The sequence below is a fragment of the Nelumbo lutea genome, chromosome 1 (genome assembly GCF_056320005.1).
Source record: "Nelumbo lutea isolate HS-2025 chromosome 1, American lotus-T2T, whole genome shotgun sequence".
Taxonomy (NCBI): Eukaryota; Viridiplantae; Streptophyta; class Magnoliopsida; order Proteales; family Nelumbonaceae; genus Nelumbo; species Nelumbo lutea.
The window spans coordinates 160,713,573-160,776,338 of NC_142684.1; the positions used below are offsets into that span (position 1 = coordinate 160,713,573).

Sequence of the window (62,766 nt, forward strand, 5' to 3'; positions counted from 1 at the left end):
ACTGAACTGATATGACCACTTTTTTGCTAACTGGTAACAAAAACCGAACCGAAGCTGATCGATTAACTGGTTGACCGGTTTGGTTAGTCGCTGGTTTGGTTCATCAATTTTTTTTTATAATTACATAATAAAAACTAGAAATATATATAATATTATATTTTAAATAATATTATAATATATTATACATTATATATATTTATATAATGCATATTTATTAATTTATAATATATAAAAAATACAATATATATAATATTATATATAAATATACATAAAATATATAGAAATACATGTATATCGGTCAGTTCGGTTAACTGGATTTTTGGTTCAGTTCCGGTTGGTTTTTTGGTTTTTCTTGCTCATCCCTAGTTTCAACAATTGGACTTTGATCTTGAGTCCAAGCCCATCCCTTATGTAAAGCTCAAAGTCTAGGCCTGAAATTAGGCAAAAATATATACAAGTCTACCACTAAACCCATGGGCGAAATTGGGCCAAAAATTAAAGAAAATGGATTAGAACTTTTAGAGGCCATAAATTCTACTCCATACAACAAAAAGACACATTTAGGGGGTGATTGGCAACATGGTTGGTTTTGTTATTGAAAACAAAAAAGGAAAACAAAATCCAAAAAAGCATGAATATATAGTATTGTTAAGCTAGGCATGAATACGCTTTTGTATCGGGGCATATCGAAGTGTATCAGACTATATCCACCGATACAACATGATTTGGCCCAATATGGAGGTATGCCAATACACATGACGCATAGGATACGTACCTAGTCGTGGCATATTCCGTATCCATGGTCATGATTACGGATACGGTACACCTCGTATTGGGAGTATTGTATCAATACTTTAAACCTTGGTGGGACCACAATACAAAAATGAGTAGTACATCTGAAACCATGATTTATAGTTTTAACCCCATTCTAAAACCATGTCATAGCAAAATTGAACTCCAAAGGGAAGGAATCCTAAAATCTCTTAATCTTCTACTCCTGATTAATCTTTTAAACTTATCTTTTTCCTTCCTTTACTAGTGGGGACTTGTGTGATGCATATATTGTTGTTAAGCGGAAGTGAAAGAGTAAAAACACATAAGAGTAAATAAATTGTTTATATTGTCACTTATTTTAGAAAGTTAAATAACAATGGTTTAATCTCCAATAATTATTGAAAATACAATAAATATTAATTTTAATATATATATATATATATATATATATATATATATATATATATATATATATTAGATATAAATGAAGATGTTAAAAATATTACTTTTCTAAAAATTATTTTCGAGAATTACTAATTATAAGTAAAATCATGTTTTTATTATTCATACATTAATAATTGTAATTATTATTTATTTTTAAGTATCTATTAAAGTATTTTCTAAAAGTTGTTATTTGAAAGCTTTAATACCTATAAATTATTTAATCTATATTTCACTATCTCAATAATATATAAATTTTTATTTTTTATATTTTATATTCCTATTTTCAGATATTATAAATATGTTATAATATATTTTGTGTTTTTGATAAAAGTTTTTAAACACATTACTTAATTATGTTATTTAATCTGTTTTTTGTTATTTAAATAATATTTAAAATTTAGTTATTGAACTAATTTCGTTATTTTAATTTAAGAATATTAATTATTTATTAAATTGAATAATTTGTCCTATTATTATATAAATTTGCTATTAATTTTGTAAAATATAAAATTATTATTAATTTGATAATTTTGAAATCTATTATAATTATTTTTCTATTTGTGAGATTTTTTAAAATTTATTACATAATTTTGTTATCTTGAATATTTAAATTTAGTTATGTTAAATATGTAAATATTATTTAAATATTTACATTATATTTAATATTTTTATTTATGTTTTTATTTATTTTTAAGTTATTACATAATATTAAATTTTCTTTATATCATTATTTATCTATTTTTAGTATTTTTATTTAAAATATTTTTTCTTGAAGTGTTTAAATAATTTTGTTGTTTTTAAAATTTTTATGTTTTAAAGAACTTTTATATATTTTTATTTAAATTTTTAAAATTTTATTTATTTTTTAAATTGAAAATTATAATTTATAGTTATTGCATAATTTTGTTGTAAGTTTCATAAAAATATAAAATTATTAATAATTTGTATATTATTAAATTATTACAATTATTTTTATGTTTTTAATAAATATTTGAAAGTTATTACATAATTTTGTTATAATATTTAAATATTTTTAAAGTTTTTTAATTAAATCTTTCCTTAAACAAATATAGATGAGAAAGTGGGGGAAAGGATAAATAAGAATTAGAGAAAATTAGGATAAAATAAAACCAAAAATAAAAGAAAAAGAGAAATATGATGGACTTTTGTGCTTTACTATATAGATAGATATGCCTCCAAAAGACTAAACCCTTTTTTGGGTTTGTATATCTGTCAGCGGCTCTGAGTTGGAAATATTGGATTTGGAAAGTTTCCATTTCAATAGACGTTTGAAGACGTAAAAAATGAACTCACTCACTTTTAGGTATGGGAGTAAATGGATCAAATTTGAATCGGATTAGGCAATATCTGAATTCGAATCCGATTAAATATTCAAATATATTCAAAATCAATTAATTAAGTACTTCAGTTAATTAATAAATATAAAATATTTTATTCATATGAAGTATATAAATATATAAATTATTTTTATAATTAACTACTATATATAAATTATATAAAATATTTTATGTATTATATATAAGAATTAAATAATCGGTCAAATTCATATATTCATCGAATCGAATCAAGTCATATCCAAATTCATATCCGATTAACTATTCAGTAAGAATAGGACATCCGAATTCGACCAATTAGATATTTTTTATATATAAATTATTTATATAACTTAATTATTATATATAAATTATATAAAATATTTTATATATTATATATATAAGAATTAAATAATCGGTCAACTTCGGATATTTATCAACTCGAATCAGGTCATATCTGAATTTGACTGATTAGATATTCGTTATATATAAATTATTTATAGGACTTAATTATTATATATAAATTATAAAATATTGTATATATTATATATAAAAATTAAATAATCAGTCGACTTCGGACATTTATCGAATCGAATGAGGTCATATCCAAATTCAAATCCAATTAATTATTTAGTAAGAATAGGATATGTAAGTTTGACCGATTAAATATTCGAATTATCTGAATTCGATTCGATTATGTTGAATCCTTTTAGACTTTTATATATGTTTATAAATACGAATTTAGTAAGTTTGTGTTAGAGACTTAGTTGGAAACTTTTGAATTGGAGAGTTTCCAAAAAACTTTTGCTCAAATCCACTTTTTCACGGTGGATGACTCAGTCGCGTATGTTGTTTTGTTGATAATTTTTGAATGTTAAGTGACGCGGCATGAACATCCACCATGAAAAGGTGTAAGCATGTACTTCTGCTAAGGGATGTTTATAAATATATATAAAATATTATATTAAATAATATATTATATATTATATATTATAAATATATATATTTATATATAATGCATATTTATTAACTTATAATATATATGTATATATGTAATTTATATAAAATATACATAAATATCTATAAATATCTCTCACAGAGGAGATAACTTATAACGATACTAGAAGCGGGGCAGACGGGCTTGGCTCAGAGGCGAGGGAGCAGAGACTCGCGTTCCGATTCTGGCATCACTGCTATCATCTCGACGAGTTTGGGGGCACGAGCGATGCCATATTTGTGACAAGCTACGGATTTGAGGGCGTCCATATCAATGTTCTCTCCTCTGCGCGAGCGCTCAGAAGAAAGGGGAGGAGAGAAAGGGGAAGGGGAAGAAAAGAGATTGGGGGAGAGAGAGAAGGAGGACTTTGGAAGTCCGTCACCGTTGCAACAAGTTTGTGTATTGTGAGGTCGGGAAAGATGAACAATATTTTCTCCTGATAGGTATTACAAGGGTAGAATTGGGATTAAAAATATTGTAATGACAGATTTCAACGAAAGACTAACGAAAGGGGGTCTTTGTCTCACGGTCATAGTACATGGGGTCTTTTTCACAAAACAAAGTATAGGGGGGTCTTTTGTCATAGACCCCACAGTACAAGGGGATCTTTGTAATTTACCCAAAAAACAATTAAAGAATATATAGGAAACTATAGCAATGCCGGTTTCAACTGTCGTCGGAACTTGGTCAGTTCCTGGCACTATCGTAGCAATGGCACAGTTGTTTAGTCTCAATGTAGAAAACAATGAAGTGTCTTCTTTTAAGGGTAGCTTTGACATTTTAAAAGTTTTAAGTGGCACATGCCATAACTGGATACAGAAATACAAATAATTGATGGACCGTTAACAACAGGGATCTATTAGACACATTTTGAAAGTTCGGGTATTGCATAAACACGTTTTGAAGTTTGGGGACTGACTTAACACAACCCCTAAAGTACAGGATACTACTGATCAAGAACTTTTCCTTAAAATTCCCGATTAGTACCCATGGATCTAGTGTCACTTTGGTCCCCGAACTTTAAAATGCGACAATTCAATACCCAAGCTTTCAAAATGTGCCAATTTAGTACCTATCGTTAACCATCTCATTAACCAACCGTTAAGTGGCATTTGAAAAGAAATAAATACCCTTCAAGTGTCATTTAATTCTCTTTATCAATCATTCAAACATTGACAAAAAATGAACAATCCCAAATCTTTGCCTCTTCTATTCAAGAAAGTTGGGGTCATGTCTCAGTGGACATTCTAGTGACTTCAACTTTCTTAAATAGAAGAGACGAGGATTTGGGATTATTTATTTTTTGTCAATGTTTGGATGGTTGATAAAGAGAATTGGATGACACTTGAAGGGCATTTGTTTTTTTTAATGCCACTTAACGGGTTGGTTAACGGTAAGTACTAAATTTACATGTTTCGGATACTGAATTTTTGCATTTTAAAATTCGGGGACTAAAATGGCACTAGACCTAAAGTATATGGTACTAATTGAGAATTTTCCCTTTTTTTTTCTATAACAGAATGAAAAGACCGAAAGAGGCATTCCCAAAAAGGTCCAAAAAATCCCAAATCACCAAACGGTTTTAATCTTTAAAGACATGGACCCCAAAAGCTTAATGTCTTCAAAACCGGTATTTAAAAGGACTTGTCAACACCCCTTGGTTTATTGTGAAAGTAATGAACCACCGTAAACCATGGTTTTTAAAACCGACCTAGAGACCGATTCAGTCAGGAGTCCGGTTACCGGGTCAAACGGTCTGACCGTTCAAACCGAATGATCAGCCCGTTCTGACAAAAAAAATGAAAACCGGTCAAAACTGTTCAAACGATTAACCGCTGAAGTCAGCAGTTTGCTGACCAAAATCAACGATTTTTTATGGAAAATCCAGTTTTGGGAAAAACCAGACTGACTGGTTCCAGTTTTTCCGGTCTGACCATCCAGTCCGGTCCGGTTTTTGAAAACCATGCCGTAAACCACTGTGTCAGTATATATGTAAGTATACTTGGTTTGATTATCGTGAAAGTAATGAATCAGCCCTCCAGATTGGGCTCTAAGTCACCTTTTCTAACGACTCTTCAGTTGTCTTGCCTTTAGAGTCGTGTTATGACTTGAGAGTTTTGTAGGAGTGGTGTCTTGGTTTTTCTTATTAGTGTAGTGGTATCGTGTTAGTGTAACAGTGTGTTGTCTTCTGCTGTGTTGTTTGTCTGTGGTTGTTGTTGTATTAATGAAATCAACAAAAAAAATCTCGTTCATTTTCACTGAAGATTGTTTTCTTTTGAGTTAAAGATTAAAAAACAATATCTAGAGCTTCACAATCATAGGCAAATATTTATCAAATACAGGGGGAAACTTTTTTTCAATCACCACATTACTGTTGGGCTCCCTCTATAGTCTATACAACAACAAAGTATGTGCGGCGGTATCAAGTAGAAAAGTTTTGGGACATAAAACAAAGAACAAGAACTTCATCTACATTGAGCTACGAAATGACAAAAACCCTTAATTCACCTCTATCTCCTCTTGTTATGCGGATATCAGAATCAAGGTATGTGACTTCAAATTCACCACTTCCTGTATTGGATGGAGGCCTTAAAGCATCTGGAATCCGCGGCAACTCCAATGGTGGCAGCTGTGACAGGTTTCCTGTTGTCTTTACAGTTGTTTTCTCAAATACAATTTTCACCTTGGAAGATCCTATACATGTCCAGCATATAAAATAATATTTTCAGTATCTTCAGAATCTAAGAATAAAGGTAAATAAAACAGATTTTACATGTATTCCATAAAATATACACTACAGCTGTTGTTATAACCATGGTTTAAAATGTCTCTAATTTCCCTAATATTTTTAGGACATATTTCCATTTCCATGGGCAGCGAAACAAAATTTTACTAGAATCGACATTTCCCCAATGAACACTAACAGACCTATGTGGAGTACAAGAGATAGTATCCACGACATATTTCCATTTTCACTTTCATGGTTAGCAACATGTAATTTTACTAGATTTGACATATTCCTTTTCAACACCACCAGTACTAATGTGGAGTACAAGAGATAGTATTTAACATAAGATGGTGACAATATTGTAGATATGTGAAGTAACAAGTTATTGCTTACCTAAATTACATGATTACAACTTTGAGCTAGCTCAATATTCATTTCAAACATGAAGTTAAATAATAGTTTTTTATTTCTATAGTAGATTATTTGGTTGATCTGTTACAACCATTTACATTTTTTATGAGTTTAAATTTTGCTTTAACTAATTCTACTAGCAGAGGGGGCCCTGCATTGCAAGGGGCTCGCTCATAAACTATCAGGCTCGAGCTCAATTCGAATTAGAGACTTGAGCTCGAGCTTGAGTCAAAATCTCATAAGTTCAAGCTCGGCTACCTTTGATTGTAGGTCTCTCAAGCAGCCGAGGTTCCGAACCGAAGTCGCCCTCAATTACCGAGGTGCCAAATCGAGGTCTCCCTCAGTTGCTGAAGTGTCGAGTTGAGGTTTCCCTAACAGGCGAGGTGTCGAGCTAAGGTCTCCCTTAGTTGACAAGGTGCCGACATAAGCTCTCCCTTAGTTGTCGAGGTGTCGAGCCGAGGTCTCCCTCAGTGATCGAAGTGTCATCAAGCTCGAGCTTGATTCGAATTAAAGACTTGAGCTTGAGCTCAGAAGTTCGAGCTCGGCTTGGCTCGAACTTGACCTAAGATGCTGAGCTGAGGTTTCCCTCAGTTGGAGAGAGAGTGGCATTCTTGTAATTTATAAGGGGAGAGAGAGAGAGATGGCAGGAGAGAGAGAGAGGTATTCTTGTAATTTGAAAGAAAAAAAAAAGCAAGAGAGAGAAAGAGAGAATTGGTAGGAGAGAGTGGCATTCTTGTAATTTGAAAGAAAAAAAGCAAAAGAGAGAAAGTTGGTAGAGAGTGGCATTCTTGTAATTTCTATGAAAAAAAGGTAAAAAATACTGTTACATATTTCAGCTTAATATATTTACTAGCAGAGGGGGCCCTACATTGCAGGGGCTCGCTCATAAACTATCAAGCTCGAGCTCTATTTGAATTAGAGACTTGAGCTCAAGCTCGAACTTGGCTCGAGTCAAAAGCTCGGAAGTTTGAGCTTAGCTACCTTTGATTGCAGGTCTCTTAAGTAGTCGAGGTCTCCCTTGCTTGCCAAGGTGCCAAATCGAGGTCTCCCTCAGCTATTGAAGTGTTGAGTTGAGGTTTCCCTAGCAAGCGAGGTGTCAAGCTAAAGTCTCCCTTAGTTGACAAGGTGTCGAGCTGAGGTCTCCCTCAATTGTCGAGGTGTTAAGCCAAGATCTTCCTTAGTGACCAAGGTGTCGAGCCAAGGTCTCCCTCAATGGTCGAGGTGTCATCTAGCTCAAGCTTGATTCGAATTAGAGCCTTGAGCTTGAGCTCAGAAGTTTGAGTTCAGTTCTACTCGAACTCGACTACCTTTGATTGCAGGTCCCTAGCAACTAAGATGCCGAGCTGAGGTATCCCTCAATTGGAGAGATTGTGGCATTCTTGTAATTTATAAGAAGAGAAAGAGATATGGCATTCTTTTAATTTGTAAGAAAAAGAGAGAGAGTTGGTAGGAGAGAGAGTGGCATTCTTGTAATTTGAAAGAAAAAAGCAAGAGAGTGAGAGAGTTGGTAGGAGAGAGTGGCATTCTTGTAATTTGAAAGGGAAAAAAAAAAGCAAAAGAGAGTTGGTAGAGAGTAGCATTCTTGTAATTTCTATGAAAAAAGGCAAAAAACACTGGTAGATTTCATTTCCCTCACCCTCAAGCCTTCTTACGTACACATTTCAACTTAATATATTTACTAGCAGAGGGGGCCCTGCATTGCAGGGGCTCACTCATAAACTATCAGGCTCAAGCTCGATTTGAATTAGAGGCTTGAGCTCAGTTCGAGTCAAAAGCTCAGAAGTTTGAGCTTAGCTACCTTTGACTGTAGGTCTCTCAAGCAGCCGAGGTGCCAAATCGAAGTCTCCCTCAGGTGCTGAAGTGTCGAGCTGAGGTTTCCCTAGCAGGCGAGGTATCGAGTTAAGGTCTCCCTTAGTTGACAAGGTGTCGAGTAGAGGTCTCCCTCAATTGTCGAGGTGCTAAGCCGAGATCTTCCTCAGTGACCAAGGTGTCAAACCGAGGTCTCCCTTAGTGGTCGATGTGTTGTCTAGCTCAATCTCGATTTGAATTAGAGATTTGAGCTTGAGCTCAGAAGTTCGAGTTTAGTTCGACTCAAACTTGATTACCTTTGATTGCAGGTCCCTAGCAACCGAGATGCCAAGTTGATGCCTCCCTCAGTTGGAGAGAGTGTGGCATTCTTGTAATTTATAAGGAGAGAGAGATGACATTCTTGTAACTTGTAAGAAAAGAGAGAGAGAGTTGGTAGGAGAGAGAGTGGCATTCTTGTAATTTGAAAGGAAAAAAAAGCAAAAGAGAAAGAGTTGGTAGAGAGTGGCATTCTTGTAATTTCTATAAAAAAGGCAAAATTTTATTGTTAAATTCCATTTCCCTCATCCTCAGGCCTTCTTAAGTACACATTTCAACTTAATATATTTACTAGCAGAGAGGGCCCTGTGTTGCAGGGGCTCGCTCATAAGCTATCACGCTCGAGCTCAATTCGAATTAGAGACTTGAGCTCAAGCTCGAGCTTGGCTCGAGTCAAAAGCTCAAAAGTCTGAGCTCGGCTACCTTTGATTGCAGATCTCTCAAGTAGCCGAGGTGCCGAGCCGAGGTCTCCCTCAATTGCCGAGGTGCCAAATCGAGGTCTCCCTTAGCAGTTGAAGTGTCGAGCTGAGGTTTCCCTGGCAGGCAAGGTGTCGAGCTAAGGTCTCCCTTAGTTAACAAGATGTCGAGCTGAAGTCTCCCTCAGTTGTCAAGGTGCTGAGATGAGATCTCCCTCAGTGACTGAGGTGCCGAGCCGAGGTCTCCCTTAGTGGTCAAGGTGTCGTCTAGCTCAAGCTCGATTCGAATTAGAGACTTGAGAGCTTGAGCTCAGAGGTTTGAGCTCGGCTCGACTTAAACTCGACTACCTTTGATTGCAGGTCCCCTAGTAGCCAAGATGCTGAGTTGAGGTCTCCCTCAATTGGAGAGTGACATTCTTGTAATTTATAAGGAGAGAGAGAGAGAGAGAGAGAGAGAGAGAGATGGTATTCTTATAATTTGTAAGAAAAAGAGAGTGTGTGTGTGTGTGTATGTGTGACTTGGTAGGAGAGAGAGTGGCATTCTTGTAATTTGAAAGAAAAAAAAAAGCAAAAGAGAGAGAGAGAGAGAGAGAGTTGGTAGATAGTGGCATTCTTATAATTTCTATGAAAAAAAAAGGCAAAAACTATGTTAGGTTCCATTTCCCTCATCCTCAAGCCTTCTTACATACAAATTTCAGCTTAACATATTTATATAGATATTGATATAGATATATTATGAACTTCTAGCTTAAGGTTTACAAGGCAACTTCAGAATGTATTCTTTTGTCTATAACCCTAGTTTCTAGTTTTGTTTAATAACTTGGAATAGGATAATAATTTAAAAAGGTGTGCCTATGCTTCTTTTGTCATTTCATAAAATATCATTCTATGTTTTGCATATTTTATAATGTTTCCACTGTCTATAATATTTACAATATTTCCGATATTTCCGACATATTTCTTATATTTGGATGACTGACATTTCCACGGACATCGATATTTCAAACTTGATTATAACAATATAGATTTTTAAAATAAAGTAATAAACACCAAGAGTTTCAGGTAGCTGTGAATGAGATAAATGACTGAGCACAATAAGTAGAGAAAACCAACCTATGAGTTCAAATTTGTGTGCTAATGTAGCAGTCACATCCACTGGCGGAAGTGGCCATGGAGCTCCCAACTGAATCTCCACTATGTTGTCAAAATCTTTGCTTAAAATATCTATCCGTTGAAAAACCTGATAAAGAAACTTAGGTCAATTTTAACTTATAAGGAAACCTTTGTACATTTGAATATTATTTCTTTTATCCATTAAATAAAACTTGCCAATATGATTGCAACATTCTTCAGCTATTAGTTGATGATAATTAGGAGGGACAACAGAAACAAGCAGGAGATTATATATATTAGACAGACCTGACCAAGAGTTATGGGCAGAAGCCTCCCTACAGGAGGGCCAGGACGGCTCCCACCTAGAGTACGAGATGAGAATGCACTGCTGTAGATTAACTTCCATCTCCCTTGGAGTTTATCAAGATTATTGGTTGATAGGTCAACAAGCCCTCCTACAGCTTCAAGCTCCTTGGCGGCATCATCTGCTTTTTTAAGATCTTCTTCATTTGCAGCAAGACCTCTGTTCAGCCCAGAAACAGCATTCTGCATTTCATCACCTCATATGCATTGAACTAAGAAGCTTAAGATACTTCAAATGCAAAATATCCATTGAAAAAACATTTGTTTATATACTTGTATACAATGCCCAACATAAATATCTGGTCAATTAATAGAGATAAACTTATTTCACAGATGAAGATGAGTAGGGAACTCAAATCAACCTAGCTCTACTGTTCCATGGAATACTTTTAAGTTGCTAGCTCCAATTTCTTCATAAGATTTGTGCTGAATAAACCAATTTTTGGATCATGCAATCATGAAAGAGAATTTTTCAATGGTAGTGGTATGATAACCCAGACTTCTCAGGTCCCACAACAACAATGACAATATCAGAAAGGACTAGGCAGCGTTTGGACTTACTAAGAGAACACTTCAAAGACAACCTAGCTCCCATTTTTATCTTCAATAGTTCCATTTACTAGAAGAACAAATTACAGAATAAGCACTTCACAAATTGGATCAACTTGAAATTCAATAAAAACCCGCTTAGGGATTTGCAGTGATTTCCAAATTGGATCAACTTGAAGTATTAGAAAGACAAAAGGAACCAAGCCCAAATCAGACATTTAATTGCTCACCAGTAGTTTGAGCTTCAGGGAAGCTATTAGGTCAGGCTCCGCTGGAGGGGGGTCCAGAACCGGTGATTCGTAGAGGGTTGTCCTCCGAACAAGAGTTCTCTTCAAATGATTCGACTCCGACTTCTGGAATTGGAAAGGTGTTATTGCCTGTGCGTCCGGACGAAAAGGTTTGAGAACTTGGAGACTCCAAGTTGTATTTCGGTGAGGGGTGTTCGGGAGAAAAACTGCAAGGGAAGATGAAGAATTGGAAAGAAGAGACGATGACTGCAGAAGAGAAGCCATCTGCAATCTTACCTTATAATTGCCTGGAAAAAACTACGGAAGAGAAGAGGAAGATAGGAATCGGAAGATCAGAATTCAGAGAAATCTGTCCGGAATCAATTTCCGTTCAAAGAAGAGGCTTTTGCATGTTTGATTGTTTGGAAATTGGAAGCTGGAACAGGTGGCCTTACGAAGATGACAGAGTAGCTCCATGGTCCAATAGACACTAGGTGTGATCTGGGGTGTGGGACCTATAGATATGGGGGGCCCACATCTCAAATCAAGAAGATGGGGGCTAGATCAAGTGGCTGAGGTTAATCACTTTATCTGGTAAAGCTCGGTTTGTCAGTTCTAGATCAGCCCATGCACGGTCACCACAAGTACAAGGATTAGATTTTCTATTTTCTATGCCATTCCTATGGTCTACCATACTCGTTAGCTTTTATCTAATATCTATAATTGGTTGGACCTTAATAACCAGGAAAAAGCCGTGAGGACCGGATCTTGCTGGAGGATCCAGACCAAGCTGGGAGAACCCGCCGGGCTGATTTCGTGATGGAATCTGGCATAAGGTTTCATTGAGATCGGATTTGGTCCTCACATTACCGTCCACACACCGTTCTCACAGCCCAATGCACGGCTGCGATGGGCTGTGAGGGCGGTGTTTGGACTAGGAGTGCTCACGAACTGAACCGTGGGGATTTTTCTTGGACCGAACCTGTATTATCGGTTTTTAAAAAATCGGTAACTGAAACCAATCAGTTGATTGGTTGACTGATTTGGTTAATCGCCAGTTTTTCGATTTTTAAATTTTTATAATATATATATGATATTATATTTTAATTAATAAATAACATATCATATATTCTAAATATATATGTAGTGCATATTTATTAATTTATAATATATAAAAAATATGCATAAATATATAAAAAATATATAAAAATATATGTATACCGATCGATTCGGTTAATTGTCGGTTTTTTATATTGGTTAACCGAAACTGAACTTGTACTTTCGGTGTTTTAAAAACACCAAACTAAAATTGAACCGATCGGTTTGATTAACTAATTTTTCGGTTTGGTTTCAATCAATTTTTTCGGTCAGTTCGGATTTTTGAGTTTTTTTGCTCACCCCTAGTTTGGACCAAATCCAAGATTTTTAATTAGGCTGCACCCAAATTCTGTTTAATTAGGCCACACCATTTTATGGAGCAAGGTTTAGCTGAATGCTTTAGTTGTTTAGCGAGCTGTGGAACCAATAATAAAGGTTCCACGTCAATATTAAATACATAGGGCCCATTAATTTATTACTGACATGGAACCTCATCATTGGTTCCCCGGCCCGATGAACTGCTAAAATTTTTAGCTAATCCAAATTCCTATATATATATATATATATATATATATATATAAGAGAGAGAGAGAGAGAGAGAGAGAGAGTATGGCCTTACTACAGTTATATATTGAAAATATGTCTATGTTATCATTCATGGGGAGATGTTCCTAATGTAGAGCTCTAGTGGCATGAGGATAGGATTCTTGTGACTATAAGATCTGAATTGATTTATGATTTCAATATAAAGTTGAAGGGTGGATACAAACAATTGAACTGTTAACATGCAAACCAATAAATGGTTTCACTTCCAAGTCAATTTTAAAATCACTATGACTTTGGGTGAATATAGGTTCTAGGCCAATTCTGCATTGCAATCATGGAGTATCAATGGATATTTATAACACATTATATTCGATATTAATAAATCATGTTAAAGATGTTACATAATGTATTTACCTTTTCATTGAATCATGTTTTAATGCAATTCTGCATTGCAATCCTTGGCTCTTTCCACTACAGCAAGGATTTCTGCTCTTAATGAATATCCAACACCAATGGAAGCAAAGAAAAGAGCCCTGATTTTGTCATTCTCATCCCTAAAAACATTTTCAATACCTAAAAGTCTGGGATTTCCTTCACTGCTACCATCAAAATTCAACTTGATAAATCCATTAGTAGGGGGAGACCAAGTAGGCACAACTAATTCCTTCAATGACTCAAAATTAGGGTGTAAACTCGAATTGAATCAGACAATATTTGAATTTGAATCCAATTAGAAAATCTGATATCCAAATTTGATTCAATATCCGACGGATATTGAAAATTAATAATTGAATCCGATTAAATATTCGAATATTCTATTCAATTCAAATTCAATCAATTAATTATTTTAGGTAATTAATAAATATATAAAATAAATATTTTATTTATATAAAGTGTATAAATATATAAATTATTTATATAATTTAATTATCTTATATATAAATTGTATAAACCATTTAAATATTTTATATATTATATATAAAAATTAAATAATCGATTGAACTCGGACTCTTATCGAATCGAATTAGGTCATATCCAAATTCAAATCCGATTAACTATTCGATATGAATAAAATATCCGAATTCACCGATTATGTCAAATCTCAAATTCAAAATCAGATTTTCGAATACCATTAACACCCCTACTTGAAATCAGCCACTTCTCTCCAATTCTTCCTCAAGTTTACCACAGGAATTCCATCAAAAAGTTTTAAAGTTGGGACATCCCGGTTTCAGAACATTGAATTAGGAGGTAAGTGGATTTGTGAATTTGGAATTGGCACTTTGGACTTATTTCCATTGAATTGGATCCAGTGGACTTAAAATGTGTTTATTTGGAGTTGGTTTTCAATCATGTAGCTAGCAGATTGTTGGAGATAGGGCATGAATGGGTTGGATCTGAAATAGATCCAGTTGGTTCGGACTTGTCTCCAACTCTCCATACCTCTAATAGGAAAACCCGTCATTGGACAAGGATTTGGATATGGATATGATATGATTTGATGCATTAGGGCATGAAATGGACAACTCAATCTAAGGCACGGCCATGCTCATCCAACCCAAATCTAACTATAGGAATTTCATCCATATATCGGTTCTCTTTTCGGATAAAATTAAATGCATAAAATGGATCAGGTATGGGTCCCTATGAGATCAAATAAGGACTAAAGCAAGCATTCAAACTTATTCCCCCATCAGACCAGATCTAGGCTTGGTTACGTTGAATCACTTATATACGACCCATGTTCATGTTCATGACATATGGTTCATCTATATCTAGTTCATTTACACATTTGGGTTTGAGTTTGAAGGAAATGCACGTATTAAAATATGATCCAATATTACCCATGACTGCACATTCGGATCCATTTTCACATATGGATCCAGATATGTTAAATATGGGTATGGAATGGGTCGAGAGAGAGAGAGAGATAGGAGAGATTAGTTTTACTGAGGCCCTTTCAACATGCAATTGGTAATGAACAACAACAGACGGCACCTTTCTTGTCACTTTAATTCCTGAGAACTGGTCCATTTTGATTTCATATGGGATTTGGGTCCAACTCCATTTCACTCTTCACTAAACACACACAAACAGGTAGAAAAGAAATTTCATAGCCTAATTCACACTCCTGATTCAAATTCAAAAACTGTCCAAACACAATTATGGAAATGTAGATTTGAGTGAATTCAGGCAATATATGGATCCAGCCCATATCTTTTTCTATGTTCAAAGTTGAATGTAGGTCAGCCCAGCCCAAAGAGCCCATGCATCCATTCTCACAGTAGTGCCCCCCCCCCCCCAATTACAAGCTACAAAATTAGGGTTAACCATGAATTTAACTGTTATTATGTGGGACCAGACATGCATTAATTAAAGCAGCATTTATATTTCAAAGTCAGATATATAAAATTACAACTGGCCTGGGTGTGGAGTCTAAACTTCTAGCTTCCCTAAATGGATCCAGAAGTTACATTTATATATTTATTTCTGTGCCCAGATATTCCAATTTTTTCTCTACACCCACAGCAAAACAGGTCTGACATAGAGCTCACAGTGAAAAGCATCCGAGGAGATCAGATGCTTGTTATTAATTTACTAATAAGAATGTTATTTCCATTAAGACAAGATGTATCCCTATTAAGCAAACAATCACCTTATTTTATTACTACAGACTTTTCTATCATGTGAATGATCTAGAAAAAAATGACAGAAAGGAAGTGAGCAAGGAAAATCCATGGATCTGCAACATGAATAATGTTATTATCCTCATCGACATAATCAACCATCAATTTGGATTTGGACTTTCTTGCAGTGGGCTTGTTTTCTTCCTGATCTGGGTTTGGGCCAGACCTAGAGAAACCATACTGCTATAAAATCTGGTCCAATTGATGAATGGGCTGGACTCAAGTTTTCCTTTGCTACCCACCCAATCGTTGTTTGCCTTATTCTGCTATTCATATATATATTCTTCCTTTTTCACTTGTTATAGCCTCCCTTGTGCAACTTATATCCATCTTTGGGTCGGCTGCCTGTAGATAAATGGGCCTTAACTTGGGCCCTTTCAACACTGCTGAGAGCATTCCTGAACACCCAATCCATAACTAAAAGCTAGAAGAGAAGTGAATTATGAAAGGTCAATCTCTAATTATTAAAAGCGGTATATCATACGAAGTACCAACTTACTAGGATTACAAATTAATAACCATTAAATCTATGGCCCATTAATTACTTAATGCAACATCACAAAAAAAAAATAAAAGAAAAACAAATTATAAAATGAGAATAATAAGAAATTGGGCAATGCAGATTAATGCAGTTTTGAATTTGGTATCACATGATGATCTAATTGTTGTCCCCCTTATGATGCAATAGTGAGTGACACTAGGGCATACGTGCACCACATGTGACAGATATAATTTAAGCCCTACTTTAATTCAAGCCTTGAGGCTACCAGAGCTTTGCTATTATTATAAAGAGATCAATAAATTACTGGTTGGGTCACTGACTAAGTCTACACAGTCTAGTGATAATGATTTGTATTGAACAAAAGCTTGCACATGCAGGAAGTTGGGGCCCACCAAATGATGGTCCACATTTAAGGCTTAAGAGGGCCCCCCTTAGGTCAGAAGTTAGTATGAAAACAATTCCACAAGGTTGAATTGATCTAAAGGAAATAAACATGGTAGAGGCATTTAACATTCAAAAAGTACCTGTAAATTGTAGGGTTGGTGATGATCAGACCAGTGGTCTGGTTGGGACTTGGGATTATCCTCAGACACCAGCTAGTTGATATTTCTTCTGGTTATGGACACCAGCTTCATTGTTTCTGTGGGAGGCTAGACTGAACCTTGAATGGTTCTAGTTCCTGACTCGAGTAGTTTCAATTGATTGGCCCAATCAGAACTGTAAAATCACCATCCAACTAAGTAGAATTTGGGTGCCTGGCTCAGCTATGCTTCTAAAAAGTTGACAGCATTGATAGTGAAAATTATAAATAATACCTTATGATAAAGCCAAAACATCAGCCTCAAAAGAGTCTAAATAGCAGAAGGATAGGAGTTTGGATTCACAATCGCCATTAGAATGGTTGAGGTAAAGTTATTATGAGGTTGAAGTTGAACAATTCTCAACTTTTTTCTGAATAATATATTACTGGCTATGGTGCTGTTATAAAGCCTATGAATTAACCCATTTAAGTTTTCACCCTTGGGATTTGGTTCAGTGAGGATGGTGAAAGTGAAATTATGAGATCCACTCTTTGAACGTTTGGATTCTAATTCAAGTAAAACCAAAGCAGATCTTGTATTGGAATGAACCCTTCATTTGCAGTTATGGTGACCTCACTTTGAAGGTACCATTAAATAAAGCACAATCCTTAGTCCTACATGACATCATTTAATGATGGCTTGCAAACTAGACCTCCTTTGAAGCGAAATTTTAGAGCCAGAGACATTAATTCAACATTCCAATATGATCATCAGTTGGGACCATCTGGAAGATATCACCTAACCAACTCCAAAGAGGCAAAGATGTAATCTTTGGAAAAGGCAGACTGAGTCAAAAAAAAAAAAAGGTGACAGAAAAAAGGGTGAATTTTGTTTTTTTTTTTTTTCTAAGGACCCATAATCATATTTTTCTGATTCATAGTTCTCTTGTTTGTTCCTCCACCCATAAAGCTCAAGTTTGGTTTCAAAAACTACTCTGATAGGTCAAGTATAAGATGCAATTATTCGATTTTCCTAAGCCCAAACAAAAAAAAAAATGTCAGCAAATTCCAGCCTACCAACTTTGGATAGTGCTAATTACCAAAAAAAAACAAAAACCTTGGATAGTGATTAGTGGCACCCATTTTAACTTGTTCCTTGTTACAATTTTTTATATTAATATCCATCAAAGAATATGTCTTAAAATAAATGTTGGTCAAAACATTTTATTTTCCATAAAAATATATTTTAAAAATATAATAATATTGGATAATTTGTATGAGAATTAATGAAATTCCACCAAGTCCCCAACCCCTTCTCCAAAACCAAAGGAGGGACAAAAGAAAAAGAAAAAGGAAATTTAAAAAGGAAGTGTCATTGGCATAGGGCTACAAGACCCATAAATGAGTTTGGGACCCTCTGTATTCACCAAATGCCCAAGTTGGAAGAATGGAGCCCACATCTTAATGGTCTCATTGTAGGACATTGCCTGTCCTAGAACTCAATGTGATCAGATGACTTGAAAACTCTAATATATACACTTATCTTTTAGGATGAAAACAAGAGAAGCAAAGCTGCAAATAGATAAGGGGTAGCTGGCCCTAAACTACCACCACAAATAATCCTTGCAAGGATGGAAGGAACTTCCTGATCACAGACCTATGCTGGATCAAAAAGATGGCCCAGATTCTCCAGTACTCTGCTATTTGATTCCCATTCTGCAACTACTATGTACAATTTTTCTAGAACTCTTTTGAACTTTAGCAAAAAGTGTTTTTATCCTAAAAGAATCCAAATGAATGTCATAAAATAAACGGCTTCACCACCCAATTAAGCTGGCTTTTGTCTGTCTGAAAATTAGATACTAGAAAATAAAAGGGGCCTTACAACCATGGTTATTTTTGTCAAATAAATTCTTGAATTTACATATATTCAATATTCAAAGATCATAACAAATTCCTTTTTTTAGTTTTGTTTTCTCCTAATATATATATATATATATATATATATATATATATATATATATCATCTTAAGTGTCACATCCACTTAAGCAAATAAAAACAAGATTACCTTGTCTTTTATTGAATAATTGGACAAATAATCTGCACGTGTGATGTTTAACAAGAAAAATAAATAAATAAATACCATTATTAAAGGAAATTAAAGTTTCACTATATATTAGAGAGAGAGAGGACATAATGAAGGGTCACCCATAAATACAAACATGGTATGTCTTGTCAAGCATAATAGTACCTAAAGTAATGTCCAACAGCCAGTTAGGAAGATTGATTTTTGAAGCTGAAGTTTTTTATTTTTATTTTTATCTTCTTTCTTCTTTCCTTTGGTTTCATTAATTTTTGGTGGAGCAAGTCACTACACCATATAGCCTTGCTAGTTATGCCCTAGCTAATCTATATATGTAGTCTATGAAAATGCTCTCTCTATAGGGCTGTCCCAAATGAAGATTTGCATAATTTCCCTCTGAATAACATTGATTGGATTGTTTCATTCTTTTGTTGCTAATCTCTTGGAACCCTAGATTGAATAGACAGCCTTAAAATGCCCACATTAGAACAAATAGTTTGATTTGAGGAGGAGGACCATTGCTTGGTGCAATATTAAAATCCAGATAAGAATGAGAAATTGGGCTTGAATATGAGAAGAGCCATTTGCATGAGGTTGCAAAGGTATCAAATCGAATCAGATATAGGCAGATATAAATTTGATTCTTTCAATATTTAAGATCATATCCATTGGATTTTTATAGAATTTGGATTGTCAACAGATTGAATTCGGGTCACCCCTCAATGAGATCCAATTTGAATTCGAATTAGAACAATCGGGTACCATTTTTCAGCCCCTAATAAAACAAAACTAGAGGTTAGGTCTGTATCCACTCAACTCCTCCCAGTAACCCTATATAACCGTGGCCAGCATTAGGTAAATAGCCTTTTAGTTTGACCCCAAAGCCCATTCATGTATAGAGATTTCATTAATGAAATATGATAATTTTGCTTTTGCTTAAATCAAACCCATGCTGGAATTAGGGGTGACCCACATGAATAAATGATATTAACGGCCTTAAAGCCTATTCGACCCAACTGAATTAATGATATTATACTTTTTTAAAAAAATTAAACTTAAAATTTTTAGCAAAATTAAAAAAGATATATCTTAAAATTATTAATATCATACCATATATACATGTTTTGTTTATACATATATACATACATCATCTAAGCCTTGTGGCCCTTGACCCAACTATATGAGGTCAGCTGCATGAGTCCTGTTTTGGTGTTCCTTTTTGTTCAATGTCATATCATTCATGATTAAAGCATAGGCACTTAAATAATTTCTTTTTACTTCCAATCAAGTCCTTTTTTGGTATATCTCTAGCTTTTCTAGCCCTTTCACCTTGTAATATAACACTTTTCCTCATAGGTGTTGTAGGTGATTTTTTATGTAGGCGACTAAATCATCTCAATTTCCTATATCTTGTTTTATCACCTATTATCCATCTAAAGTATTTACATTTCTGCCACATTCATTTGTTTGACTTATTGTTTCTTAATTGTTAACATCTTGATCTATATAACACTAGTGTAAGAGCATGTTCTATACATGTGTGTAAATAAGTATTATCCATATGTGATATATGGTATTTGAATTTAACTTTTTTATGAACTACATGGAACCCAAGACAAGCAATTGCTTTATAAAGTAATTAAGAATGGCAACAGGGCCGAGGACCATATTCCCCATCCCTAACCCCAATCCCCGTTGGGTAAGGGTGTTCACGATCTGGTTTGGTGCAATTTAGAGAAGCTCCAAAGCAGACCAAACTGTTTTGGCATGGAAACCAAACCATTTTATTACAGTTTGGTGCAGTTTCTGAAATAGTTTGGAGAACTTTGAACCATTATTTGATTCTATTGGACTTAACCCAATTAGAAAGCCGAGATAACACCCCTAAAAATTAAAACTTAAAATTTTTATATCTATTATTTTATTATAAAATAAAAGAGTGTATTTTTATAATTTATATATAATATTTATACATTATTTATCTATATATAATTATAAATAATATTTATACATTATTTTAATATAAAATAAAGGAAAGAAAAGGTAAAGAAACCTTTACAAACCTTGTATAGGTTTTGATACCTTTCCCTTCCCTTCCCTACCTTTTCCTTCAAACCAAACATAGCCTTGACGATCAACCCTACTGGAATTTGATAATTTCTCATCTAATGTAGCCATGCTTCTAGTTTCAGGGAAACAACCTTTACTGTCTTTTCATGGAATCAAAGATAATATACTACCAATCCTGCTTTGATTTGGACATGGTATTAAGATAGATTATCAAGCTCTTAATGAATTAAGAGGACATTGGCTCAATGTAAAAAAAAAAAAAAAGGAAAGAAAATGCTTACAGTAGTTGTTTATAAACTGTAATCAGTTGGCTTAGCTACATAAAAGAGAACAAGAAGACAACATGCATCTAATCTTTTGAGTTCTGAACCATGAATGGCCAAAAAATTCACTGAAGCCCACATGTCGATGGGCCACACCCATGATGGCCCAGCAACCCATCATTTAATTGGGGTTCTTGGCTCAAAAAATTAAAAAAAAAAAAAAAGAACACCCAAAGCACACTGAGAAAGAGTAGGGGGGGAGAATGTTTGGCAGGATCCTGCCAACCAAGTTAACAGAGAAGAGTCAAAAGACTGCCACTCAGTTATTTCCTCTGCTGGGTCTGGTGGCTTTAACCCCACTGAAAATGATAAAAAACTGTAACTTTGTTGGCGATGGCCACATGGGAAAGCATGGGAGAGGGGACCATAGGACAGTTATGTGCAGGACAAGTGAGTAGGGCAAAAGGGGCACCGGGAGGTCTACGTGGTTGAGTAGGAAAAAGGGTAGACATATGAACATAGTTTAGCCACTAGTAAGCCCACAAGGGCCCACATCCACAGCCCAAAAGCCCAGTAAAATAGAAATCAATGTGAGAAAAGGAAAGCCTTTTTTATTGAAGCTGAGATAAAGAGAACGTAATTTATTTAAACATAAAAATCACACACACAGAGTCTCTGTCTTTCAATTATAAAATAAAACAAAACCAGCAAAAGAGGCAAGTTGGCTGGTTGTTGTAATTATTAGAGTAATGTAAGGATGGCGAGGGACTGAGAGACACTCAGATTGTGGAATTAGAAAAAAATCCAAATCAAACAATGTGAGTAAAGGGCTAAATCATCCCAAATTCTGTTTGATGTTACAAAAAACAGACCCAAATCTGTAGCCCCTGAACAAAAACAATTACTGATTTGATGTAACATTTGTCCTGAAATGTGGTTCAGTGGATGGATCCATTGATGAACCCATAGAGATTTTTTCTATTAATTATATTTGGTTTATCCTTCTATGAATATATTAATCAATATATATTCAGGGAAGCTGCCTCTAGGTAGCTAAATATAATGTAGCTTAATAGATTCACCTTTTAATCTTGTTTTAACAAACAAGGTAGAAGAAAAATCCTCTGATTTGATCTCACACAGGTTTGAGTATTTTACAGCTTCGAAGGGATTGGAGGAGTTTGGGAATTCTAGAGAAACAAACAAGGATGAAAGCCAGACGAGGTTTGGCTGTTTTTCCTTAATGGCCAAACCCTCCCCCACCTTTTCTCTCTCTCTCTCTCTCTCCCCTTGATGATTCTCTAATAAGTATATCAATCACATGGGTGGTTTTGTATTTAATGGGCTCTCACTTGGATTAGGAGCAAAATGTATCCAACGATCTAGTGGGCTCACGGGCTTGATGGTGTGTATTCTAGTTGACTATCAAACATTGGATTATTTCGGGATCGTTTTTAATTTGGGGGTTTTATTGTTCAGTACATTGTGGGGCCCACTTGATCGGATCGGAAACCAAAAATTATGGTGATTGATGGCAACGATCCTGGCAACCCAGGATCCCTTGATGTTGATCTTACATCAAACGGCTTGCCGTTGAATCTCATGGATTTTTGAATTTTCGAACTGTGGGTCCGTCCAGACTGTATTTGGAATATGTACGGTGGGCCAGTCCGGGCCGAAAGTTCAATGGGCCCACTAGAGGCCGTAAAGCCCGTCTTGTTGGGATTTGGGAAGGTAACATTGTCGGCGGTTCTCTCTATTGCTTTTACGGTTTTAACTGCAGAGGCCTACGTTGCATTAAACCGACGATGTTTGAACTTTTATTGCCTGATGTTTTGACGTTTCTGGTTACGATAACGGAAATGAGCAACAATGGCATTTTCGAAATTTTACATGAAATGAGGGGTATTTAATTATTCTCTCTCTAAGAAAGAAACAAGTACAGGAAAGGAAATGGTGTAGAGAGAGAGCGCTGTGCAGCACACAGTGAAGACCTGTGTCATGTGTGGGGTCGAGTCCTAGCGGTCGAGTCCGGTCATTTCCGGTCTGTCAGCACTAGTGGTGGAATCCGATCGAAGATCGAGAGCCGATCCTAACTCGGAAAATCTGGTACAAGAACTTCTTCGCGTGTCTCTCGGAAAGTTCATTTGGAGAACGGAGGCGCAAGCAGAGGGGTTTGATAGGGCTCAGATTTCAGGTACCGTTTAACAGTTTGAATTTTAGGTTTTTATTTGATGCTTCAGAAGTTTAGAGTTCCAACTTCATAAAAATTGTTGAAATTTAGGTCGTAGATCCGAAACTTCAAATTAAGAAAGTTCAGATAAAGTATCTCAGGTGACTTGTGGTGTGTTTCAGGTACTGGAAGTGTTACGAGCCTGCAAAATCAGAAATTAGTGCAATGGAGAAGATGCAAGGGCGAAACAGAATGTATGGTAGCTTGAATTCCAATTTCAGGTAACTATTGTTATCTCTTCAGTTTAGTGTTTGTATGGTGATTTGGGTTCTCCAGTGTGGACTGATTTAGCCATTGGAAGCGATCAAGGGTTAACAGAGAAGTTATTGCAGAAGGTGGTAATTCGAACATACATTTTAAGGGGAGACGTTCTAGCTGTGTTTGAATGTTTTAGGTTTATTTGTAGTGGGCTAAAACCTATAAATGCTTGGGAAACTCGAGTAGGAGAAAAAGATGAATTAAATTTCAGCAATTTGTATTGATCCTTAGAAGCATCTGAGATGCAAATCCAGCAAAAATCAAAGGAACCGTAGCTTAGAAACTAGGGGACAAAGATCATGGAGGATTTGTCCAAGTATGCACACAGTCCTGCTCACTTGGCAGTTGCTCGTCGTGACCATGCCGCCCTCAAACGCATTGTAGCTTCCCTCCCACGTCTCCCAAAAGCCGGTGAGGTCACCACCGAGGTCGAATCTCTTGCCGCCGAGCTCCAGGCTGATGTTGTCTCTGCTGCCATTGATCGCCGTGATGTACCTGGCCGTGAGACCCCACTCCACCTTGCTGTCCGCCTCCGTGATCCCATCTCTGCCGAGATCCTGATGGCGGCTGGTGCCGACTGGAGCCTCCAGAATGAGAATGGATGGAGTGCTCTCCAAGAAGCTGTTTGCAGCCGTGAAGACTCCATTGCCATGATCATTGCTCGGCACTACCAACCTCTTGCCTGGGCCAAATGGTGCCGCCGGCTGCCGCGCATTATCTCCTCCGCTGCTCGTATTCGTGATTTCTATATGGAGATAACTTTCCACTTCGAGAGCTCTGTCATCCCCTTTATTGGTCGCATTGCCCCATCTGATACTTATCGCATTTGGAAGCGTGGTTCCAATCTACGTACTGATATGACCCTTGCTGGTTTTGATGGATTTCGCATTCAGCGGTCTGATCAGACCTTTCTGTTCCTTGGTGAAGGCTATTCTTCAGATGATAGTAATATATCTTTACCTCCTGGTTCTTTGGTTGTCCTTGCTCACAAAGAAAAAGAAATCACCAACGCTCTGGAGGGAGCAGGGGTTCAGCCCACAGAGGCTGAGGTTGCTCATGAAGTAGCTATGATGTCTCAGACTAACATGTATAGACCAGGAATTGATGTTACCCAAGCTGAGCTTGTTCCCCACTTGAATTGGAGGCGACAAGAGAGGACTGAAATGGTAGGAAGTTGGAAAGCCAAGGTCTATGATATGCTTCATGTGATGGTGAGTGTAAAATCCAGGCGGGTTCCTGGTGCAATGACTGATGAGGAACTATTTGCTGCAGAGGATGATGAGAGGTTGGCAAATGGTGCTGACAATGATGAGTATGATGATGTATTGACGGCGGAGGAAAGAATGCAATTAGATTCAGCTCTCCAGATGGGAAATTCAGATGGCTTTGTTGAAGATGAGGAACATGGGACATTTGATTGCCAAGAAAATGGTGCAGGAGGTACATATGAAAATTCTGAATCAAATGGTGTTACTAAAGAGAAGAAGAGTTGGCTTGGTTGGAGCAAGAAAGTGTCAAAAGATGGAGGCAAAGATCCTGAGGATTCAAAGATTCTGAAGAAGTTTTCAAAGTTGGCTCCAGAAGGTAGCAATCAGAAAGCAGTTGATTGTCAAAAGTCATCATCTGAGTTGCCAAGGGATGATTTAGGAGATGTTAAAAAGGGTAAAGAGAAAAGTAGTAAGAAGAAAAAGAAAATTGGACCAACTAGTGAGTCTAAACATGAGAGTGAGTACAAAAAGGGTCTGAGACCTGCTTTGTGGTTGACTCCTGATTTCCCTTTGAAAACAGATGAATTCTTACCCCTACTTGACATTTTAGCAAACAAAGTTAAAGCTGTTAGGAGACTCAGAGAGCTTCTGACTACTAAACTACCTCATGGCACCTTTCCTGTCAAGGTATATATTTTCTCTTGTATCTTTGATCTTGTCCAACAATAACCTTTTTTTTTACCAATTCATCTCTTATGTCTAGCTGTTTATCCATGCTTATGATACTCTGGTAGTTGTTCTGGACGGAATTATTTGTTTCATCAACCCATAAATGACTGAAATTTAATATGCAAATTCCATCTTGTCATTGTAATACAAGCTTGTCAGACAGATTCATACGCATACTTCATTCTCTGTTTTATATCCTTGTTCTTTTCAGCTCTATTTAACTGTGTTTAGTTTTTCTTTTGAACAATCAGTTAATCCTCATCCTGTCCCTAGCAAGAGTTATCACTGAAACTCACCTTTTCTTTCACAATTTTTTGGTAAATTTTTTTAAATGAATTTTAAATTCTATTATGATCTGCTTTCCTTGTGATTTTCTATGTTAATTGGTTTCAATTTTTCTGATTTGTATTATAATACCTTAGTTATTTTGGGTTATTAATTACAACTTAGTTCTTTTTATAATGTGTTCATGTTTGTACATTACTTATTGACCACATGGGATTTTATCATTGTTCAATACTCCTTTTGGCAATTAAGTTGATCAGTCTTTTAGTCTAATGATTTCTGTTGTTTTTTTATCTTTATCTGTTTCTATCATGATTTTGATTCATTACATATACTCGAACTGTTTTTTTTGTGTCAATTGTAAGAACTCTAGCTCAAAGCCTCAAATTCTTTTCTGTCACATCCAGCTCTTGATTTACCTTAGTTTTATTTTTCCTTTTGGCAGAAAGTATGGCATTACCCCTGGAATTATTTCCCTCTGGCTCTGGCCTCTGGGGTTGATCTTCTTCTAACATTAGTTTTTTGTTTTATTAACTCTATATTAGCTTTATTCTGCACTTTTCTTTCTTTGTTGGGCTGCCTTGTTATCTTGTTTTTCTTTTTTCCTGTCTTTGCTTTCTCCATTCTGTTGCTTGTTTACAAACCATATATTGCTCTGTTTTTTAAGTGAAATCTCTGCTACCCTTGCTCAAAATACTGTGTGAGATAGGAGGTAACCTGAAAAACTATAGCCCTTCAGGGCTCTCAGTGGAAACATACGTTACAATGTAACTTGATAAGAATGAGGCCAAAAATAACTGGATCCTTGCCAATACCTTCTTCACCAGGTTGTCAGCAACTGAATTGGCTGATCTCTAAACCAATCTAAATAAGGGTCCAATTTGGCTGTCACAAACCACACCTCTATCAACTGGTAGCTCTGCAGTTGGCTTGTAGATCAATCTCTTATGAGATCAATTACAATATGTGAAGGAACAGCCCCCCCCCCCCCCCCCTCCCCCTTCACACACACACACAAAAAAAAAAATTAATAACAATAATAAGTTCAAACCGCTTGCCAACTGATAGATGAAGGAATTGCAATAAAGAGCAAAAGCTTAGAATAGCATATTGATGCTATTCTCCCACTTCATGTCTGGTAAACTGTCTTTTTGAGTGAAAGGTTGAGCATATGGTTTTCCCCTTCTTCCTTTGTCTTTTTTTTTTCATTGGTTTGGAGCCCACATGGGTATACCAGTAAACAACACTGCAATTTAATCACTTGCAAATTGCAGGACCTTGCTTAATCCTTTTGCCTACTAGATTTTAGACTCCTGCCAGTATGGACATCCCATGGTTAACAATAGTTAATGTCTCTTTTAACTGGAGCATCCATTGGTATTTCTTTCATATGACCATACGATCTCAATAAATTTTCTATTGTCTCGTCACTGTTGGTACTACCCCTCCATCCATTGGCATTCATTTTTCCCCTTTACTCCTCCTAGCATTGTCATTCATCTCTCACAACATACTAATTACTGTTATGCGTTTTCTATGGTTATGTATTTGTGCTCTTTCTTGATTTGTCAACACTCTTCAACATGAAGCACTGCCAGCATTATTAATAGGTATGGGCACTTGGTGCAATGATAAAATCTTGGGCTGACAAGTGTAAGAGTGTGGTTTGAGTCTGGAAGCAGCCGCTTTGTGCAAAGAAAATTCCAGAGGTTAGGTCCGTATCCAGTCTACCCCTACCAAAACCCTGGATAACCAGGATATTCTATGGATCTGCAGAGAAGATCCCTTGAGCATGGACAAATTTTAAAGGTAAATGGTACAGCAATACTGCATCAGGTTCAGGTTGAGTCTGGGTCTGGGTCTGACTGTGAAGATATTGCTAGAGTTTGTAACCTTGAACTACATAAGAATCTGTTATGACTAATTATCAAAAAAATAAGATACTGTATTGACTCATGATCCACTTGTTTCATTTTTCTGGTTTTGCTCCAACGGTGTTGGTATACATCTATTTGGCACAAGACATTGTAGAGTAGGTGCTTTGATTTTTTCTTTTAGGGCAAATCTAGTAAGTTAATATCTACTTAGGTGTGCAAACCTCTAATGAATTGGGGGTTTTTATTGTTCAGTCCACCTCATAAACTCTTATTGGTTTGTACAGTTGGAACAGTTCCAAGTGGGGAATGAATCAAAGTTCAAGGGGGGTAGTGAATCATAAGTGGAGTTGTTGGTAAATAAAATAAAAAACCAATAAAAATTTATGAAGTGGATTGAACCATAAATTTCTATATGACATTGACTTTAGATGACACACTTGGGTATTTGGATATTTCCTTGTATTCCATTCATGGTAAAAGTAAAAACCAATTATCTAGACAGTGATTGAATGTTCTTTACATTTTCCTTCATTTTGCAACTATGTTATTGATTTCTCTCCTTGTGATCATTGTCAGTAGTGCTGATTATTGAATCTGTATAAAAATGCATTTCTCACTTTCAGCTTTGCTTTAACATTTTAACTTTGACTGTACCAGTTTTCTTTATCAAATGGGCCCAAAATTGTTCTTCTATACAATTTGTAGCTTGTTTATGTGTGAGTCTATTAACTTAAAACGTGTGGTTAATTGTTATCTGCTGAATGGGTAATTAGGTAAATTGACAGCTCAAGATAACCTGCATTTTAGATGAACCCGGGCCTCAAAACCATCTCAAGTAGTTCATTATACTCATCCACCTACCGATATGCTTTTCTTTTCTCTCTTTTTGTGGATTTTGTTGATGTTTAGATTGTTAGATTACCAAATCAGTGCAGTTCTTGGGGCTGTTATGGTAGCTACTATGACTGCATGACTTTTCTGTCATGCAAGGCTGCAAGATTTGTTGCCTGTACTATGTATTGAAATAATAGAAGATTTAGATTCTTTTCTTGCATTTATGTTTTTTTTCCTGTTTGTTTCTTTTAAAAAACTTCCTTTTGGATTGTTAAACTTTAGATGTTGGTTTTTTAATACTATCTTCTGGTAGTATGTATGCTAGTTTGTTGTTAAACTTAAGATGCATGTTTTAGTTGTCCCTCTCAACTGTCCTTGTTGGCCTACCCAAAGCTTCTACTATAACAAAGCCAATTCGGCAATTCTCCTCTCCATGGTTCATATTAAGATTTTTTTCTGCTTGCGATTAATTTCATAGGGTCCAACAGTGACTTAATTTGAAACTCTGCCAAACTAAACACAGATTTCAATTTTGTTTGCCCGAATTTTGTACTGACAATCCATATTGACAAAAGATGTTATGTAAGGGACATATAAGGAGTTAGTACTTGGGGTGCGGGAGATATCATAGAATGCTTTGTAAGGAGTTGGCTTAGGGTTTTTACTTGGAATGTGAGTGTAATGGATCTTATGTACTTGAAGCTACACCTTATTTAATACTTGGAGAAGAAGAGAATTTATATGTATCCACAAAGGGAGAAAATAATATCTGGAATACTAGGGAACCTGACTTAAGTGAGCCTGATAATGATGATTCTAAAATTTAATGTTTGATTATTAACTTACTAGGAGAAAGTTCTAAATCAGTGTTATTCGGGACTGGATGTTTTAACTGGTGTCCTAGTGACCTATCATGGTCCCACTTAATTGACAGTTTTCAGTCAGAATGAGCTAATGACTTGGTTAACTGGTAAAACCATGACTGAGTGAGCATTCTGGATTTGTCTGGTTTCAATCTGACACTACATAGTCTGAAAAAATTGTCATAAAGTTGATATCTGGCATGAGCAGGGTAAACTCAAATCATGCCATTTATTGGATAATTCGTAGGGTGAAAGTGACTCATGGATAGTGATCAGGTGGATGCTTTCAGCCATGGACAACTCTTGGATCCTTCATCACTGTACTGAGATATTTAGTATCTAAATGGACAACTTCTTCATATGAACGCCCAGTTGATCTGCTACCCTCGTGCAGGGTGCAGACGGCTCATCAAGAGAGGGGTGCAGAGGTTGACTTTGTTTTAGTGCAGCTCAGGAGTAATGGTTGCAATCTTGTTACTTATTTGATATTGTATATTGGTACTAATTGTAACAGCTTAGCAAGAGATTATACGGTTGGGCTTATTTGGGCCTTTGGGGGCACGACAGCTATTTAGGGGTAATAGTTGTAATAATGTTACTCTTCATGTCTGTTGTTTGCTGTTTTATGTTGGTACCATCAATTGGTTTTGTATTCCCCTCATCCAGACCTTTTGGATTTTGGTGGTTGTATTTTTTTTTGTCATATATAATAAAACCTCTTTGTTGTTATTACTGGTTGATGAACTGGTATGGAACATCTTCATATACACGAAAAGTTATATATGTTTCTTTGGTTTATTGCAGGTTGCAATCCCTATTGTTCCAACTATTCGTGTCCTTGTAACTTTCACAAAATTCGAAGAGCTCCAGCCAACAGAGGAATTCTCAACTCCTCTCTCCAGCCCAGCACACTTCCAGGATGCCAAACCCAAGGAATCAGAGGGATCAACATCATGGATTTCATGGATGAAGGGAAGTCGTGGTGGGCAATCAAGTGACAGTGAAAGCCATTGCTTTAGGGATGAGATTGATCCGTTCCGCATACCGTCTGACTATTCTTGGGTTGACTCCAATGAGAGGAAGCGGCGGATGAAGGCCAAGAAGGCCAAGAACAAGAAGAGTAAGAAGCAGGCTGCAGCCAAAAGCACAGATGCAGGACACCAGTTAGGTGATGATTTGGAAGAATAATATTAACAGAAAAGAAAAAATCTCAACAAGTCGTTGCACCTCTTAGAATTCTTCTCAAGGGGAAAAGATAAAGCCTATTCCAATGAAGACAAAATCTGTTTTTTTTTTCCCACTCTGAAAAGTGGTGGAAGGTAAACCCTTTGGGTGATTGGAAGAGCATTTGCTTATTCCCACTGTTGTATGTGATGTCATGTGAAATTAGAGAGAAACAGAATTTCCTTCTTTTTTTTTTCTTTATATAATTTGTTTTGTTCCAATTCTTGATAAAACTGATCTATGTATCTATGTTGATGATGATGATGATCTAATTTAAATCCTGTGGTTTGGATTCTTTTGTGGTCAAGTCATTTAATATTAGCCGAATTAACAAAGATCCAGACTTCTATGTTGTTGACGATGATGATCTAAATTAAATCCTGTGGTTTGGATTCTTTTGTAGTCAAGTCATTTACTATTAGCCGAATTAACTGATCTATCTATGTACATTGTCAAGTGGAACACGCTTGGGAGCTGCCACGAAATAGCCCTCTTGGTCATGGATGCCTCCAAATTCCAAAACCATTCTGTAACTTGTGCCTTGGCCAACTTGCTGTTGCTGAGAACATGGGGAAGGGGATGGATGGAGGTAATGTCTGCTGGATTTTCCACCAGCAGTTACCACTATAAGTTCATAGTTTCTAGATGATTCCTCTGCCCAACAAACCTCCTCCTAATACCAACACTGACATCAGGAGCTCCAATTCCATCGAGGGAACAATACAAATCACCGTCGTGGAGTCAAGCACAAGCCAATGCACATTTTTCCATGGTGAATTCGGATCTGCTGACCACAATGTTGATCTAACCGCACATTGACACATTCAGATTTGAGAACATCTCTTGTACTATTTATCACCGATATTTCTGATGCGTGGCGTGGCTGGATGAACGTAGCCAGCAATATATTATGGTCAGCAAATCCGGATTCTCACGTGATGGCCTCCAATCAAAATGCTACTCACATACACGTCTCACAATCTTATCTCAAACATGATGTTAAAGACTGGGAATTGGGAAACTGGGTATGAACGAGATACCAACAAGATCAGATGAAAAGACTGAAACTGGATGAATTCGAGTCCGTTTGGTGAGTGATGACAGATGTTTTTTCACCCAAATGGACCAAGTCCGCCTCTCTCTGGTCCTGTATCAAGTCTGCACATAATGTGGTTAAGGTCCAGTATTTAAAACCTTTAGCTCAGAAAACCCAATCTGGCCCAGATTAGCCCATGTTTGGGAGTGTTTTATTTTTTGTAAGTGTTTATTCAAATAAACACTTACTGTTAGTCAGAACCACGGCATTTATTTGCCTTATGCTTGAAAATAAACACTTATTCAAGCAGCTCAAAATTTGAACTAATTTTTAACTGTTATTGTTTCCTTTTGTGGAAAAGATATGAGCTGAAATAAGTTCAAATTTCAACTATGATATGGAAAAGATATAATATCTGAAAAACTTCTAATCATTCAACTGGAGTCATAAACGTGGTAGTCAATCAGGTGTTATTTATCAAAATTCATGGATGGGTTTTGATTAATCAAAAACTCTTCTAATATCATATCGTTTCCGCATCATAGATTTTCCTTTCTTTTATTATTTAAAAAGTTTTTTAAAACCCATTTTCTGAAACTTTACGTTCCCCCCTCTCTCTTTCTTAACCTTTCTTTCTTCCCCAAACCCTAACCTACAAGTTTTATTCCAAGACTTTTGATTTCTTTCCGATTTCAGGCATAGATGTGACCTGATTGAAAAAGTAGGGAAGTATAAGTCAGCCCCCTGCTTTGAGAAAACTTAATGGTGTTAAGATCATATGTAGTGTTATTTTGTCATCCAGGCTTTTCATACCAGTAACAGATTTTTGCCTCTCTTTTCATACCAAGAACAAATTCGATAGTCTTCTTATATATATCTCATGTGAGATTGAGCACACAAGATTGTGTGTCGAACATGTTCAGATATTGGGGAAGGACTCGGCAGTCTTAATCTTTTTATGACCATCATCATCCTAACTTTCACTCTAGTCACTATTTTTCATCACGGGGCGTGCAAAAATTTAAAAAAAAAAATGGTAAATAAATATTTGTTTCAATAATAACGGTGTATTTTGTTAACTTATCACACATGAGAAGTCTAGTTATTGGGTCTACAGCAGAATCCCACTGCTTCAAGACTACAGCTGATCCGGACTCGTATGAAACCCTTCCTGATTAATCGTTTTTGGGTCATAAATGATTCATTTGAACTTCCTTCTTTGTCCAAACAAGCAAACGGGTTCTGTCGGACCTGCATTTTCAAAACAAACAGTAATCTAGTCCCAAAGTCTGCTTGGTTCAGACTAGAATGGAAATGGGAATTGAAATCAGCAATAATGGGATTAAATTCTTAGGGAGGGGCAGGGAATGACCATTAATTCAAATGGGAGAATGCCATTCCAGCAGAAATAAGAGTGAAATTCCGAAGTCCAATCAAACAGTTAGAAACGCTCTATTCTCACGAACCAAACAGGGCCTAAGAGTGATGATCTTCATCCGTTTTTGGACGGTGGCCATTATGAAACAACCACTAATCACTTTTAACTAAGAGCAGAAGCAAATCCGCTGCAAATCCACTAATCACTTAAAACATGCATCTACAGTTTTGCAGAAATTAACACAGCTTATATAAACAACAAAAGCATTTTCACTGGTATGTAGTAATATACCTCATCTGAACATGAGATTGACAAAGTTGTATTTTGCATTGATCGTATTCATATTAGCCACAGTAAAAAAAGTTTTGTAAAAAAAATAGAATGAAAAGGCTGATATCCGCCATTGTAATATCCTCTCTTTGCACCTTTGTTTCACAAAAGAATGAAAATACTCACTTAATTGGAAGTCATCATTTGAAGCTCAAAACCATACGCAAATAACCTCCATAGCTTCAAATTCGAATCCTGCATCAAAGCAAAACGACTGTTACATGTATGAGTTCATTAAAAGAGTAACTGTCCGTGTAGGTTGTTTCCTTCTTTGAGGTGGAAATCAAACAGATTGCAAGCCAGCTCGCACAAATAAATATGGGCTAATTTATTTTATTTGCTTTTCGTGTTCATTCTTAATAACCCCAAAAGACGCAAAAATAGGTATTGTGATGATTTTTCTCCGAAAAATAATCTCTAAAAAGGGAAGTTTTGCTTCAAAACTTTTTACATAGTTTTGGGTAAGTTTTCATTAGACACACGCCTCCCTCAAATCGGTTTTTTTTTTTTTTTTTGGTAAGAAGTAAAGGAAGAACTAGATTACACCATTTTTAAGGGAAGAAAAAATGGAAAATTCAAAAAAAAAAAAGGAAAAAATTGGATAGGTGGTTTGGAAAAGGGGAATAGAAGCCACGTGGCATTAAGGAGAAGGGTGCAAAGGGTAAAGGAGAAAGGAGAGAGAAGTTAAGCAGGGAAGGGGGAATTTTCAGTGGACATAAAGTGCCCCCATCTTTGTATTAATAATACAGGAGAGATTATTATGACCTGATGTTGTTGAAGACAAAGAATTCAGTCTTGTCTGGACCAGAATGAAAAGGGTATTCTTGCAACTATGGTTTTTAAAACTGAATCAGATAATGAATCAGTCAGGGATCTGGTTCCCTGGTGGAATGATTTATTTCCCTAGATCAGTAGTTTGTTGACCAAATCAACAGATTTTAACAAAATATCGGTTCTGGAGTAAAATAGAATCATGAGTATTGAAATTGAATTTTGATGGGGCACTAGTGTTTCCAATTCCCGAGACTCCAAATGGTCAATTTATCTATGCTCACGCTATGCAAATCCCTTCTTGAATCCTTGTTCGGCTCTTTGAATTTGAAACTGAGGCTATGGCACTTTTTTAAAGCCTTCAATTAGTTTTTGATGAATTGCCTTGAGCCAATCTTAATGAATTATCTTGTCAGGCTTCGAAAAAAAAAATTAAGAAAAGACATTTTATCTTACCATTAAATGCAAAAGGACAAGTATTGAATGAAGAGGATCTATAAAGGTGTCATTTAATTTTGCATTCATTTTTTTTTTATTTCGTTAGACAAAATTGCCACCATTATGGCATTATTCAACCTTTAATGGGAGAAAATTTGAGGATGAAAAAGGCATTTCCAGCCTCAATCTTTGGACTCTTGTTTTACCAAACCATCCCTCATTTTGAATTTAGTCTATGTTTTAATGATTTGAATACAACTCCTCGGATTAAACATCTACTTAAAATATTAACTCCCATTCTCTCACATTTATTGCTATACTTTTTTAACCCTTTTTTTTCTTATCAAAATTCACTTAGGCTGTGTTTGGTTTGAAGGAAAAAGTAGGGAAAGGAAGGGAAATATAGGGAAATCTATACGAGCCTTGTATAGGTTTTCCTACGTCTGTATAGATTTCCCTATGTTTTCCTTCCTTTCCCTACTTTTTCCTTCAAACCAAACATAGCCTAATTAAATCCATGAACAATAATTTTGATGATAGAAAAAAAAAAAAAAAAACCCTACATTTTTAAAAGACCTACAAACAAAATCATTTTTTCAAGTGGCAAGTAAATAGTTCAACCATTTAAGTCAAAAAACTTAAACCCATTATATTCATTATATTAAACAAATATAAGTATGATACATAAGAAGTTTTTTTTTTTTTCAATTAATGATGGAAATAGAGAATACAAAATTCAAAATCAACATAGAAATGAAAACCATTTCCTATCTATGTAATGGGTCAATGATTCAACCATTTCGGTCAACATGAACCAACTCATGATTTCATAGCTAAATAATAAAGTTTTAAAATATAAAAAAAATACAAAAAACTATGGAAATTCAATAAAAAAGATAAATTTAAACACATACAATATTATATATTAGTCATAATAGAAAAAATACGTGTGACAAACAATAATTCATTTTATTAAAGATGTAATGAAATATAAAATATAAAATTGATCTATAAATGAAACCATTTTCCTATCTAGATGACAAATCAATGCTCCAACCTCTAGACCAAATATGGGCTCGTATCAAATATTATATATTCGTCAAATTGAGAATATAAATGTGAAAAATAAAAAAATATTTTTAATAATGATTAAAATAGATTATAAAAAAAAAAGAGAATTAATGTCTAACTTGGGACCCACTAACTAGGTAAAACAATAGAATGATTAAGACAGTCAAATCAATATCTTGTTGACCAATCTAATGGTTTTTTACAAGCAAGTAATTTTATGATAAAAGGACTCTTAATATTGGTTTGACGTGGGGTCAACTAGGACTGTTTGGTTTAATCAATAATTAAAAAACATTAATAAAAACCAATGTTCTAAAAATCAAATGAAACCACATTCCTTCTTAGTCAAACAAGGCAGCTTGTGATGTCATAAACTAAATAATAAAAATAAATATAGAAACACTATAATATTTACAAAAAAAAAATAAGCATATCTTTAATATTATATATTTCCCATATTAAACAAAAACTATGTGTGAGAAAAATAATAATTATTAATGATGGAAATAACTAAAATTCAAGAACAAAAAAGGGTAAAATATACAATCCTCCCTTGAGGGAGGTTTCATTTTAACAAAACCTCCCCTATATCTTTGGAAAAAAAAAACATGCAGTTCATTACAAAAACAACATTATTGTCTCGACAATAAGGACTTTCAAGTTACAAAAATGCCTTTACTACTTGTTGAGGCACCTTTCAATATAATTAAAATGCCATATTTGCCCTTTTAGACTTCACTCGATCATACTTGTTAAGGCAACTTTATTCCTTTTAGTTAAAAATTAAAAAATGTTTTTTTGGGAGTGTTGTAGTAAATCCCCATCTCAATCAATAGATATAAGGGTAAAATGAGTATTTTCAACAAACTAATACATTAGGCCAATGGATTTTGTCTAGGACAATGATGGAAGGGAGGTAACCGCGTGATTTTTTTTTTTTTTTCAAAATTATAAGGGAGGTTTCTGTTAAAACGAAACTTCAAGAGAGGTTTATATATATATATATATATATATGATTTTACCAAAACAAAAAATAACACTAATATCTCATCCATAGCATGTTAACCTGATGAAATAGGTCAAAGTTCCACCAACTTAGAAAAACCCCGATGTAAGGTGGTGGAGCTGATAACTAGAAAGTATATTATTGGATCCCAACATTTGGAATTTCAACATTTTTTATCCATAAATTCGTGTAGATTCAGAAGTGCAAAGTGAGACAAGAAGTAAAAGTAGAAGACAACACCTCTGAATGGAATATAGTTTCATCCACCAGTCATCTTTGTTTCGAACAAGAATAGGCTACACCCAGATTATAATATGTTCCTCATATAATGAAGGCCTCAGCACTTCAGCAGCTCATTGGGGATTTAGGCCACTGGCCTTGGCAGTTGGCACACTCATCCTTGTACAGAAAAAAAATGGCTTGGCTTGGCTTGTATACCTTAATTGACTAACAATAATCAAGAAAAAAAGGGGGTGTCAATTGGACTGGATTTGGTACAATCCGATTCAGTCCAATGTGAGCCCATTACAAATGGACCAGGTCAAATTCAATCCAATGAATATTTTGGATCGGTCCAATTCAATGTTGGACTGTCTAATCAGTTCAAATTCATTTTAATTTAGATTGGTTTCAACTCAAATTCGGTCTGTTGACACTTATATTTTTATCTTATATCAATGGATCAAATATTAGCTTAATCCAACCCAGTCCAATATAAATTTATTATGAACGATGAGGTCCAATCCAATCTAATAAATATTTTGGATTGGATTGGTCCAATCGAATATATCTTATTGGTCCGTCTAAATTGATTTTGAATTAGACAGGTCCAAGCCAAATATGCATAGATAAAATTACCCCCTCAAGACTCAAACCTCCACATATGCATAGATAAAATTACCCCCTCAAGACTCAAGCATCTGTGTAACATGGGTGAAAAAGTATGTTGAAAGTGTAGTAATTCCTTAGAAATCACCAGAGCTGGTTAAATTTATGATGGATGTTGTTTGTTGTAGTCTTTTTTTTTTTTTACTTCTTTTAGTTTTCATTTTTTTTATAATAGTTCATATCAAGGTTTTAAAAATCAGACCAGATATAGAGCCGTTCCAGGGTTGAATGGCCTGACCATTCGGTTCAAACGATTTTTGGTCGAATAATGGTTTTAGGATGAAATGGAACCAGTTCAACTATCCAATCCAGTCCATTTTTCAAAAACATTGTTCGTATTGTTTCACACCACTACAAGAAAAATGGGCAAGAGCAACAGTCATAGGACCGTCGGCTTAGCCCTTTAGACCACTGCCTTAGAGGTAAGGCGGTGGTCATGAGTCTACCCCCTAAACCACTACCAACCTAGGTCAAGATCGCCAGCTTAGACAAAAAAGACCACCACTTTTGAGAACTGGTTCAACGCGGTTCTATCATTCCTAAAGTGGTGGTATATCAAAGCCATCGGCTCAGAGTTGATAAAGGTGGCGGTCTGGACCTCCAGCTTAGAACTCTTTAGACCGCCACCTTAGGTCAGCCAAATTGTTGTTTCTGTTTTTAGGTGGCGGCCTAGACCACCAGCTTAGGATTCCTTAGACTACCACCTTAGGTCGGCCAAATTGTTGTTTCTATTTTTAAGTGGCGGTCTAGACCGCTGGATTAGGATTCTTTAGACTGCCACCTTAGGTCGGCCAAATTGTTGTTTCTGTTTTTAGGTGGCGGTTAGGATTCTTTAGATTGTCGCCTTAGGTCGCCCAAATTGTTGTTTCTGTTTTTAGGTGGCGGTCTGGACTGTCGGCTTAGGACTCTTTAGACTGCCGCCTTAGGTCGGTTTTTATGTCTAAGGCAGCGGTTGTATGACCACCGGCTTTGTTTTTTTTTTTTTTTTATTATTTATGTCAATTTGATTTCAACATTTTTTGGTACATGTTTCATGGCAGATAATACATAAAAATCAATTTAAATAAAAAACGCAAATTACAAATAAAAAAACTTTTAATTAAATTATTAATTATTATAATATCCAAAACAAATTGCTTAAATACAATATCCAATTGACGTATAAAAAATTACAAGGCATTTAAACAAATTCTTCTTGAATAATATAACACATCTTCCAAAACAAATTTGCAAACAACCATCAACAATAGGGACAGCCATCAAGCTGGTCATGTGTTTTATGAAGTCACTAGATAGTGAGACTGGATTCCAAGGAACCTACAAGGTATAATTTAGATCCGCCCCTGGTTTAGTACAATATAGGGTGATAAGATATCACCACAAGGAGAGAGTCCCACTAATCTTTGTTAAAGATCGGAAGGGCAATTCATTGAGATTAGGAGAGCTTGTGAAGCTAAAGATATCTATAGCAATTGGGGTAAAGGTTAATACTCACTTTATCCTGATCAGTACTGTTCCTTCATTTTTTTAATAATAGTTTATAAGGTTTTGTTGGTCTCTCCTGATAGGCTAAAGGAAGTGCCATTAATAAAGTTATTGACAAGTTCTTCAAGTTTGTCCTGATCCTGGTTGCTTTTCAAACTTTGTAATATGCTTTGCATGCAAGAATGGAAGGCAGAAGCTGAGCCAACCAAATTGAGGATGATTCAATGAACCAAAAACAAATATTAATGGTTGCATCAGTGCATTACCATCCGCTTCCCTGTTAAGGTATGGGATAGACTTTCCATGCTTAGTATCGAACTTTCCATGCTTATTTTTCTAAATTCCTAGTGTCTAATATTAAATTGGAAAAAAAATTGTTGATGGGATTAATTGGATAACAAATATTAATGGTTAAGAAACATGAGCGTATAAAGATGTGAGTAATGGTTGACAGTTCACTTGGTTTCTACTCTGAATTGCTCTGCTCTACAGCTCTAGTTCTCCTCATTTAACAAAGTACTGTCATGAAATTCACTAATAAAGTTAAAAGGGGAGCTCCAGTGTATGCTAGAAATCTGGTTCTCCTGAATTGCTCTGCTCTACAGCTCTAGTTCTCCTCATTTAACAAATACTTTGCTCCTAAGACCACCATTAGACAAGAAACAACTTTACAATAGATCTACATCCTTTCCTAGTTTGACAAGGTTGAGAACTCAAAAGAACAATGAAGGAAAGTAATAAATAGTTGTTTTGATGCAGCATGATCAGAGGATTAGGATATTAGCTAACAATGTCTATATATGGAAACAAATCAAGAAACAAGTGGGCTGAATAATTGGGGATTTCTCTACTGTTATGTATGGTGCATCATATTAGCTCATTATTCTTGAAGGCTTCTAACTTTTATTGTTTGAACTTTCAACACAATTTCTTGGTTAATTTCAAAATCTTTTTCATCTGACTACATGGTTATTTAGTAATTAGTATGATTTAAGTACAAGTTGCCCTAATTCTAAGAAATGAAGAATTTTAGTATATGGGATTCTCACATCCCAGGAGATATAAAAGAAATCAATATGGAGGGTAAAGTGAAACCATAAAGTGAAATCACTGTCAGTATTTTCTCTCCTCGAAAAGTGGAAGGATTATGGGATGATGTATGAGGGCTGCTATCCTTTGGAGTAGGTGGGATGAAAGAAGCATAAGAGTTTTACCTAATGTGATCAAACCTCCTGTGGGGTCACCCTAGGGATAAAAGACTTGATCACCATCCAAGTAGCCCTTTAGATATTGACTAGTGAATTTAATTATTTATCAAAAAAAAAAAGACAACTTCCAATCCCCTCCTGACCCCCATCCCTTCTGTTCCAAAGAACGTAATAGACAGCAGGGTGGTTCAATATTATTTAGTTTAAAACATATTATGTTTGCATATATGTGTACATGTAATTCTCAATTTATTACATGTGTGCCTCCGTGTCTAGATTTTAGGGAATTGCCATGTCAAACTGACACTACATGTCTGTGTCAATATAGAACTCATGTCCATCAATTTATGTCTTGAGTTGAACCAGTCCAAATTAATCAAACCGACTTCTTTTTTTGGGTCGAGCCATATCAGATTGGGTTTAAAACCAAACTACAAAAAAGTTTGTTAGATACATTATTTATTTATTTATTCTCTTCTCTTCAAACAAAAGTGCATGATCAAACAACTCAGTCTAACTTAATGAAGCCTAAATTCAACTATATTAAATCTGCTACAATGGGTTTGGCTGGCCTCAATTAACCCAACTAGAAGGTAAGAAAGCAGAATTCCCACATCAATGGGGGCACATTCAAGAATGGAGGCCTGGACCTTTTTTTTTTTTTGGGGGGGGGGGGAGGGTTGTTCTCCATGTTTTCTTCTTTGATTGACAATTAGGGAATTTGACTGCACTAACCTCTTCCTACTGCATTTAATAGAGTGGGCCTTGATTGATGAATTCAATTTTCAATTCGAGATTCAAAAGTAAGAGCAGGCTTGCTTTTATATTTTATTTTATTTTAAGCTCCAAACAGGACAAACAATGGACCCCCACCATGTGCAAGGATTCCATCACACTCCAACAACACTCTTGCCTAATTCCTTCTTTCTTTTCTCAAGTCATCTCCAACCCATCTGGCCAGCCGAACCAACAAACAAAATTCCACTTAATTTAATCCAACAACACCCATGAATCAACTCCAACTTTTCCATCCACTAGGTTGTTAATTCATCCCAACCAATTAATCCGTTTTGTCCTTTGTACAATGATTAGAGCTTCTTCAATTGATTAGAGAAACTTAATACACAAATGATCTTTTGATGATGACACTTTAAATTGTTCCTCAATTAAATTAGTTCAGCTCCGCCCCAGAAATCCTGATTATGATATGTGAATCTAGATTTTATACTGCAGAGCTATTCCTCAACACAAAAGCTAGATGATATCATAGTTGGGCTAAATGACACAGAGAAGCTCAAAATCCTAAATTCAATCATGTATGTCAAAACAATAGGGTGCAAGTCTGAACTCAACCAACAAATCCTACAAACCTTTCCTGATTTTCTGCTTCATTAAACCCTAATTTGATTGATTAGTAGACAGTTTCATAACCTAGATTTATTAAACCATATAATCAAATAAACAAAACCATTTAATAAACATGTATATGGCATTTAAACCTATTAAAACTCACATGTTAGGCCCCAGCATTGAGACTGAACATTTAAATTTGAAGGTAATTATATTAGAAGAAGACTTAATTCCAAATTAAAAAAGTTTACTGCATTTTGACCTAGGTGTGAACTGTGAACCCAAGACCAAATGCTGATGCCCTTCAATGACTCCATTTTCCATATCTATTATGTTGGTGTCCATAGTGGTTCTCAGATACACATCAAGAGTAGGTATTTCCTGGAAACATTGATATAGATAGTAAACACTCCAAATCCACACAATGAAGGTACATAAGATGAACACACTTATGGAGTACAGCTTGATGCATCCAATTCTACTCTAGGGAACGTTAAAGATAATTAATTACACTGGTCTTAATCCTATACAAAATACATCTCAAGAAGATATTTTAGCTGGATGTAACTAGCTCCAAATAAAGCACCATTCCCCAGTTGAAATTGAGTCCTGAAGTCCTTACCCTGTACAAAATTTGAGGAAATATTTGCATTATGGAAGGTGGAACAGCACCAGCAATAAGAAGTACCATTACATATCAAAAAGCCATTAGTGTAAACATCATTACATCAAATTTAAAGCATCTTCTTCATCCATCTATTTACATCTAAATATAATAAATGAAATTTCAATGCAAGGAGGCATTCAGTAAGACTGATGGAATAACGAGCACCATTCAAACAATTGTTAGAAAGAACAACATATGACACAGAAGCAGGACAACCGTTAAAATCACATGATAAAATAACTAATGTTAGGAAGATAGGTTTCAGGGGATGTAGGCTTCTAGAAACTTAATATTATAAGGTGTGGTGACCTTGTGCTAAAATTAAAAGAGATTAGGTCCATATTCAATCTACCCCTCCCAACTCCCAACACCCCAGATTGCTGGAACCAGCATCAAATAATGGCATTTTCTTAGGTGTGGTTTAAACTACTGATCTTAGCTAACTTATAGAACTGTATACCAACTCATGCAGTTCACACGAAGCTGCATTTCAAGTAAAAAAGCTAATTTACTGACCAGAAAAAAAAGGAGATGAGCCTACTCCCAACAAAAATATGTTCTTTAGTTATGATTCTGTAGGTCTGGTTGAAGAGTTATTACAGACTAACAACCATTAAAAAAAAATGTATATCCTCGAATACTCTAAGATTTAAAACATGCTACGTATAGCAAAAGAATCGGAGTGAACAAGTAAAGGTGCTTGACCTTGTAAACAAAATTGACCATACCATGTGACATATGGACCTCATTTGTAAGCTGTACAAAACGGATGGAAGATATTAAGTTAGCATTAGATAGCCACATAATACGACATCCAAATATTAAAATTAAAGCTTAAAATAAAAAAAAAAAAAAAAGTTAAACACCTGAGTATTCGCCTTTAATGAAAGATTGTCAGTCAAATCACATTTCATTCTTGCATTAAGCTTCCCATCTTTAATATCCTCCCAAAAAGCATCAACTGTGGAACAAGACGACCGAAGGATTTTTCATTGGGCTACTAACTTGATGACCGAAGGGTTTTTCACCGAAAACCCTTCGACCTCCTACTTTAAAAGTACAAATGTTAAACCAAGAAGGATCATATGTTCTCTTGCTCGAACGAACAAGGGTCGATGCTGGCTTGGCTCCAAATGAAAAAAAAAAAAAAAATCTTCTCCCTTCTCAAGCAAAGTCAATGATGGATTTGGAATCGCACAACAGTTGTAACCCTAGATTTCCTTCTCAATCTCCATTTCAACAATGATTCTCCCTCTCCAATATTCTTCGTCGTCAAAAAACTATTCTCCTTCGTCAAAAGGTTTTCTACAAGGTTCTCGTCGAAAAGGAAGCAGAGAGCGCGCGGGAGAAGTATTTTTGGCTTCCCCGCCCTGCGTCCTTTGTTAGACCGGTTCAAATTTGATTTATATTTAAAACCGTCGTATCTATTCTCTTAGACCGTCGCGCCGGTTCTCGAGTTAAATTGGTACGCTTATAACGGCGGTCAAAAGGACCGCCGGCTTAGGCCTTTTTTTTCACGATCTTCGTAGAATAAATGGGTGGAGACAAACATCGCAATTTACTATTCAATATTTAATTAATTTGGATTTGATGAAAGGTGATTTGGCGTGACCTAGCAAGAAGGGGGACATGTGGACACGACTTGACTAAGAGATGACAGCTTAGCCCGACAAGCCTAGTTCGCAACAATTGAACTCAAGTATTCAATCACCTTGGCACAAAATCAACTCGCCATCAACGCACCTCAGCATTCAATCCAGTTTGGAACTAGAAGACCGAAGTATCAACTCGGGGCTACCAACTCGGACTCCTACATAATGATCCCGGAAGTCTCTCCAACAGACTAAACCTCACGGGATCACGCCACATAACGACAAGCCTAATCCTCTCTCCGCTCGGATCGGACGGAACTAATAATCTTTATTAGTTGATAATGTTACTCCCCAATTAAAGCAGAAACAGATCCTATCAAGACGAAGATCCCGGAACCGATCTGCAAAACCCGCGAGGACTCAACTATATAAATGCACCAACTCCAATGACACAAGGTATGTGTGATTTTTCTACTCTCTAGCTCTCTAAGCTCTCCAAGCTTTTCAACTCGCATCAGTTTACTAACTTAAGCATCGGAGCGACCTCGTCAGGTTAGCCACCCCGAATTCTCTGATCCTATTTTCAGATTCACCTAGCTCATTGCCCGACTGGAAGCCAGATCATCCTCCAGCAAGGAGTAGTCAGATTGCACAATATCAATTGGCGTCGTCTGTGGGAACATGATCAAAAAGCCTTCTTTAAAGTCAACCTTCCTTTGAATTAATGCCCTGGATAGAGCAGCGAGATGAACGTCTCCAGGGGGCAACCCCAACTTCCTTCAGTATGCATCAGCCAGTTCACCATCCCGCATACTGCGGCTGGGGTTCCAACACTGACCATGCCACCAAACACCACACAGGTGAACGCCCCACTTCCCTCAGTGGTAGGCGCAACCTTTTCTGAACCGTCTGTGGTTCCCCCCGAAGTTGGACAGTCACGGTTTGACGACCTGGTGCAGTGTGTATGAGTCATCCAGGTCCAAATGCAGCAGGTTCAGCAATTCCAGCAGTACCAGCAACAATTCCCCCCACTGCCAAAGAGCTAGTAGTCGGTTCCACCTCAACACCCAAGGGCCCAGAAAAATCAGAACTGACCTCGCGTGAACCAAGACATCATTCGATCTCCCCACTAAGGTGAAGAGACTTCACAAGTCCCAATTCCTCCCAGGAGTCAAGTCTCACTCCGTGGGAGGAGAGACAGTCAGTTCACCCTACCTGCTTCGTAAGGGAACCTTGGAAACAGATCCGAGGATACTCAACCTAACAGGGCCAATCTTCCTCGGTGTTTGTAGCAAGAAGGTGGGTTGCTCGTAGGTAACCGGTTCAGGGTTCTAGGTGCGAACTCAAGGCAAGGCTTCTTTGTCCATGATAGCCAGCCTCAAAATCACACGAGGAACCAGGAGTTACCTTGCGGCAGAACAGTACCGAAGCATACCGAGATTAGCAACACCAATGTCGAGCCGATAAAGAAGTAGCAACGGAGTTGTCGCAAGGCACATCGTACTTCAGCTCAGAACAGCTAGCCAGTGAGACCAAACAAACAAGAACAAGCTAAAGATAAGGGGGAGGCGAGCTCGACAGCTACAAAGGCCGCTCCTCCCCAACTTTCTAGGTCGTCTCCCTATCTCCTGAGCTCTTGGCGACCCCGATGCCCAAAGATTTCAAGATGCCTCCCTGGACAAATATGACGGGTCTTTTGATCCTAATGATCATGTGGACTCTTTTAGTCCCAGATGCACCTAGCTGGGGCTGACGAATCTTGCATGTGCGTGGCTTTCTCTATCACTTTCAAGGGGGTAGTTCGGACATGGAACCGGAACCTTACGCCGAGATCGATCAAAAGATGGGCGCAGTTTGCAGAGTTGTTTACATCGCATTTCATCACTAACAAGAAGTGCTTTAGGTCGCAAGAGAACCTCCTCAACGTGGTTCAGAGAGAGGGGGAGTCGATTAGAAGCTACATCAAATGCTTCAACGACACTTGCCTACAAATCCCCGCCTTAAACCTGGCGGTAAGACTCACTGTAGCCAAGAAGGGAATAACTCACAGAGAGTTCAAATAGCATGTGGGGGCCAATAAACCAAAAGACATCACAGAATTCCTCAATCTAGCTGACCAGTTCATCGGAACCGAAGAGGAAATGAACCAGAAGACTGACAACCTGGCCGAAAAAAGAAAAGAGACAATGACAATGCAGGTAATGACGGGCACAAAAGAAGTAAGAATAAGTCCTTGAGCAGGGGAAGAAACAAATCTAGGAGTTGATCTCCTTCGCAATCTTGCAAATCAGGTCAGTGCTCCAGGACCCCACCTATTGAAAGGACGAACTACACACCTCTCAACGCTAAGCGAGGAGAAATCCTAACGGCCATCAAGGAGTCCTTCGTCAAATGGCCTTTTAGATTGAGGGGAGATCCTGCAACAAGAAACAGGAATGTCTACTGTCTCTTCCATAGAGACCACGGGCACAGTACGGAGAACTGTAGAAACCTTTGTGATGAGATCAAGGAGTTCATCCGCCGTGAGTACATAAAAAACATTGTGCAGCGAGAAGAAAGAAGCCAGTCAGATCGGCAAGCAAACCGGTAGGGGGACCAGAGAATGAATGCCCCCAAGCTCAGTAACAGGCAGAACGAGCAACCGCCATGGCAGTTGCCTGAGAGACCCATCCACGGAGTAATCAATATGATTATTGGCGGGTCCATCATCACGGGATGTAATTCAACAGCAGGACGAACCTCAATCCACGAACTAGAAAACGATGAGCAGAACCCGCCAAAGCGACCTCAATTTGAAGAACCAATCTACTTCATAGAGGAAGATGCGTGTGGGATCCAATATCCTCATGATGACGCTCTGGTAATAAAGCTGAGGCTCAACGACTTCGAAATCAAACGCCACCTAGTGGACTCAGGTAGCTCGGTAGACATATTGTTCAAGGACACCTTCGACAAGCTGCAACTCCAAAAAAGCGACTTAAAGCCAACAAATACTCCCCTGGTAGGCTTCAGCGGCAAGAAGGGCAGACCTCTAGGGTGAGTCTAAGTACCCATAAAGGTCGGCACGTGGCCGAATATCGTGAGGTTTGAGCACACGTTTCTGGTGGTTGCAACTCCCTCTCTTTACAATGCCATAGTAGGTCGACCCATTACGCACGCCCTACGTGCGGTAGTATCCACCTACTACCTGGAAATGAAGTTCCCAACGAATTATGGAGTAGGGGTTGTGCAAAGTGACCAGCTCAAGTCTCGCAGGTGCTATGTAGCCACCCTCAAGGGGAAAGCAAAGCTCGTAGCTGACAACGAGTTTGAGCGACCAATGGAGTATGCCGACGAGTGAGTTGTACCAACAAAGGAGACGGTCCACATCCTAGTCTCAACTGATGACCCAGCCAAGACTCTCCAAATCGACACTTCGATCGAGGAGTCACTTCTTTCTCAGCTGGTAAGCTTTTTATTAAGAAATTTAGATATATTTGCTTGGTCCGCGGTAGAGATGCTTGGAATAGACTCTAAGATTCTAACTCATAAGTTAAATATCGATCCCTTGGTCATGTCAGTTAAACAGAAAAAGTGCAACCTCACCCCAAAACGTTGGAGGATAGTCGATGAAGAGGTCGGGAATTTCTTAGCGATAGACTTCATCAGGGAAGTCCATTACTCGAGCTGGGTAGCTAACCCAATTCTGGTAAAAAAGGCTAACGGCAAATGGCACATGTGCGTCTATTACACCGACCTGAATAAAGCATGCCTGATAGACTACTTCCCGCTACCCAAGATCAATCGCCTACTGGTTGCGACCTTAGGGCATGAGTTGTCAAGCTTCTTGGACGCCTATTCCGGTTACAACTAGATTAGGATGGACCCCGCCGATGAAGAAAAGACTACCTTTATAATCAAGCTCGGGGCAACCATTCAAATACTTGTAAATAAAAATTTTGAAACATTAATCTGTAATAAATTCGAATGCTATGTTGATGACATGGCCGTGAAGACCTAGCATTCAAATTTTTTATTAGATGATTTGCAAAATGTTTTCCAAATTTTACGAAAATATAACATGAAATTAAATCCCAACAAGTGTGTCTTCGGGGTTACGTCGGATAATTTTTTGGGTTATATAGTCAATCGACGTGGCATCGAAGCCAACCCGGAAAAAACAAAGGCCATCTTAGATATGAGATCACCCTGCAAACTAAAAGAGGTTCAGAGGCTGAATGGCCAGATAGTTTCCCTGAGTCATTTTATGTACAAATTGGCAAATTGCTGCCTACCCTTTTTCAAGCCATAAAAAAAAGTAAATACTTCGAGTGGACTACAAAGATACTTAGCTAGCACCCCAGTTCTGACCCGACCTAAGGAAGGGGATGTATTAAAGTTGTACCTCTCTACGAGTGACGAGGTGGTCAGCTTGGTACTAATCAAAGAGGTAGATTGGGTCCAACGACCCATCAACTATGTTAGCAAAGTTTTGCAGGACGCGGAAACCAGGTACCCAGAGATCGAGAAACTAGTGTACGTGCTAATCATAGCAGCTCGCATGCTTTGTCCATATTTCCAAGCCCACACCATCATCGTCCTCACCAACAAGCCTCTGAGACAGATCCTGCTCAAGCCTGAGGTGTCTAGTAGATTGACGAAGTGGGCTATCGAATTAAGTGAATACGACATTCGGTATGAACTTTGGACGGCTATCAAAGCACAAGCCTTGGCCGACTTTGTGGCAGAATGTACATTCAGTACCGCAACTCCTGAGCTAACCGAGCTTGAACAAATGATGGAAGCATCAACCAATGCGGCACTGGTCCCGGTCAGAGCAGGTCCAACCTGGGATGAGGAGCCATGGATTCTCTACATCGACGGCTCATCCAACCAACACGGAAGCTGTGCAGGAATAATTCTGTATGGCCTAAGTGAGGTGAAGCTGGAATATACACTTCGATTTGGGTTCGCGACATCGAACAATGAAGCAGAGTACGGAGCATTGGTCACCGAACTCACCCTAGCAGGGGAAATGAAGGCAAAGCACCTCGTCATATGTAGCGATTCTCAGCTCGTAGTCAACTAAGTCAACGACGATTATGAAGCCCGCGGCCCCACCATGGCTGCATGTCCTGGCCAATGCCTTGTCCCGATTAGCCAACACATGCAGCAACACCATGTGGACCGTGTATATAAAGGACTTACCTCGGTCTTAGACTTGTTCATGAGTCGGGTCGGCGGGCTGACCCTCGGACGGGCTTGAACATGCTTATAGGCCGGTAGGCTTAAATTTGGGCCAAAAAGCCCGACCCGCAATAAATTCGAGCTGGGCTCGGGTTTTGTCAAAATAGCCCAGCCCGACCCAACCTAATATTAAACTTAAAATTATTTATGTGATTATGTCCATTTGAATAAATTTTTTGATTTAAGAATGTAAAATTGTGTTTTAAAATATAAAAGAAATGGAAAAATACCATCTTGTAGGCCCATTGTTCATTTAAATAGAAAAAAAATACTATCTGAATTTTTAATTCTAATTTGAATAGGGAAATTTGTTTGTTTTTTCAATTAGGTCGGGCTTCGAGCTCGGGCTCGGGTTTCAGGCTTTTTACCAAGGACGGGCTCGGGCCCAAGTTATAGGCCCGTTGGTTGGGCCGGGCTCGGGCTCGGGCCTAGTATATTTTCATTAGTGACAAGTGAACGACCCATGAACAGGTCTACTTGGCCTAGCATTTTTTTTTTGGGGGGGGGGGAGGAGAGCTTGCTCCTGTAGCGCAAGCAGAACTAAGCTGGATCGACCCACTCCTGAGTTACCTGCTTCACAGGACCCTCCCTACAGAACGCAGTGCGGCCCAAAGGGTAGAGTGCCAGTCAACTAAGTACGCCATTATAGATGGACAACTATACAGAAGGTCGTTCATGCTCCCCCTACTTGTGTTGCTTGCGACCCTCAGAGGCTGAGTACGTACTCCGCGACACCCATGAAAGCTTGTGCGGCGGACACTTGGGGGGTAGGGCTCTCGCACAGAAGGCGTTACGGCAGAGCTACTACTGGCCCACGATGAAGGCAAACACACTCAAGCTTGTCAAGAAGTGCGATAAGTGTTAGAGGTACGCTAACATCCACCACCGACCTGTTGCCAATCTGAAATACCTCACTAGCCCATGGCCCTTTGCACAGTGGGGAATCGACATACTTGGCCCATTCCCACCAGCGACAGGACAGATGAAGTTTCTGGTCGTAGCAGTAGACTATTTTACGAAATGGGTGGAAGTTGAACCTCTAAGAACAATCACAGCTTGCAACATACAAAACTTCTTTTGGAAGAACATAGTGTGTCGCTTCGGGCTACCTCGGGTACTCATATCCAACAATGGGAAGCAATTTGAGGATATCAAGTTTCAGAATTGGTGTATCAAAATGGGAATTCAACAAAATTTCACATCGGTGGCACACCCCCAGGCAAACGGGCAAGCGGAAGTCACCAATAGAGCCATACTTCACGGACTGAAAGCTCACTTAGCTTGAGCCAAAGGATTGTGGGTAGACAAACTGCCCAGTGTACTCTAGGCCTATCGGATTACCATCAAGATTGCCATAGGTGAGACTCCTTTTAACCTCACTTATGACACAGAAGCGGTGATCACAACAAAAATTGAGGTGCCTATACTACGTTTGGAGGCCTAAGACAAAGAGATGAATGATGACGAGCTTCATACCAACCTAGACCTAGTGGAAGAAGTATGAGACTTGGCATACATCCGGACTACAGCTTACCAATAAAGAGTTGCTCGATACTATAACACCGGGTCAATAAGCGACACTTTCGCATTGGCGACCTGGTTCTTCGAAAGGTTATGGTACATGAGCCTAGTGTCGGTAAGCTCGGACCGAATTGGGAAGGTCTATACCAAGTAAGATGGGTATATGAGGAAGGTACGTACGGGCTCGAGACTCTGGAAGGGAAGCAAGTACCTCAAGCGTGGAACATTGGCAACCTAAGAAGCTATTACTTGTGACCACCAAACTAGAGAGAGGACTGTGAGCCACTTCCAAAAGCCCAAGGGCCATAATGCCGAGCTTACATAAGACTTTAGCACTACGAAAAGTCCTAGTCGCCTCTTTGGCATAGATAGACAAGTCCTAGTTGCCTCTTCGGCATAGGCAAATCAGTTCTCATGCCTAAGGCATCGACAGTTCGAGTATAAACCCTACTATGTCTACCCACCTTGGCATATAACAATAGGTTAATCCCATTTGAAGTCAGGCCTGATGGCTTGGCATTGAGGGATAACCAACACCTAAGCAAGTAGCCTGTGTGAAGACAAGTCGGGTATATACCCTACAATGTCCGTCCACCTCGGTGTACAATAATGCGAAGTTGCCTCTACTCGGAGTCCAGCTCGCTAGCTCGACAGTTCGGGGTAACCAACACTTAGAAAAAATTCTACTATGGCTATCCCTACTCATAGTCCAACTCGTTAGCTTGACAGTTCGGGGTAACCAACACTTAGAAAAAATTTTATCATATTTGGTTTAGTTCGCCAATTTGGGAGTTATTTACACTTAGAAAGTTTTTTTTGCACAGAGATGGCCAAAATACTTGTATTTCATTGAAGTAAAGTTTTGAGTATAGAAAGAAGAAGAAAAAAAGAAAAACTTTCACTATGAACTAAGCTCGGAGGCTCAGGGTATACATCATAAACACCCAAGAAAAAAGACAAGAATCGTGTATCCGAACAATCGGGCAAGTCAGTCTCCACCTTGGGGACTTCATCGTCGCTTTCCTCTTCGAAGGAGCCAGGTTCTTCGTTGGTCGCCTTCGCCACCTCGAGAGTGGAACTCCGAAGACTCCTTGAAGCTTTCGATGGCACACTCTCTCTCCTTAGCTCGTGCCTCTTTAATGGCGGTCTTGAAGATCTCGGTACGCTCTTTGATCATCACATTGAGGTTCTCATTCTCGCGTTAGAACTTCTCCTTCTCCTCAGTTAGCGCCAGGATTAGCTTCTGTTGACTTCGAGCTCCCTTCTTAGCCCGAAAAACCTCACCCCAAGTTAAGTCCAGCTCGCGGTAAAGTTTCCAAGAGTTCTCCTCGGCTTCCCAAGCTCGCTTCAAGCGGACCTCGGACCGGTAGACCAACGAGTGAATGGCAGAATTCACCTATCAAAAAGAAAGTAGAGGTAAGTACCCTTAAAAAGCGAATAGGGAAATAAAGGAAATGAAGTATAAAGGTAAAATACTCACCACCATACAGTAGCTAGCAGCTTGACCTTCGAGATGGCTTGTGGACATGTCAGCCCACTTTGCGACTTCGACGGGAAATAAGACGTCCTTACTCTTGAGGAGCTTGAGTCGAGGGGTCATTATGCTCTCCTTCGAGAGCTGAGGCTCGGGCGCAGAGGTGCTCTCCGGTTCACGAGGTGGAACTTCTTCATCCTGGTCTTTATCCAGGTCCACGATAGGAGGCTCAGGACGAACCTCCTCTTCCGGAAGCTCAGTAGAGATTGGTTCTGGCGCAGCGAACTTGGTGGGATGGGGGCAGAAGGACCGGCCTTCTGGTGAGTCTTCTTTGAGGCCTTCCTCTTTTTCCCTCTCTGGAAGCTCTTCAGAAGGTTCTCCGCATCGACCTCCGGCATGGCTACTGCAAGAGAAAAAGAAAAGGTTAGTCGCAAACTAAAGAAAATTCAAAGTAAAAAAGAATATGTGCACTGAGGTGGAAGCCTACCAGGAGGGCTCAACCTAGCTCGCACAAGCTAGGCTCCGCATCTATTCTCACCCTGGGGTCTTTAATATCCACATGCCAGTGAGTCGGGAAGGGCCACCCCTCAGGGTTCTGGACAAAAAAGTATCTCCTCTTCCAGGCCAGTATCTTGTTCGGGCTACCAAACAAGATTTTGAATATGGGGCGAGGAGAGATGTAGTAACTCTGTCGGACATCCTTGCGCAAGCAAGCAGAGTTCTTTTTGATTGAGCAGGTCGAGCTAAAAACGTCTATTGACAGAGGTCGGTTATACTCGTGGAATAGGGAGATTGTACCTGCTATAGTTTGGATGGAGTTCAGGTTTAATTGGTCGATGGTGATGTAAAAGAACTTAATTATTTCTATAATAAATGGCTGGAGCGGGAAGCGTAGCCCAACTACGAGCTGCTCTTCGAAAACTGCGAGCTCATGGTGACCATGAACCCAAGGATACTGACCTAAGGGAATATTGAAAACTAAGTTATCGGGAAGACGATAACGAGCTACCAAGGACAGTAGCCTGTCCGAGGTCATAGTGGAAGGCCAAAGTCATCTGGATCCCGACCACAAGAAGAAGATGGGACCCCCTCTCGGGAGGTCGGTCCCTTCTCCCGAGCTACAGGCTCATCAGGCCGAGATGGCCCGACTTCGGGTAAAGAGGTTTCTCCTAAAGGGCGAGGGGGGGAACTACCTAGCAAGGAGCTAATCTTGCTAGCGGGAACTGAAGACTGCACCTCGGCACCCTCAAGTCCACTAGAGTCACTAAGAAGCCTATCTATGCTAGACATATTGAAACAGGAACAGGAAAGGAGAACAAACTAAGGTAGAAAAAGACGAACTCATAAAAAAGATGAAAATGACCTCAGAACACAAGGGGAGAAGTGGCGAGTTGAAGGACTTCGATGCGACCTCAAGGGAACTCAATCACAAGATTTTTGGTGAAGAAGAGGGGCCCCTCGGCCCCCTATTTATAACTCACCATGTGGCGATCAACAATTGAGACCTACTCGATCCAATGGCTCTCATGAAAACCGGTTGCACGATACCTGAGGACGAAATTGGTGGAGCGCGCTCTTTGATGTCCGTGGAGTTTATAAATAGCGTGATGTTCGCACATACCCGGGACGCGATCTAGGTCACTTCATGGTTGAGCTAGATGGTTGAACAGGCCCGACCAGCGGTTCACACTTCAAATTGTCAAACCCCGCGCCAAATCCACCTGGATCGTCCATGAACTCCTTGCACTGGGTTGGAACCCCTGGCACGAGGAGTGGGGGGCAATTGATGAAGGGTGATTTGGTGCAACCTAGCGAGAAGGGGACACATGGACATGACCTAACTAAGAGATGACAGCTCAGCCCAGCAAGTCTAGTTCGCAACAATTGAGCTCGGGAATTCAATCACCTCGGCATCAAGGCACCTCGGCATTCAATACAGTTTAAAACTAGAAGACTGAAGTATCAGCTCGGGGCTACCAACCCGAACCCCCATGTAACGATCCTGGAAGTCTCTCCAACAAACTTCAAACCTCATGGGATCACATCGTGTAATGGCAAGCCTAATCCTCTTCCTGCCTGGATCGGGCGGAATTGATCATCTTTATTAGTTGATAATGTTACTCCCCAATATAAGCGGAAACGGATCCCATCAGGACGAAGATCCCGGAACTGATCTGCAAAACCCGCGAGGGCTCAACTATATAAAGGCACCAACCCCAATGACACAAGGTACGCGCGATTTTTCTACTCTCTAGCTCTCTACCTCTCTAAGCTTTCAAAGCTTTTCAACTCGCATCAGTTTATTGACTTAAGCATTAGAGCGACCTTTTCAGGTTAGCCACCCCGGGTTCTCTGATCTTGTCTCGCAGATTCACCTAGCTCGCTGCCCGACTGAAAGCCAAATCATCCTCCAACAGGAGTAATCAAATCGCACAACATCAAGATTAAAGAATTAGAGCTATATTTGATTTGAAGGAAAAGACATAGAAATGAATAGAAATGTGGAAAAACCTTTGCAAACCTAAATGATGCAAACATGTTATATTTTTCCTTCAAACCAAATACAACTTAAATGATGCAAAAATGGTAATTTAATTTTAGATACATGTTATACAGTCAAATGTTGATTGAACAAAAAAAGGAACAAACTTCTTTAGGCTCAGTTTGGAAAGAGTATAAATACAAATATGTATATTACAGATTTTGCTCTCTACATATTTGTATTTGCACTCCTTACAAATTGAGCTTTAGGTTTTTATAAGTTGATGTTTAATGTTTTAATATTATAGGTGGACATTGAATTCCAGCCCATGACACCTTTTGTTAAAACCCGTCACCTCATTCTTGACATGTCCAAGGGAATTATACGCCAACACATGGATTTTGGTTATTGATATATCATATGACCATTTTCATCTTGATCCAACAATTCATTATGGAGGAATAGGATGAGCCTACCAAACTTGTGGGCATGGGCATAGGATGAGAAAACTGAGAGTCTGTTTGGTTCGCAATTGAAATCGGAATTAGAATCAAAATCCTTTAGAAAGTGGGAATTGAAATAACCTATTCCACTAGTTTGTTTGGTTTAGATAAAAAGGAGAATTAGAATAAGAAGGAATTGAAATAGCCTATTCCTATATTACCATTCTATCAAATAGTATTAATAAAATTTTCTCCACCTTTTATACTTGCTTTTACAAGAAAATAATGTAATTCAACTTTCCAACCGTAATTCCACCTTTTTTATGATCCCTTTTCATAGCATCCCATAAATCAAACATGAGAAAGGAAGAATATTCGAAAATATTCTTTTTCTTTTCTTCCCACTCTAGAAACCAAACGGACCTAAGAAAATATACTTCCCTATTTTATTTTATTTGTGTTTTAAATTTTAATTTTATAATTTTCTTCCATATAAAGTACATCATTTTTATTTGTAAAAGAAACATTTGAAATAATGAGAGATGGAGAGAGCCCATGGCCATGATTTAAGAATGATATGTCAATAATGGGATATCAAAACATGGTTTATTTTGCTGGCCCCATGGGCTTAGTTAAGTAGATATCTATCTTCTGTCTTTTTATTTTGTTCTCATGTGTATAGTTAACGTGGTGTATCATGATTGGGCTATGATTACGTGTAGAACTTGTAGACGATTGGAAAGCCAAGTGTATCACCAAATGTTCAAAATTTGAAATTCGGACAATTTTCCCGCCGGAGAAAAGCCACCATTTCTCATTATTTGATTATTATATTCTTCTTTCACACTTCGTACTTGAGAGAGCTCCAGCGTTCGGACAGTCCTCTTCTCAATCTCCCCTTTCGTTATCATCTCTAACTCGAACTCGAACTCGAACTCGAAGGGAGGTAAAAAGAAGAGAGAGAAGAAAACAGACACAGGGAAGGCATGTCGTCGTCGACGGCGGTCAGCCGGCTGAAACAACGAGGTGGCGCCGGCGGGAAGGTGACGGCGTTAAAGCCGCAGAAAACCCTAACGCCGGTCTCAGAGAAAAGAAACGGTGCGAGCTGCAAAAAGTTCAGCGGGAAGGAAAACCCTAGACCCCCTTCCGTCTCCAGGATTCCGTCCGTATGCCAGAAGCCGGCCATTCGGTCTATTCCCATGTCGCAGGTTGATAAGCCGTTGGGGCCTGCCAAAGATGGAGAGTCCCGTGTTCGATGGTCGACCTCGTCGGTTCCGAGAGGTAAGAGCTCTAACCCTTCTGATTTTGCTCGGTTCCTGTCTGATCTCCGAAAAGAGCGCATTTCAAAGGTTTCTGAGTCGGGGAAATCGGAGAAAACCCTACAACGTAGTTCTCTGGGTGAAACCCAACTTGCTGTGTCGAAAGGGGGGAACTGCATGGATGGTTTTAAGGTCCTTGAAAAATGTCAACAGAGTAGAGCTCGTTTGGATTCGAATCCAAAGGCAAATGAAGGAGTTGAGGATGGTTCTACAGTTATAGGAGATTCCAAGGATAAAGGTGATCTCTGTGTGGATTTGGGGAAAAATAGCGGGAGTGGGTCGAATTATCTTAATGTTGTACCAGGAAAATGTAATGAGAAAGCAATTTTGGATTCAAAGGCTAATCCAAGTGAAAAGCGTTTGAATGGTGTTAGGATCTCCGCTGAATGTAAGGGGGATGTTAAGTTAAACTTAAATTCAACTAGATCAGCTAAAAACGATGTGGATGGTAATTTACAGTCTTGTAACAATAATAATTATTTATATTCAAATAAGAGAGTTGCAAATGATAAGAAACCGAATGGTCATGGGGTTTCCGATGATTGTAAGGGGAAGGCGGATTTAAATTCACATTCAGAAGTTGCAACTGAAGAATCTGCCGATGGGCTTGCTGTTCTTGAAAAATCTAATGGCGCGGGGAATCTCAACTCAAGTTGGAAAGGGCCCAGTGGAAAAGTTCCGGATGATTTCAAGGTTTTAGAAAATTCAAAAGAGAAGGACTCCACAGAAGAAAAAAGTGTTGTAACTGCTAAGAAGTACCCTAGCAAGCTTCACGAGAAGCTCGCCTTTCTAGAAAGCAAGGTTAAGAGAATTGCATCTGATATAAAGCGGACAAAGGAGATGCTGGACTTGAACAATCCAGATGCATCCAAGGTGATACTGTCTGATATCCAGGAGAAAATTTCAGGGGTTGAAAAGGCTATGGGTCATGTAATGGATGATAACAACAATAATCCAGGTTCTGTGAAAGCTGTTGAAGCCGATGCTCAAAATAAACAAGTCAATCATTTGAAGCATTCGGTTAAAGATTTGAATCCTGAAGAATTAGAAGCCAGGCTCTTTCCTCATCATAAATTGCTTAGAAACCGGTCATCATTGAACACAACATCAGGAAGCAGTCAAAAACATCCACCACATGAACCAGAAAATGGTGCCAACTCAAATCCAGAAGAAGGATCGCTTAGCCCCATTGATGAGAACTCCATTGCTATGGAATTTTTAGCTTCACTTGATACCAACCAATCCAAGGTCATCCCACGAGATGGGAATGTTAACTTGGAGTTTTGTGAAATCCAGGAAACAGAAGGTTCTACAAGTTCGACAGCGCAGGAAATAACAAGTAGGTTGGTTGATGGAATGACCAATGGTGAAATGGAGCTCACTTCTGAGGAAAACTTTGAGGATTTTTATGATCAGGAGAATAGACCAGTAATGATCATCCAAGAGGACACTGAGGATATTTGCATGGAGCAGTTACATGAGATAGGGAGCAAGATTTCGACTGGTGGATGGTTTGTTTCTGAGGGAGAGTCAGTTCTTCTTGCTCATGATGATGGATCATGCTCCTTTTATGATATCACAAACACTGAGGTATGCTTTCTGGGTACCTTTCCAAAGTTTTCCCTTCCCTCTTTACCTGTACTCCACAATAAATTGTTAATCATTGGTTAGGAGAAAGTAGGTCTATAATTTGTATATTTATCATTGTCATATATCATAACCATATGCTGGTTTACTACTATTTGATAATGGCTTAACTGAATGACAGATTGATTTGCCCTTTAGTTGATAAAATATTTAAATAATAAAAAAAATGAAGGATAGAGTAACCAACCCAGCTTCAACTTCAACAATTGTGTGTGTGTGTGTGTGTGTGTGTGTGTGTGTGTGCGTGTGTGTGTGTGTATGTGCAAATTTTATCCTGGTTGAGCCTCTGACCTGTGATCCTCTCCCTTTTTCGGTTCTCTGCCTGGTCCGGTTCTCTGAACATTGATCACAACCTCCTTAAAATTTATTCACTAAAAGTTGAAACAACGTGATTCAATATATCTATTTCAGCTTTTATTAAACATCCCCTCTGTTTTAGTCAAATGATTGCTTACTTAATTCTGCTATTAAGGCAAGATAATGTAGTATTCTCGGCCTTCACATCTTTGAAAACTTTTTAGGCAACACACTGATATTTGTATTCTTTTGTATGTTCTAATTGATGTTTTTGTAGATAGGTAGAGTCAATGTAATGTACTTATTCAAGTCATGACTTGATTTCATCAACCGATGGTTTATTTTCATTGTAGGAGAAGTCTGAATACAAGCCTCCTGCTGGAGTCTCACCCAACATATGGGGAGACTGTTGGTTGATCCGTGCTCCTGGTGCAGATGGTTGCTCAGGAAAATATGTTGTTGCTGCATCAGCTGGAAATGCCTTGGATTCAGGTTTTTGTTCATGGGACTTCTATACCAAAGATGTTCGAGCTTTTCATATTGAGGATGGAACAATGACATCTTCTTCAAGAACAGTACTTGGTCCCTTACCCAATAATGGTGTGTACAGAAGAAATGCTTTATCTGCAGTCCTGGCCACTGAAAACCAACAATGGTGGTATAAGCCATGTGGACCACTCATTGTCTCAACTGCCAGCTCTCAGAGGGTTGTCAAAATCTATGATGTCCGTGATGGAGAGCAAGTTATGAAATGGGAGGTACAGAGGCCAGTTTTATCAATGGATTACTCAAGCCCGTTACATTGGAGGAATCGAGGGAAGGTGGTTCTGGCTGAAACAGAAGCCATTAGTCTTTGGGATGTGAGCTCTCTCAATCCTCAGTCACTACTAACTATTACTTCTTCTGGTCGGAAGATCTCAGCCCTTCATGTCAATAACACAGATGCTGAATTAGGTGGCGGGGTTCGTCATAGGTAAGTTTTGTTCTACTATTTTTTGTCATTTTTATTATTCTTTATATGCTCTCTTCTATTTGTTGGTTTCCTTGTCTCTACCCTTTTGCAGTGGTGTAATTGGGTGCACCTAGATCACAAAGCATTCTTGTTCAAAGCTGACATTCAAACCTTTGGCAATTTATTATTTCTAATGGAGAGCATTGATCATGTTCTTGTTTTATTGTTATGCCTTCAATCATCTTTATTTTCAATCTATGGTAATTGTGCCATGTGTAGGGATAATACTTCACTATGTAGGAGAAAGATTGGAGTTTGGAAATATTATTTATGTTTTTCAAACGTTTTTTTTTTTTTCTTTCAAATGTGAAATTTGAACGTCTAGAACAAAAGGAGACATACAATTAGTGAAGATAGAAATCCCAGTATGAATAAGAGAAGCTAATGCAAAGTTAACTTTTCTGTCAAAGCGTACTTATAATTGCTGAATGTTTTCTTTGAAATGCAGAGTAAGTTCATCAGAAGCAGAGGGAAATGATGGTGTATTCTGTACACAGGATACAATTAATGTGTTAGACTTTCGTCTTCCATCTGGTGTGGGACTCAGGATATCTAAACTCGGTGTGAGTGTCCAGTCTGTCTTCTCTCGTGGGGATACCGTCTTTCTTGGATGTACCAATTGGAGATCAGAAGCGAAAGAGATGCCCCGCCCACGTGTACAACAGTTCTCATTGCGCAAAGGAAGGCTTGTCAGCACTTTTGTACTTCCAGAACTCAATGCTCACTCCCACTACTCAGCCATAACACAAGTGTGGGGGAATTCAAACTTTGTGATGGGTGTATGTTCCTTGGGGCTCTATGTGTTTGATGCCTTAAAGGATGATGGAATGCAACCACTCACTGTCAGTCATGAGAATACTCAAAAAGTTAAAGACATCATTGGCCCAGATGACTTGTACTCTCCTTCATTTGATTACATGACATCTCGGGTGCTCCTTATATCAAGAGATCGCCCTGCACTTTGGAGGCACTTGTCATAGTTATAGTGTCATGCTTGGATACCATTTTGATATCCTTTTAGTGCTGTTTACATTTTATTACCTCTTATGTAATACATGAAAAAGAATATTGTTAGTTATTTAAATACAGCCTTTTGTTATATAATGAAATCAATTCTCTTGAATGTGATAATGAAAGTACTTAGCTACGGGATCAAGAAAGTTTCTGTGGTTCAATTTTATATTTGATGTCTATTCCTTCTCTGATCATTTGCTTCGTATGGTTCGTTTGTCTCCTTCTTTTGGTTGCAGTTTCATGCAGATGCTTCGTTTTGGAAAACTTCTCTAGTCCATCTGCTGGTGTTTAATGCACATAACTAGTTTTCATTTGATGCAGGCTATCATACAAGTAACAGTGCATGGTGGGATTCATGGCAGTTTAACCGAAAATTGCTTTGATATCTTCAGCCAATAAGTGGATTTTCACATTTCAGCACTTGAATAATCCATATCCAGTATGTATATCTAGTCATTGTAGGTAGTGGCTAGATTCATAATTCTGACTTGTGATTTCAGCTATCATGATCTGAAATCTACAAAGACAATGATTTTCATTAAACAAAGCATTCAATATCTCTGGAATGTCATGAGCACCTCGGACATGAACCATCTGTCATGTTCTTTTTGTAGCTTTGTTGGCTAGACTACACCCTTACAAAAAGGATACAGATTCGCTTCATAGTACGAGAAAAATGGGTGAACTGAATTGACTCAAGAGGTTGCCAAGACAGCCTGGTTATTGAATCCAGGGCATTGTGTCTCATTCCGGATCCATTGCTTTTGGATTCAAAAAGATTATGGTTGTTTTGGCATCTGCTGGAAAATTTGACAGCTAAAAGACGTAGTGGGGTTTTACACAAGGATATTGAGTATTAACGGCCCATAAACTGTTTGCTTGAAGGTGCATATTTTTTGTGTGAAGTCGAGACAAAAAAAGGTTAAAAACTTTCATTTGAAGTCTCTCAAAAATAAACGGGTTTTTTGCATCTTTTTGGACAGGAGTGTTTTGGTGGTTAGATCTTCCCCCAATCAAATGAGGAAAAACAAAATCACGATCTACCAGGCTTTCTAAACAAGTGATAGACAGTCCACATGAAAAGATACACCGAACGGGGCTTATCCTAAATTAAACCTTTTGGGTTTGGTTCGACTTGGATTTGGGCTAAATTGACCCCCCAAGTTGTACTCCTATGTATTGGGACCTACAATTATTTGAAGAATCCGCAACTACTCTCTCTAACTTTAATGATGGAAATGAGGGTCAGAAGGTATAGGTTCATGCACGGCAAGGAAAAAAACAAAAGAAGTCAGACAAACAAGCTCACTCTTAAGACAGTGACGATGAACATTTATAATACTGAACGGGAGTTTGTAGGTGATTGCTCTAGCCTCTAGTTATAGATCATTTGCTTTCCGGATTTTTGGGGCATGATGGAGAGAGATACAGAGAGGTAGACTTTGTCTTGAGCAACCCTTAACGGCTAAAAAAGGCAAAGAGGCAAGATAAAAGTAACCATAGGAGTTAGGACAAGGTTTCAGAAAGCACCCGAATGTGTTAACCATAGGAGTTAAGGGCAATTGAAAGCTGCAAGTTCTGACCATTGCCACCTGACTAGAGATATCCCAACTGTCTCTCCAAAAGAGCACATTTTAATCATTGCCACTCGTCAAAATACTTCTAAAAGGATGTGGGGGTGATCATTTGTAGGCCAGGTAGGAAGCCCACCTTGGACTGGCCTGGAAATTTTCAGACCGGTCTGGGCCCAAAACCTCTGCCTATGATTCATAATCTATCCAACCCATTTTATCGCCCATTTGTAAGCCAGACCTATATTTTTTTAGGTCAATGATTTAGGGCCTGTTTAGTTCGTGGAAATAGAAGCCTGGAATTGGAATGGGAAAGGTTCATTTTCATTCCAGTTATTTGATTGGGTGGAATCAGAATTTTATTTCCATTTATGATGGAATGGCATTTCCCATCCCTTATTTGAAGGAATGGTCATTTTCATTTCTGATTCTAATTTTCATTCCTATTTCTATCTGAACCAAACAGAATATAAGAATAGTTGATTCTAATTTTAATTCTAATTTAGACTGTGAACTAACCTCATAATGTGCTCTACTATTTAGTGGAGGGCTGAGCTGAATATAAGCTTGTTGGGCTGGCTGTGGAACCAATGGTGAGGTTTGAAGTCAGTAATAAATTCATGGTCCCAGTATAATTGGTGCGGGTCCATGTATTTTACCATTGGTTCCACAGCCAGCCGAACATCCACCCCGTTCAGCCAAACCTTACTTGTACGTGACACCATCAGAGCTTGCGGCTACACAGATTTGTTCCCATGCCTCCTTTAACTTTTTATTTT

General features: G+C 38.0%; 3 protein-coding genes and 1 long non-coding RNA gene across 4 annotated transcripts; 2 read left to right on the top strand and 2 right to left on the bottom strand.

Annotated features, from left to right (window-relative positions):
- Window positions 1-5,877: 5,877 nt before the first annotated feature.
- On the bottom strand, window positions 5,878-11,962 carry LOC148878750 (plastid-lipid-associated protein 6, chloroplastic-like). The gene is made up of 4 exons (XM_088959660.1): window positions 11,484-11,962; window positions 10,648-10,887; window positions 10,342-10,468; window positions 5,878-6,243 (listed from the first exon to the last, which is right to left on the bottom strand). The coding sequence occupies exons 1-4, from the start codon at window positions 11,763-11,765 to the stop codon at window positions 6,029-6,031; spliced, it is 864 nt and encodes a 287-aa protein (XP_088815786.1). The 5' UTR covers window positions 11,766-11,962; the 3' UTR covers window positions 5,878-6,028.
- An 11,233-nt stretch (window positions 11,963-23,195) lies between these two features.
- LOC148878751 (uncharacterized) lies at window positions 23,196-31,056 on the top strand. The gene is made up of 3 exons (XM_088959667.1): window positions 23,196-23,447; window positions 23,606-25,636; window positions 30,342-31,056. Exons 2-3 carry the CDS (start codon window positions 24,041-24,043, stop codon window positions 30,723-30,725), a joined length of 1,980 nt encoding a protein of 659 aa, XP_088815793.1. The 5' UTR covers window positions 23,196-23,447; window positions 23,606-24,040; the 3' UTR covers window positions 30,726-31,056.
- Window positions 31,057-42,118: 11,062 nt separating this feature from the next.
- On the bottom strand, window positions 42,119-43,761 carry LOC148878752 (uncharacterized). The gene is made up of 3 exons (XR_016110870.1): window positions 43,256-43,761; window positions 43,095-43,145; window positions 42,119-42,345 (listed from the first exon to the last, which is right to left on the bottom strand). It is a non-coding gene; the product is annotated as an uncharacterized LOC148878752 (long non-coding RNA).
- A 12,211-nt stretch (window positions 43,762-55,972) lies between these two features.
- Window positions 55,973-60,582, top strand: LOC148878753 (Transducin/WD40 repeat-like superfamily protein). Its single transcript, XM_088959680.1, has 3 exons — window positions 55,973-58,036; window positions 58,744-59,363; window positions 59,851-60,582. Exons 1-3 carry the CDS (start codon window positions 56,114-56,116, stop codon window positions 60,380-60,382), a joined length of 3,075 nt encoding a protein of 1,024 aa, XP_088815806.1. The 5' UTR covers window positions 55,973-56,113; the 3' UTR covers window positions 60,383-60,582.
- Window positions 60,583-62,766: the final 2,184 nt, after the last annotated feature.

Coding starts and splice junctions, on each gene's coding strand:
- LOC148878751 (XM_088959667.1), top strand. CDS start 24,041: ATGGAGGATTTGTCCAAGTATGCACACAGTCCTGCTCACTTGGCAGTT. Junction 25,637..30,341: donor ATGGCACCTTTCCTGTCAAG/GTATATATTTTC, acceptor GGTTTATTGCAG/GTTGCAATCCCTATTGTTCC.
- LOC148878753 (XM_088959680.1), top strand. CDS start 56,114: ATGTCGTCGTCGACGGCGGTCAGCCGGCTGAAACAACGAGGTGGCGCC. Junction 58,037..58,743: donor ATGATATCACAAACACTGAG/GTATGCTTTCTG, acceptor TTTTCATTGTAG/GAGAAGTCTGAATACAAGCC. Junction 59,364..59,850: donor GGTGGCGGGGTTCGTCATAG/GTAAGTTTTGTT, acceptor TTTGAAATGCAG/AGTAAGTTCATCAGAAGCAG.
- LOC148878750 (XM_088959660.1), bottom strand. CDS start 11,765: ATGGCTTCTCTTCTGCAGTCATCGTCTCTTCTTTCCAATTCTTCATCT. Junction 10,469..10,647: donor TGCCCATAACTCTTGGTCAG/GTCTGTCTAATA, acceptor TTTCTTTATCAG/GTTTTTCAACGGATAGATAT. Junction 6,244..10,341: donor ACACAAATTTGAACTCATAG/GTTGGTTTTCTC, acceptor GGACATGTATAG/GATCTTCCAAGGTGAAAATT.